Source organism: Vombatus ursinus, unplaced genomic scaffold (assembly GCF_900497805.2).
Source record: "Vombatus ursinus unplaced genomic scaffold, bare-nosed wombat genome assembly UNPS02014775.1, whole genome shotgun sequence".
Classification (NCBI taxonomy): Eukaryota; Metazoa; Chordata; class Mammalia; order Diprotodontia; family Vombatidae; genus Vombatus; species Vombatus ursinus.
The window spans coordinates 8,172,909-8,244,670 of NW_020954553.1; the positions used below are offsets into that span (position 1 = coordinate 8,172,909).

The 71,762-nt window shown below is 42.7% G+C and overlaps 1 protein-coding gene and 2 long non-coding RNA genes across 5 annotated transcripts; 2 read left to right on the forward strand and 1 right to left on the reverse strand.

Moving 5' to 3' along the window:
- The first annotated feature begins 1,025 nt into the window (after positions 1–1,025).
- On the forward strand, positions 1,026–4,745 carry LOC114044773. Its single transcript, XR_003569298.1, has 3 exons — positions 1,026–1,351; positions 1,471–1,589; positions 4,370–4,745. It is a non-coding gene; the product is annotated as an uncharacterized LOC114044773 (long non-coding RNA).
- A 144-nt stretch (positions 4,746–4,889) lies between these two features.
- KHDRBS1 (KH RNA binding domain containing, signal transduction associated 1) lies at positions 4,890–38,053 on the reverse strand. Of its 3 annotated transcripts, XR_003569297.1 has the most exons (12): positions 37,636–38,053; positions 30,216–30,340; positions 28,540–28,656; positions 26,056–26,202; positions 24,207–24,340; positions 23,957–24,019; positions 22,844–23,045; positions 22,449–22,516; positions 22,030–22,088; positions 18,943–19,134; positions 15,985–16,049; positions 4,890–5,287 (listed from the first exon to the last, which is right to left on the reverse strand). XR_003569297.1 is itself a non-coding variant. In XM_027864457.1 (10 exons), exons 1-10 carry the CDS (start codon positions 38,036–38,038, stop codon positions 19,037–19,039), a joined length of 1,416 nt encoding a protein of 471 aa, XP_027720258.1. In that variant the 5' UTR covers positions 38,039–38,053; the 3' UTR covers positions 18,269–19,036. The 3 variants fall into 3 exon arrangements, 2 of the variants coding, with proteins under 2 accessions (XP_027720258.1, XP_027720259.1); XM_027864457.1 differs by lacking the exons at positions 4,890–5,287; positions 15,985–16,049 and having other exon boundaries at positions 18,269–19,134; XM_027864458.1 differs by lacking the exons at positions 4,890–5,287; positions 15,985–16,049; positions 23,957–24,019 and having other exon boundaries at positions 18,269–19,134.
- Positions 38,054–38,321: 268 nt separating this feature from the next.
- Positions 38,322–39,465, forward strand: LOC114044711. Its single transcript, XR_003569284.1, has 2 exons — positions 38,322–38,621; positions 39,092–39,465. It is a non-coding gene; the product is annotated as an uncharacterized LOC114044711 (long non-coding RNA).
- The last annotated feature ends 32,297 nt before the right edge of the window (positions 39,466–71,762 follow it).

Sequence of the window (71,762 nt, forward strand, 5' to 3'; positions counted from 1 at the left end):
ATACTGGACAGTTAGGGCTGGGGCCACTTAGAAGATGGAGAATGTCTGGGTTTTAGAAGTCTTCTCTGAACCTCCCCACTAGAAGTGATCCTTCCCTTCCAAGATGTTTCTGACCTCCAACATACTGAACAACAATCTAATGTACTTGGACACAATGAAAAATAAATGTCTGAACTGGACTGGATGGATCATAGAGATAATCTAGGCCGACAACCACATTTTGCAAAGGAGGAAAGTTAAGTGGCTTGTCTTACTTTAGGGGAGCAAGAGTTAGGGTCTGAAGCCAGGTCCCCTGACTCAATACAATACTCTTTCTACTATGCAGTCTTGTCTTGCCCCATAGACTGAAAACTACTGGAGGTCAGTAAGCATTTCTTAATCACTTACTGTGTGGCAAAGCAGGGTGCTAGGCCCTGGTGACATACAAAGATAAAAATGGCAGTTGTGGTCTTCAAGGAACTTATGTCTGCTAGTCGATATAAGACATATGCTGATATGCAAATATTATATTTGATGTTAACACCAAGTAATTTTAGGAAGGAATAAACACAATAGGTACTTAATATTTGTTGAATTGAACAGAGGGGATGTTAGGAGGTTATATAGCCTAAGAATAGGACTAAGAAAGGGGTGATGGGGACAAGCCATAGGAATAGGAGGGTATGAAACTTTGAGATCTATGTATAATTTTTTGTTGTTCAGTCGTGTCTGACTCTGTGACCCCATTTGCGGTTTTCTTGGCCAAGATACTGGAACGGTTTGCTGTGTCCTTTTCAATCTCATTTTGCAGATGAGGAAACTGAGGCAGACTGGTTTAAGTGACTTGCCCAGGGTCACAAAGCCAGTATGTGTCTGAGGCTTCACAGGACCTCTTAAGTCTGCTGGTTTGTAGAGGGCAAACTAGATCTTGTGCAGTGCACATATTAGCCACCAGAGGGTAGTGGGTAGCCAGGAATTGTCCCTCTTGGCCCCACCCCTTCATCCTTATCATGTAGTCTTACTCTCATAGCTTCCCTAGCACTACTAGGATGCTAGACAAAAGGCACAGCTTCTGAGGTGGGAGACTCACCACCTCTGTCTTCTAATAGACCAGATGTTCCAGGTCTATGGAAGCATGAAAGATACCCTCAGCGGCTTGTAGTCATTCATTATTTTTCCCTGAGGGGACTGAAGCATTGAAAATCCTAGCACACCAAGGTCCCTGAAGAACTTGGCCTTGAGTAATGAGAACTCTGGAGAAGGCCGGAGGCCCAGCTTGGGGATGTTATGTATACTAGCACGAGGAGGTGGGGCTAAATGCTCAGCTTGAGTATCCTTGAGACAAGATGAATTCCAGCCTGGACACCTGAGGGTGAGTGTGGTGCTTGGGAAAGCACAACGGAATTGGAAGTCGAGGTCCTGGGCTCAAACCCCAACTCCACCCTTAACGACCTCTGTGACGATAAGTCACTTCTCTCATTTCCTCAACAGCAGCGTAAAGATAATGAATGCTCACCTCCTCTGACCCTTCATAAGGAATGCAGTTTACAAAATGCTGAAGAGGGAGTTCCCGACTGCCTCAGTGTGGGGAAGTCCCACTACCAATGCAGGTAAATACAAACCACCAACTCATCTGTAATTTAACTGCCTGGGGCACTTGAGAGCTTGAGTGATTGGCTCACGTGAGTCAGAGACAAGACTTGAACCCAGGTCTTCCCAAATCCTAGGCCAGCTGGCCCACTCTTCTTGTTTTATCAAAATGGCGTCTTCAGAAGTTGCTGGCCCAGGTGCACTGTAGGTGCTGGGGGCTTGGGGCAAAGCCTCTCAGGCTTTGGGGGAAAGTGATGGGTGAGACCTGCCCATTTCCTCACTTCCTAGTACTGAGGAAGCCCCTGCTCTTGGTGTAGCCTTCGTCCTTCCTCACCAACACAGCCGGGCCCAGCTCTGGCAATCTGAGATGCTCTGGGGCCCTTGAGGGGGGCCGAGGCAACAGTGGCAGGAAGCAGGCGGATTGGGGCCAGAGTTATTCCGAGTCACGGCCCATCCCCCACGCCTGGGGTTGACCCACCGGCGAAAACAAGCCTAAAGCAAGGGCTCCCTAATGGGAGGGAGCTGCCATCCTTCCAGTCCCAGGGGCAGCTGGGAAGGAGCACCCCCACCCCCCCAGCTCATCCCCCTGGCAACGCCCTGAGAAAGCCTGAGCTGAAATATTTATGGCTCAGTAACATCCCCAGACTCACTCATGCGGCAAAGGAAAGGGGAGGGGGACAGGGAAGACTGTGGCCGGCTCCTCTCTCTTATCCCTAATGATTAAGGGGGTTTATTAAGGAATAGGGAGGGGGGCTTCCAAGCTGTGGTTTCCAAATTAGTTTAGTCGCCTCACGTTCCAGGGGATCCGGGAACAGGACTTCTCGATCTTGGGGGATGCCCAGAACAGGAAGCCCAAATTGAGATTGGGACTAGAAAGGGTTATTTACTGTCACTAGTAATTTTCTTCATCTATAACACAGAGCTCCTAAGACTTTCAATGCCTCTCTTACAGGGCTGTAGTGTAAAGTACTTTGTAAATCTTGAAGCTATAGAAGTGGGAGTTCTCACAGGATTTAAGATGAGAATGTCAAATGTAAATTGCCTGAAGGGAAAGGCTGTTATGTTTTTGTCTGCATTTCCAAGGCTGGCACACAATGGGCGCTTTATAAATGCTAGGTGACCAAATGAATGAAAAGGAAACCTTTTCTAAGTCTCAATTTCTTCATTTGTAAAACATAGTTACTATTTGAACTATTCAACTGGTAGGGTCCTCTCTAGGAAAACTCTGTATAAACCCTTTTGTAAGACTGCTATGATTTGTGAATGATCTGTGACCAACACTTATCTCCATGGAGCACTAACATGCCACCCCAGAATGAAGTAGTAACAGGTAGGTAGGCCCCTGGCCCTCAGGGCTACATTCAGGTGAAGGGCAACCATCTTCCCAACCTATCATGAAAATATTGAGCCTACCCACATCAACCACCTCCCCTCCACTCCCAGAGACCAAGCTGTAACCAGATCCCTCTGAAACTCAATTCGCTCCTGCTAAGGGAGCTGGCACAGGCCCTAGGGCCTCTTCTGGTAAAGGAGCTTTGCCCAGCAGATAATGAAGGGGGGGCGGGGCTAGGAATAAATGGCTCGGCCAGTCTCCACAACTGGCCCCAGGAGCAGGGATGAGAGGAGCCAAGTGGATGTTAACAGGGACTTCATTCTAGAATGTCCAGAGGCACACAGGAATGAGTCACTGAACAAAACTAGTAAGTCCATGGCCAGGGAAAAAAGCAGTTGTACAAGCCCCCATAGGTTCTTCAGCTGAAGGGTCCCTTAGAGATCACGACACTCTCTCATTTTACCTAGGAGGCCCAGAAGTCAAGTGATTTGCCCAAGGTCATACACTTTCAGAACTTGGATTCAAACCCAAGTCTTCTAACTTCCCAAATCTAATGTTACCAAACCCTAATCATCTCATTGGGCACTTCTTCCACAGCTGCAAGGGGCTCCCTTACTCAGGTACAAGGATGCCTCCTCCACAAATTCAGTCTGCCTTGATTCCTTCAGTGAAGTTGATCACTGTCTCTGATTTCTAAAATTGTCTTATTTTAAGTTATACCTTTTCTTTTTTGGCCAGGCAGTGGGGTTAAGTGACTTGCCCAGGGTCACACAGCCAGTATCAAGTGTCTGAGACTGGATTTGAACTCAGATCCTCCTGACTCCAGGGCTGGTGCTCTATCCACTGAGCCACCTAGCTGCCCCTAAAATTTACCTTTTCTGTGGCATTTATTCCTATTTATCATATTAGAAACTTCTGAGGACAGGGACTGTGTCTTTGAATCCCTCTCCCCAATAGAGGGCAAAGGGTCTTGCCCCTAGTGGTTAACTTCCATTTTTATAGTTTATAGTGCTAGTACCACAACATCATGCTGCTTCCTATTACAATGAACTTTCCAAGTGCAGTGGAAAGAGGGTTGAATTGGGGGTCTGGGGCCTAGACTTCTAAGCCCTGGAGGGTTACTCACTAGGGCAGGTCCTGAACCTCTCTGGGATTATAGGATCACAGATTTGCCTCAGGGCATCTAGTCCTACCCTCTCCATTTATGAGGAAACCAGAGCCCAGGAGTTACGATGTCACTTACCTAAGGTCATACAAAGAGAAGGTAACAAAATGGGGTTATTTTTTAATCACCTGACAAATGAGGATAAACGTGAGGGATAGAGTAGGTCATCCTCCCTCCTCCCGGGCACCATCCAGATGACTGGGCTCCCCTGCAGCTTACCCTACACAGAGAGCCTTCTTCCCAACCCCACTCAACAAACGAAGCTACTCTGGCTGTCCTATGTCTCTCCTGTCCTTTGGCAGGTTCCTGCTAACACAATTATACGCCACTGCCAAAAGGATCAGCCCTCTTGGGACAAGGAAAGTGGATGGGAAAACCCAAAAGCTCACGGCAGAATGGTAGCGTGGAAAAAGCGTGAGATTTGGAAACGTAAGACCTAGATTCAAATCGATCCTCTTGTACTTATTTGTGGGACACTGGGCAAGTCACTGGGTTTCGGTTTCCCTATTTGTAAAATGAGAGGATTGAACTAGTTCTCTGAAGTCAAAGGGTTATGGATCTGGACCTTGAAAAGGACCTGGAGGCCACCTAGTACAAACCCTCATTTTACAGATTAGAAGTTGAGGCTCAAGGGAACTGACTCGCCCAAGGTTACAAGGTTAGTAGTTTCAAAGTCCCTCCCAACTCTAAATCTTATCATTTAAGCCAAGCAAACCTGGCTTAAAGCTTCCTCCTCTGAAGCCCAAAGGAAAGCCCCAGAGGAGGCTGGTCACCCCCTTGACAGTGGCTAGAGGCTGGATGAGCATGGAGAAGAGACGCATGGCAGGACCAGCATGGTTTATTCACAAACTGCAAGCCTCAGAGGCAGCACTGATTACACTGGGTTGGCATGGACCCCACCCCCACTGGGATAGCTCATTAACTCTACCCCTGGCAGCTCTCTGGGGGGAAATGCTCCCATGTAACGGGTCCTCAACATTGTCTGAACCAGGCCCTAACAACTCCAGGGGTGATCTGACCCGACGTCTAGAAGGGGATGCAGGATGGGACCCCGGGGATCCATGATCAGGCATCTCAGGTAGCACCTCCTGCAGGTTTGCTCCCCTCTCCTCAGTCCAACAACTCAGCTGGGCCTGGCAGGTGAGAGGGAGGAATGCTGTCCATCTGGCCACGCAGGAGCACCTGGAGTTCTTCCACTCCCCAAGACCTGACTCTGCTCTCTGCCAACACACAAGACAAGAAATCAATAAGAACATCTGTTTCCCCCATGTCAGCTCAGAAGGAAACAAGTCCAGAGCAGGACTTCACAAATCCCAGGGTCTGGAAGACCATAGGGTAATTGGCTCTCTTGCTTAAATTATATTCGATGCCAACAAACGGTCCCATTTCTGTGTACCTCTTACACCGTGTATCATCACCCCCAATTTACAGAGGAGGAAACTGAGCTGAATCAAAAGGACTTAACACAGGTGGTGTCAAAGGGTCTCCTAGCTCCAAGCCCAGCATTCTTTTCTCTCTCTTCCATGTCCTCTCTGATCCAGGGACGCTGGTCTCTTACTAACTGTTTTGCCATGCCCAAAATTCACTTCAGCCCTTCCCAGTCCTCAATGTAGGGCCTTCTGAGATGATCTCCCACTGATCCTGTATACACCTGCATACATCTTGTTTGTACATGGCTGTTGACATGAGGTCTCCCCCATTAATTAGACTGAACTTTTTGAGGACAGGGACTCCTTTTGCCTTTCTTTTCTAACTCCAGTATTTTGTTTGGCACATAGTAGGCACTTAATAAATTATTGTTTACTTGAGCACCCAATGCCAACTACTGATTAAAAAGAAGACCTTGTATCTCGATGTGTCTCAATCTATTTGAGGAGCTTTGGAGACCCAGTTGGGGGAAGGGGTGGGGGAGAGAGTCTTCTGACTTCATAGACTAGATAGCTACTTTAACCACCCTTCAGAGTGGGGGTGGCAACATAGGCAGGAGAAAGGAGAGCTCGAGGGTTGGTAGGGAGAGATTTCCCACAGAGCTTCCTGACATCTGCCCCTTTTATCACCCCATATAGCCCAATGGGCCATTCCCCCGCCCTTGCATTTTACAGATAAGTGGCCTCAAGCTCAGGAAACGCATGAGCACTAGATCTGGAGATGTGAGATTTGGCTCTGCTACTTACTACCTGTGACTTTAGGTATAGATTTTTCCATCTGTAAAATGCAGGACTAGCTGATTTTGGTCTAAGGACCAAGGAAAGAAGCCCTGAGCCTGAGGAATAATGTTTTGTCCTGAGTCACCTACATAGTACATTTTCCAGCTAGGACTCTAATCTAGGTTGTTTTTCCATTCCACCATACTGCCTGTATCAGTCTTGAAACTCAAGTAAAAACTCTAAAGGACGTATCCTGGAAAATGCTACCCATGCCAAGAGAGAGAAAACTGATGGTGTCTGAATACAGACTGAAGCATACTTTTCAACTTTATTTTTGAGGGTTTTTTTTTTTGGGGGGGTTATATTTTCTTTTACAACATGGCCATTATGGAAATGTTTTGCATGACTACACATGTATAACCTATACTGAATTGCTTGTCTTCTTGATGTGGGGTGGGGGGCTGGAGAGGGAGGAAGGGAGAGAATTTGGAATTCAAACTTATAAGAAGAAATGTTAAAAATTGTTTTTGTGTGTAACTGGGGGGATATAAAAAATACTAAATTAAAAAGACAAAAAAATTTAAAAAAAAAGAAAGAAACTCAAGTCAACATCGGAGCCCTAACTTCCACTAGAAGGGGAAGCAGCTTAGGTGACAGTGGATAGAGAGCTGAACCCAGAGTCAGGAAGACCCAAGTTCAAATCCTGCCTCAGTTCCCTCAACTGTAAAATGGAGGATGGTAACAGCACTTGCCTCCCAGTATTGTAGTGAGGATCAAATGAGATAACTTTCCAGGACCTTCAGACCTCACCTTGTATCATCTGAGGACCATGGGAAGGTGAGACAACAGCTGCCACAGACCTGATTTGATAGCTAATGTGCAGGGGACAAGACTTGCTTCCCATCGCCTGCCTTTTTGTCATCTGCCAGAAATTCTTGTGTAGGTTTGTGATGTTTCCTGGGCCCCGGCAGGCTACCTCTAGCTCTTCCAGGCTCACCCTCCACAAGGAGCTTTGCCTGATTCACCCAGTTTTTAAGAGTTGTCTTCCTCAACCGTCCTTGCACTTCTGAGAATGTTTTTATCTCCCAGAGAATGAAAGCCCCTAAGGAGAGGATTTCAGTCTGTCTTTGCACCCCTAGTATCTTGTACCTTATCTTGTATTGTTTAATAAATGATTAGTGAATTGAATACTCGTTGAGAGCTGAAGTACTGTCCAAATCTGAGAACATTTTAATTCAAGATAATGACAAGCAGGTGCACATCCTAGAGTGTGATAAAACCACACCATACATAGATGGGTAGTAGAAATTGGACAGGGTGGGAAGGAGGGGGTACTTGGCTGGAAGAATACATAGGTACAGCCACGACTGTCTCCTGTATCTGAAGGGATATTACACAGAAGAAAACAAGACTTGTTCTCTTTGACCCCTGTGTATACAATTAGGAGTAACAGTTGTAAACATTTTAGCTTAATGAGACAATTAGCACTGACCAACCATGAAATAGGCTACCCTGCTAGGTAGTGAGTGCCTTGACACGGGACATGCTTAACCAGGGACCATCTGTTAAGAATGTAATAGAGGGGGAATTGATTTCTGACTGGAGAATGAGACTGGGCTACTTCAAAGGAGAACTCTAAATCCCTTTCGATTTTTGACACTGCAAGGTTTTCTGGGCCAGCAGACTGTCAGTACGAGTCAGGTGCGGGGGAAGCTGGTGGCCTAGTCAGTCACTATCCACAACCAGCAAGAACAAAACAAACAAAAACAAGTGTTAAAAATCAAAGGCCAGAAATTTCTTTCTGCAAACAGGAAGATGGAGGATTACATGTTCTGCTAGCCCTGACCTTTCTGCCAATAGATCATCAGTGAGTGCTTGAAACTACAGTCTACCACAGGCAGGTGAAATGCCTGGATGGTGGTGCAGAGCCGACATGGACATTTTGATTATCTATCAAGCCTTGAAAGGAGGCTCACTTAGCGGAACTTTCATAAGACCCAGTAGGGCCCAATTAACCTGAACTTTGCAGCCAGCCTCTTCCCTTTCTCTGTCTGCATGATGCCAACACACCCAGAACAATGTGAAATGCTTCAAGCCCAGGGTCACTATTTCTGGATTTATCTTCTCCTCAGGCTTCACACACCCCTTCCCCCCATTACTCTTTCACAAGCAAGAGATCCCTAGTGTCCACAAAGTTATAACAGCTGAGGATGGCCTGAGACAGCTGAAAGCCTATAGCTGCTTAACAGAAGCAAAACTGAAGTAACTTTTCTAAATCTGAGAAAAAGAAAATTCCCCAGTGACAAGTTGGACACTCCAGAGAAGAACAGGGCAAAAGTATGCATTAAGTCCAGCTCAAGTCAACTTAGAATCCGATTTTGAGGAGAAACCAGGCACTGGGGCAAAGAAAACAAGCTTCTAGGGGAGTCTCCCTCCCTGGAAGGATCTGCCTTTGGTGTTTTACACTAATACACACATTTAATGTTTTAGGGACACTAACCAAATGAATGACACCCTCAAACTGCAGATCTGAGCCTGGGAAGCTGCCTCCTGATAAAGAAGAGTGGATATTCATTCCAGCCTAACATTCAAACATAACTACTCGAGAGGAAAAAAAGGATTGTGTTCAATTAACCACTGCCCTGACTGGATAGCCAGGAGAAGGAAAAAAAATGGCCTTTTTAATGAAAATGGTATCTGGCATCAGCATATTTACCTAATTCATTCTCTTCTGGGATGCCTGTGCTTTACTGAAGCCACTGGGCTTGGAAAGCCTTGAGCCCTTTCAGCTTGGCTCTGGAAGAACCGGCCTCTACACAGGTAACAGAGAGCATGGGGAACAGTAATAAAAACCCCAATCTGACCCACTTGTCAGCTGCTGAAGACAAGCTGCTCGGTGTGAGTGCAGGGCCTTTAAATATTCATTACCTTCCCGGTAGCCTGACACACAGGCTGTTAATTTGGCAAGGAGCTGGGGGAAGAAGGGGTAGCAACACAGGCGAGAGAAAGGAGGGGTCAAGAGTTTGTAGGCAGACATTTCCCACTGAGCGTCTGAGATTGCCTTTGGAGAGAAGGCCAGGCTTGTCATCATTCCGTGGAAAACAAGAGGCAAGGCCTTTTACTGGGGCAGACGACTGTATGTGGACCACAGATGGGAGTTTGCCTAAATTCTAAGGATACCTGAGACAGTGACCCCTGATAACAGCTGCCCTCAGCAGCCTGGAAAAAGAAGGGCGTCTTAGGTTGAGAGCAGGCAGGACTGGAGAGATGTTGCAGTCATAAATGACAAGAGCTGGTACCTGCCTGGATATGTGAGGCAAGGGAGAATGAGGAGCAAGAGATAATGTTAAGATTACTAACCAGGGACACTGAAAGGACAGTGGTGCTTGTGACAGAAACCGGCAAATAGAGAAGAGGGGTAGTCTGAGAAAAAGACAAGATGTTCCGTTTTAGGGATGATGATCCATTGAAGGAAAGCAAGTAGCAATCAGACAAGTAGGGCAAATAGAAGAAAGGAATGTCACACACCTGGAGACAGACAGAGCACCTAGAAGGCAGTGGTGGGGTCAGCAATGCCAAATGCAGGTGAAAATGGACTGAGGGAAGACTGTTGGTCACTTTGGGGAGAGTAGTTTCAGCTGTGTGATGAGATGAATGAATTAAAAGGGCAAAAACAAAGTCATGGCAAAGGAGCCCAAGAATCGAAGAGGGCGTCAGCATTCCTGCTGTCCTCTGACCACCTGAAGTGCCAAGTTCTGGCCATTGCATTTATGAAGGACAAACAAGCAAATCCATCAGGGCAACCATGAGAGGGAACCAGAAAAGACACTCCAAGAGAAGTGGCCGAAAGCAGGTGCTTTGTTTAGCCTGGAGGAAGAGAACATTGGGGAAGGCCATGACACATTCCTCAGGTATCTGGTTGTGTGGACAAGGGCTGTTCTCTGTGGGATCTAAAGGACAGGCAGAAGCAATGAATTAACATTAGAGAGAGGGACAAGAAGAAAAACTTCCTAACAACCATAAAGGATCCAAAGACTAGTGAGGGCTACCTGGAGACAGGTAAGGGCCTTATCTTCCAACAGAGATGAGGTGACCAACTGTCAGAGCCGTCATAAGAAGGTCCAGGAGTGTCAAGACCAAGTCAGGGCAGAAGCCAAAGAAGAGAACCTGTTGTATCACCAACACAAATATTACACGTAACCATCCAAGGATCATCCTCAAGTCCCTGTTTCAAGGTATGGATGATTTTGTAGATAAATTTAATCTCCTCCCGTACCTAGCCTAGTAATCTGAAACTTCAAGTTTATTGATTTGGTTGTGAATGATGAGAATTCCTACTCAAGGTTGGAACTGGCCTAGGTTCAGAGTTTCTTAAACTTTTGCCACTCACAACCCCCTTCAGTGCTTCTTAAACGTGACCCATTTGGGGTCACAACTCCCAGTTTAAGAAGCACTAAACTAGATGATCTCAGAGGTTTTCTTCCAACTAGAAGATTCTGAGGCTGGAAGGAGAAGACAGTTCTGAATTAACAATTCTCTGGTAATGCTATCTCTAGCTGAGGAAACCCCAGCCCCAGCCCCCAATGTCTGCAGGAGTGCCTCATGCCACCCCACAGCCAGGGTTCTTTTGGGCTGGGGTCCCTTTAACTTGGTGTTAAAGGCTCTAAATAGAACATTACATATACAAGTGAGATAGTGATTGAGTCAACCAGAAAACAAGTATTTATGAAACTCAGGTGAGAGACACCCCATTCCAATAGTAAACGCCATGCTAGAGTCTGGGGGCTACCAGGTACCAGATCCGGCCCTCCTGGTTGTTTCTCTGTTTTCTGTTAGGTACTTCCAAGTGTAAGATGTTGGGGAAATTGATAAGTGTAGGGAATAACAAGGAAATGGGGGCCCAGAGGGGAAGAACACAGGGAGGACATTTTAACTACATGGTAGACACCATAATTTAAGGGAAAGATGACAGGATCTGGGGTTGCATCCTGGACCCTATTAGTTAATGGGTGAACTTAGGAAGTCCCTGCCCTTTTCTCAGCCTTAGATCCTGAACTACAAAAATTAGAAGGTTGGACTAGATTCCTTCCAGCTCTTACCAACTAACAAGACCAGTGATCAACTATGCTCCCCACCTCCTAACAGAGAGGTGATGGACTCAAAATGCAGAAAAAGGTACTTATTTTTGGACACAGCTAACATGGAAATTTGTTTTGTCTGACTAAGAGTTTTTTCTTTTTCAAGGTGGGGAAAGAAAATAAATGCATGTGAATTAAAAACAAAACTAAAACCATCTGAGCAAAATCTTTAGTCTATATAAAATGAGGTGGAAATGTTTATGTGGCTTCCTGTTTCCTACAAGGTATTGGGATTTGGAAATGCCAATTTCCAATTGGAAATACAGAGTTCCAGAGCAGGCAGGGAGATAATAGTTCAGAACTCTTGAGCTGATGGAATTGTGAACCTCAATAACAATAGCTAGTATTTACACAGCACTTCAAGGTCTGCAAAGCACTTTACATGTTACATTTGATACTCACAAAACCCTGTTAGGGAGATGCTATTATTATTCACATTTTACAGATGAATAAATGATGGCAGAAGGAGGTTAGGTGACTTGTCCAGGGTCACACAGCTCATGTCTGAGGCTAGATTTAAACTCTGATCTTCCTTCCTCGAAGTCTCACTATCTATGATGCCACCAGCTAGCTGACTTGCTTTGTACAGAGCAGAAATAACACACACATACCCTCTCTTTTTACCATAGTGTATGAAGCCCTCTCACACTGGGAGTTGGGGTGGGGGAGCTGGATGTTATGAACATGGAAGTACTTGGAAGACTGCACTCGGTGTAGAGAAAGCTTGAATGCTTGTGGGCCACACCAGAGTACTCTAGCCATGACCGAAACTAGTACTGAGATCAGGAAGAACACAATCTCTCTCCCATATTAGAGGCTGTAGATCCCCATAGCAGCCAAAAGAGCAGTCCTGATCTTGTGGAAAGAACACTAGATATGAAATCAAAACCTGAATTTTGTCTCAACTCTACTCCTTAGCTTCTATAAGTGAAGAACCCTAACACTAGCAGGACCTACCCTGCCTCCTGATTTTAAAAAGAGGTACACGTTAGCTGTACCACCTGTAATCCCAGGGGTCTAAAGCCCAGATGTGTGTTGGCTTCAGGCAGGAAAATGTGAAGGACAGCACTCCTTCCTCCCTTCCTCCCACAAGTGTTCAATATTTCAGCTGTGCTGCTAGAGGGCTGCAGTGTACCACAGTGTATCCCTTCCAAAGTCACCCTGAAATCAGGGAAAACAAATAGGTCTGTGACCCTTCCCCCACCCAGGCTGTTTACAATCTCATCTCTAAGACCTTCTGCTCATAGGCCACAGGCAGTCTGGCCAGTCGGTAAGGGTTTTACTCCCCAAGCCCCAGTTCCTGGTGACATCAAAGTAACCCAGCCAATGAGGAACTCCCAGGTAACAGCTGTCTGGGTATACATGGGCTGAGATATGAAAGCTGGCATTCAGATTTCCTGAGTGACAGCTGGTTCACATACAGCCAGAGAGAGGCACAAGGTTATTCAGGGCAGGCTTATGGCTCTGAGTATTTGAACATAAAGCCATCATGCTGTGGTGGAATGAAGCACTGGGCCTGAAGGCAAAGCCCTGTGAGGCAGGAGACACAACTTAGTAATTCTCAGAGTCAAAAGTGGAACCAGGATAGGAACTGGAAGGGCCAGAGGCTAAAACTGGAGCAGGGAAGGGCCCTGTTCACTGCTTTTTTACGTAGTAAAAATCAGTTCCCAGGGGTTCATTTATCTCTGTGGAGAGGCCTCTCTCAAATATACATAAACCCAGTCCTGATCTGTTTTTTTTTCTTCTTTCTTTTTGGTCAGTCAATCGGGGTAAAGTGACTTGCCCAAGGTCACACAGCTAGTGTCAAGTGTCTGAAGCCGAATTTGAACTCAGATCCTCCTGACTTCCAAGGCCGCAGCTCTAATCACTCCACCACCTAGCTGCCCCCCTGATCTCTTCTGAACCCCAATCCTAAATGACCATGGGCACACTGGATATCTCCACTTGGGTATCCTGTGGGCATTTCCAGTATTTCCTAAACAGAATTTATTACCTTTTCTCCTGAAACCCTGAGTTTCTTCAAAACTCTGAAGGCATCACTGTCCTCAAAAGTCACACAAGCTCAGAACTTAGCGGTCATCATATCATTTACTGTCTCTCTCTCCTTTTATCCAAGGATTTATTGCCCAGTCCTGCCAATTCTACGTTCACAACGTCCCTTGGCTGGTCCCATTCCCTTCAAGCCCTGCCCATGATCCTCCTGTCATGCCACTGCTGGTACCAGCCCTACCCTACGGCCACATCGTCCCAATTCCCAACCAGGCTTCCCCTGGCCCTCTTCTGGCCCCAAGCCAGTCATCACATCACTCCCCCAGAGGATTGCCTTAGGTGTCCCTTCCTCCCTGTGGAGCATGGCTGATTCACCTGGCTATCAGCACTCTCCCTCAATTTATCTTTGCCTTATTGACCTGTCTACCTGGTGTTGCCCTGAACAGACTGAGTGACTTGAGTACAGGGACTGTCTCTCATTTGTGACTAGCAGCAGTGGATTAAGGGAAGGAGAAAGATCCTATCCAAAACAGGCAGTATTCTAGAGGTCATCCAACTCCAGAATTGACCCTGGGAGCCTCCAAGTGCAGCAGCCACCTCCCCCACCTGGTCCAGGGGTGGGGTGTCTGTCCTTAGGAGGGATGAGTGACTTGAGCCTCACAGCCCTTGAGGATCCTGGGGATACACCTGGATTTAGCGTTAAGACCAATTCTGCAATATGTTAAGTCGTAAAACATTCTACGAGGCAATTCCCTTCCATAAGCCTATTTCCTTACCTATAAAATGGAAAGTAGACCAGATAATCTTAATCTTCTAAGGTTTTTCATCATTCTGCAGCTTCCTGGACTCAAAATGTCTAACTCATCTCCAGGCTGGATCTTACTCCTAAACATTGCCCCATAAACAAAGATGGACTTCAAGTGAAATTCAGCCTTGAATCTTGAAAGAAACCAAAACTGGAGTTTCCCAGAATTCTGAGGCCATTCATCGAGTACACAGTAGATATGGAGATAGCACTGAACCAGGCCTTTCTCCAAAGAACTTCCCCAACGCTTTGCAGAAGATGGCACGCCTTAGTTTACCCAACTCTGGCTCTGAGGCAAGCCAGATAATACCTCTAAGGTACAAGAAAGGGAGCCTAAAATGTTTATTCAAGTGCCAAAGGCTAGTTGGCAAAACCCAAGGAAGAGCCCTGCTGTAGCCTTCAAGGCAGAGGGGAACCATCTGGTTTCTTCCCAATGTCCTAAAGATAACAGCATGAGCCTGGCTCCTGGCAAAGCGGCTTGGTGGTTTTTGCCGCCTGGACTTCCTCCAGGGAATTCCACCACCTCTCTGGCTAACTCATCTCAAGACTGATATTCTTGAAAATAAAATAATGCCTAGCACCTAGCAGGTGCTTAACAATGCTTGTTGCTTTGAGGCCTTTGTTTTACAAGACGCTTTCTGAACAAGCCTGTGAAGTAGACGTTGTAACCAATGCATACACCCTTAATACAGGAGGAAACTGAGGTAACTTGCCCAGGGTCATATTGCCCCTATGCCTATGTCTGCTATCTCCATGACATCAGGGAATGGGGGCTCTAATCTCAGTTCAACTCAACAAGCACTAAAACCAAGGTATCAACAATTTTAGGCATCAGAGATACCAAAGACAGACAGAAGCAGTCCCTGGTCCTTGCATCTTACGGGTGGTATGGTAGGCGTGTGGGTGTTTACAATATCTAATATGTAAGCAGATAAAAAAGTGTAATTTGAAAACTATGAGAGGCTATGTGGCACAGTGGAAAGGGCACTGTGTTCAAATCTAGGCTCTGCTCACTACCTGTGTTGAGTCTAGACAAGACAAGGCTTCCAGTTTCCTGACCTCTGAGAGTCACTCCAGATCTAGAATGGACACAACTAGAAGGATCAGCAGAGAATTCCCGCAGGAAGCAAACCTTGAAAAAAGCTGGGGATTGAGTCTAAGAGGCAGATCTGAGGAAGGAAGGCAACCTAGGCATGGAGTACATTCTTTGCAAAGGCACAAAACGCCCGAAAAGGGGAGTCAAGCCAGCAAGTCTGGAAAGGTTAACTGAGTCAGGCTCTAAAGGGCTTTAAATGTCAAAGCGGGAGAGAATGTGCTTTAACCTAGAGGCACTAGGGAGCCACTAAAGATTCTTGGGGAGGGTAGTGACACACTGTCCTTTAGGAAAATTATCTCAGCAGCTGCATGGAGCACTCTGCCACAGTTTATCATTCAGCCCATGGGCTACCTTTCTTCCCTGACACCCTAAGTACTTCCCACAGAAGACTCTATATCCGGACAAACAGACCATTCCTATTTTGGGTTTTTCTTATATTCTTTTCCTCAGTGGAGCTAAAACTTTTTCTTGTCATCCTTCTAGATTAAGAAACCATCTCTATCTATTCCTACTCACCAATTATAAGGGCATTCACCAGAACAAAGGCGAATCAAATGGATCTTGATAGGCATGCCCACTCACATCAAAAGTAAATTTAGGCAGAAGCTGACATACCGATCCCACTGTAAAAGGCTGGTCCACAGACACATGTTCCGTCCGGTCCTGTCCCCCCGCCCCCATCCCCTTTTTTACATTTTGGACACAGGACCCCTTTCCCCAAAAGAAATTTAAGGGGACCTACCCCACTTGGGCATCCAAATAGCCATTTATTCTACTCCAGGAAATTCCACAACAGTTTTCAAGCACCTGAAAATGGATAAGACAGAGATTAGTCCTTTTTACAGGGAGACTGACAGACTCAAAAACAAGAGAGAAAGATCCTGCATGCAGTTTACACATTACAGGAGAGAAACATGCAATTTAAGACTGAATTTTTTAACATTTCACTGTAAATATAAATACTGGGATCTATAGGGGAGATTGGGGGGTTGGGGGGGGCGTCATCCTTTTACATTTTAAAGTAACTAAGCAGAAATCTTCACTTTGGGGGCAGTAGCATAGTCGGCCTAATCTATAATCATTGTCATTTTTACACTGTCATTTAATGTGTCAGACTCTGTGCCCAGATGATGTTACAGTTCATTTGTAATGGGCAGGATTATTAAGAGTTATGGCTAATTTATACGGCAGCATAGGGTCTTTTACAGCTACTTTTAAACAGGTTTTGCAAATTTTTTAACATTGAAATTAACAGCTAAAGAATTGTTTATGCAAGTTGTCGTCACAGGTTATGTAAAAAAGAGAAATATGTGCTATTAAAATCAGACATTTAGGTTACCTTTGTTTTTTTGCGATGCATGTTAGCTTTACACATCCTGATTCTCTTGCGATAATTTTCCTTTAAAAAGGGGGGTATAGAGTGATCTCTTTTCATCAAAACAAGACATAATGCCCTGAAAGCTGACTCCAAACCATGGTTGAAAATTCAGTTATTTACACTTTATCACAATCTATAAATACAAATTTTTTTTTTTGTTGGTGTTTTAAAAAAAAACAAAAATACCCCATCATGCACTGCTGCAAGCAGGTTGCCACTTAATACCAGAACGGGTTTTTCACCCCCGAGCAGTTTGGGTGGCTCCCTGGGGTGGTAGAGAGGGGAACATATTAAAAACCTTGAAGGTTGTGAGGAAAGAAGAATACAACTTGGGCACCAAGTCAGTTGTAACAGGCAAGATACTCTTCAGAAGGGCTTCAGAGATAGCTTGTAATGCCAGATCAAAAATAAAGACATTATCTTAGGTCCCCAGGGGCTTGGGAGGAAGCCCCTTAGATTTCTCTTACTACCAGGGTTTTCTATGGACATCTCTAAAGGCAGCTTCAAGACAATTTCCAGTTTAGAGAATCATATTTTATTTAGAGCCAGAAGGGAGTTCAGAAATTCATCTAGTCCACTCCTTCAGAGGTAGAAACTGAGGCCCCAAATGGAGAGTGACTTGCCCAAGGTCACACAGACAGTGAGTGGTAGACCTGGGTCTCCAACTCAGGTCTCTTCTGACTCCAAATCCAGAGTGCTTTCCACTGTCGCATACTGTCTCCTCAGTTCTCAGCTAAGTATATGAAACTTGTATTCAGAGCCAGAGCCCTCTGGGGAAAACTAGCCTCATGGCACCTGGCTGGACTTAAAGTCCTGAGACCTGTCCATAGAAACAACTCCAAGATTCCCTCTTATTTGGCTGTTCCTCCCCAAAAATCAGTTCTCTCTAGCAAAACTGAATCAAACTGCTGTTGGTAACTTCCAGGGGGTGAAAAAGCTTTGGTTATCTTTTAAACTAAAACTTAACATCTTGAGATAGACTTTTTTTTGGTTAAAAAAAAAAAACCCAAAAAACAAAAAAACAAAAACAAAAAAACAGCCCACCCAACCATTTTAAAGAATGCTTTCAAATTTTAACAAGACCATTAACTTTAGAGTTAATTTAAGTTTATTTGAGAGAGAAAACTATTTTATTGTCCACAAAAAAATGACAATTCATCACATTTACTTTGATTAAAAAAGGACTAAACTTTATTGACAAACTGCTGCAGACATTTTGACATAAGTCTTAGCTACCTATTTAGGCAGACTTACACATGTAGCATTTATAATCTTCAAGAACAAAATGGGAGGACAGTACAACTCCAATTAGGACTTTAGCTTATGTACAGAGTGGATTTTTTTTTCCTTTTTTTTTTTTTTTTCAGCTGCAGTGTCCCTTTTTATATAACGTTAGTGTTGAGACATACTTGAATGAATGCTTCCTTTGGGTTGGCTCAGTGTTGTTTTTTAAAACATGTACTTTTTCAGCCCCCAGCATCCCAAGGAGTATTGGTGGTTTTGCAGAAAGCAAACCTCAACCATATGCAATACTTTGCTTTCTGATTTGGAACACTGGATTTATTAGATGCAGTGATTTAAAATTTTTTTCTTAGCTAAAAAAAGCTTTGCATCAAATGAAATTCAGTCTGTCAGTCTCCCTCCCACCCACCCCATTTCAAAACCTACTCCTTAAGTATCTCTCAACACTGTATGTTTGGGGCTAGATTTCAAAACCCACATATGAAAAAGTCAATTTTACAAACCTAATTTTTTTTTGTTGGTTTTTTTTAAATCAATTAACTTAAAAAAAATACACCGACTATTTAATTCATGAGGATCTTTCATATTAAAAATTTAAACTTAGATTCAACCGCCATATGCTTTTAAGGAAATGTATTTGACATCTGAGCTTACTTTTAAACGGTGGCACCTACTACCGTTAATATTATGATTTTAAGTCTTAAAAACAGCCCTGAATTTTGAAATGTAGCCTAGTTTGGGAATCTGCAACTACAACTTTACGGGTTGCCTCAAACCAAACCTAAGAGTACGTTAACAAAGCTTTAACTTCAGAACCCTTAAGCAAGCAATGCCACTTTGGAAACTAACAGTTTTTTTTTTAACTCAACTTCTGTTTTTATTATAAAAGGTACAGTTGTGTTTATATTTAAACAACAAAGAAAGAAAAAGCATCTACACACTTTAAAAAAATTAATTCGATATTCCTAAATCTATTTTAACTAATTTTAAAATACTACATACAGAAGCCAGAATGCAGGGTGAGGATGGAGGAAGGGGGGAGAAAAAGGGAATCACGAAGAAAAACATTTAGACAATTACTTGTCTGTTGTGGGTAAAGCAACAGGAATCCTGGGAGATACAAGAAATCAGTAACAACTTTGCTCATAACTGATAATTTTCACTCATGTTTGTTTTAATAACGTCCATATGGGTGCTCTCTATATGACCCCTTCACTGGCCTAGCTGGAGGGGCCTTCAGGGAGGGCCTTGTCCCATTCCAGTCGTCTTGACCTGTTGGAAGGAAAGCAAGAACAACTGTAAGCCAACCTGGAGGGCAGCCTGCCAATGCTTGGGTGGCGAGAAGCTTACCTCATCCTGGGAACTCTGTACTACTGTCAATATTTTAGCTTCTCCCACTTTTTTCCCCAATGCCTCCAAAACACTTCCCTAAGGAACTGAGGCAAGTTCTCATGTTGGGACAGTTTCCAGGGAGTGTGTGCGCCAGAGCCCCATTCTTTACTCTCCTGGCTAGAAAAGCACAGGATACTTATAAGGCCACCACATAATCACTCACCTGTTTCCAGCACAATCCTTATCTTGCAAACAGCTATAGATATAAACAAATTCCGACAGCTACTGAATTGGGCATGGGTGGTGGGGGGATGGGAGAGGAGATGCTAGGGAGCTAGGGGCATATCCTAAAAGGGGAACAATATCTCTACTCCAGACAAGCCTGGAACTAACAAATAGCCATTAATCTGGGGAGGCATGCTCTCAGTGGACGTTGGCAGGCAGCATCACTAAGGTGACTGATCTTCTCTCTCTTCCAAGGTTAGAAGGCGATAGCCTCTCTTTCCCACAAGCTGGGCTGGATAGCAGGAATCAGCCCGTCTTCGTTTCTAGCCCCTGACAATATATTTTTTAAAGTTATCTTTAAATTTATTTAGTTTTTTATTTCCCAATTACATGTTAAAACAATTTTTTAACACTCGTTTTTAAAAATCTGAGTTTCAAATTCTCTCCCTCCCTCCTTGTCTCCCTCATTGAGAGGGCAAGCAACTTGATACAGGTTATACACATGTAGCCATGCAAAACCTATTTCCATATTAGCCTTTGACAGCAAGGATAGCACTGACTGCTGGAACTGGAGCAGAACTGCTGATCAGGCAGACAGCGTTTAAGCTAAATGCTCTGGTTGGTTATCAGCACCTTCCCTCAGGCAGGAGCCAAAAGATGTTGCTGCACCAGAAACGAAGGCCAAATTGTTTTCATTCATGATAAAGGAAACTATGATGGGCAACCATAGGCACCTAAGGAGATCCCGGCTCATGTGCACATAACTCAGCTAGCCAATGTTCAAACACATCTCACTCTCACCACAGACAAGGAGAGCTCTACAGTCCCTTTGAATAGCAACCACCCAGACCAGCACAACACGCACTCCAAACACGCTGAATGTGGCCTGCAAGGACCACAGCAAGACAATTTCTATTTCTACTTCTGTCTTTGTGAAAGCAGAGACCAAAGGAAATGAGAGTGGATAAACAGCTTAGCTGTGGTAGTATTACACAGGGAGTACAATGGAGCTGCCTGGCCTTCTCCAGCCTGGCATAACGTCTTATTGTCCCATCCAGCAGAAAAAACAATTTGATTAAATAGAAATCCCTCTCTGTGCTGTTTCACCAATGAAGGAAAACACATGAGTGCACAGACATTGCCCTCCTAACTGCTGGGCCATCCCAGACACCCAACATTGCTGATGGCAGCTGTCCAGCTTCACTTAGCTCTCAAACTAGTAAACGTGGCTTCCCACAAGCAGGCAGATGTTCAGCTTTGCACATCACATCATGCTGCCAGTCAGGGCAAGTGACCCAAGAGTTAGAAAGGGAAGACACTGTGAATCCCCTTTTAATGTTTCAGGAAGAGGAGCTGATGATCTCTGAGCTCCATGCTGAGGACTCCCTGAAATTCCCTCAGGTAGACCAAGAATACTTTCTTATATCTACCCCAGGAGGTTCCTTTGCAATACTATCACAGCAGAAGTCACTACACAGCACTCCCTCTAAAGCACATTAATTCTGAAACTTAATTGGGCAGTGAGGCCAATCTGGAAAAATGCCCATTTAGCCTAGGGTGGGATGTGGTGGGGGACGAAGGTGGGAGAAGGCAATGCTTCTGTTGGCTCAGAGATTTAAAAAAAAAAAAAAAAAAAAAAAGGATCAATCTTTCACAGGGCTAGCAGCTTGCTACCATTACAGGGGAAAGAATGGCTCCCTAGGACCTCTGGTAGCCTTCAAATACCACAGCCTCCTGGAATGCTAGCTAGAAGGGACTGCAAACCAGGCTAGTCCAATAGCCCTCACTTACTGGGGCCCAGTGGCAGAAAGTAATTTGCTCTAGGTCACACTTAGTAAAACAAATAGGACTAGGATCCCAGGCTGGAGAGTTCCCACTGAGTTTTTCTACTTTTTTTTTTTAAGCTGTAAAAAAGTAGAAACTTTCTCCTTTCACAGCACCAAGCTGTCCTCTTCTGTTCCAAAGTTCTACAAAATCCATACCCATTCATTTAGTAGGCTGCTTCTTGGCAGGCTTTCCCCATTACAGCTGGGCTCCCTGAATTAGGGTCCTATTTTTTTCCTTGTCTGTCCATTGATATAAAACAGATGAAAGGTCTTGCTACTTGAAACAATGGTAACCCCATCTAGCTACGACAGCAAGGTTTTGGAAATCTAACCAATTGAGACCCTTAAACCCTCTGAACCATCCTGTTAGCAGCTGCCCTGTATGCCCTGCTGCAAGAGGAAGCCAGCAGACAGCTAAGGAGCCTTTCAGTTTATCCACCACAAATATTCTGGCCACACCAGGGTAACACAGAAAGGACTTCTACAAAAAAGTATCAGGTGCACTTGCCATCTTCTTTATAAAACTCTATGTCCTTTCCTTCCCCTCCCTCTCCTTCAAATCCCAAGACCCGAATCTTAACAGACTACCTCTACTATCGTCTGGATGGATAACCTAGTAATCATGTTCTATCTGGCTTCCAGGTTAAGCCCTCAAGACAGTCTGATGGGCTCTCAATGTGTCCCCATGTCGAGTTAACCACCTGGCCTTCAGTCCCTGAGGCCCAGCCAGCAACAGCCAACACAGAGCAGACACCATTCAGCCCCCACTACATCTAGGACATACCATAAGCTTCATAAGAATCTTGTGCCTCTCCATGTCCATAGTCGTAATACTCAGAGTCCCTGTAAGATGAAGTCAAGCAATAAGTAAGGTAGCAAGGGAACACTGGCATTTCAGATCCATTTTCCACAGGTGGATAGTCAAGGTCCTAGGCAGAAACAACTCTGAAGTTCTATGGAAATAATGATTTTACGACCATAATAAAAAAATGAAACTTCTGATCCCTAAACCTAATGATTACTGTCACCTCCTACATATAAGATAAGAAACACTGGCAACAATCAGAAGATACCACATGCAACTCTGCAGTGAGCAATAAGGAAGGCAGGGTGGCTTTTAGTTTCAGCACTCAACAATGTTCCCAGTGGTTCAATTTCCTTTCCCTCTGAGCCTGAGAAGCATTTGGAGAATTACTCACTTACCCTTGGCCCTGGCTATAATAGCCTTCGTATCCTTCATAACTTTGCTCAGCATAGGTATCATCATATCCCTACAAGAGACACAGAAATCTCAAGTCAGATTGGAGTTAAGTATGGCAAGGTGTTTATCCTAAGGGGAACAGATGAGCGTCATCCTATCCAGGATGGGAAAAAGCCCAAAGAGGAGAAATATCAGCAATGAAGACAAAGTGCAGACACCTGCTACTAGAGCTGGGCCAACTGTCCGCATCCCAAGGCTAACTGTCACCGAATGGTTCCAGGTCTGCCTGTATGATCTCTGCTCCCCAGCCAGAGCTCCTCTAGCACTCCAGCATCTATGCCAACACTTAACCGGCCCTCCATTTATCTGGGAGGGACACATTATTTAAGTTTCTTACATAGTCTTCGTAAGTCTCTGGTGCTGGGGGTGGAGGAAGAGGTATTCTCTGGATGCCTGTGGCTCGGGCTCTTGGAGTAGGGGCTCCCCTTACTGCTGGAGGGGGAGGCACCCCACGGGCCACACTGGCACCTCTAGTGATGGCCCCTCTCACCGGAGCACCACGGACCAGGGCTCCTCGCGGAGGCCCAACACCACGGCCCCTGCAGAGAAGAAAGGAGAGTCAGTATCCCAGGGAGGAGGCTATACACAAGCATCCAAAATACATTACTTGGCTAGACGACGGCCCAGTTAGAATAGGCTCTGTTTCATAAAGTGTGGCTTTTAATGGGGCCTTTTACAAAAGAGGCCACCCTAGCACTCAAGCTTGTGTTTGCCAGTCCCGTATTTGGCCTTCTGCCATTGCCCTGAAATCTGACAGCTTCATTGGACTGAAAGCCCATTATGATGAACGGCTTTTTATTTGAAGGAACATAGTGTAGACATTTGCACTCGAGGAAGGACCTGCATCCAAAACCCCACAGACTGTTAGGCAAGTGTCCTAACCTGAGCACATCTGGACCAAGTCTGAGGGCAGACAAAAAGGCCTGCCACAAAGGCTGGGGCCTGTCAGAATTGCAGGGGCAACAGAGAACTTCAGATTCTTCCCACGAAGGTTCCTGCAGGATTAATGCCTGATCACCTCAATTCACCCCACCGACCAGGTCCCCAATACTGCTCTACAGAAACAGAACCTCAGCATGGGAAGGATCTTAGAGATCACCTTGCCTATCTCCCACCCAGGACATTCAGGAGTCCTTCTACAGCACCCCTGACAAGTGGTTGATTTGCCTCAACTGAAACACTCCCAATAACAGGAAACTCATTTCCTTCTGAGGCAGTCCACTTCAGGATTGCAGAATCCTATTAAAAAAGTTCTTCCTCACAATGAACTGAAGCCTGCCTCCCTGTGACATTGGCAAGCTGGCCTTACGTCTGCCCTCTGGAGCCACAAATGACAAGTCTGCTCCCTCTGACAATGCTCACGTCCCCTCTAAAGCTTCTCTGTGCCTGAGTAAACGTCCCCAGCTCCTCCAACCATTCCTCATATGACAATGGTTTCGAGTCCCCTCACCATCCTGGTCGCCCTCCTCTGGACACACTCCAGCTTTTCAATGTCCCTCTTAAAATGTGGCACCTAGAACCGGACACAATACTCCAGATGTGAACACAATACTCCAGATGCCCCAGACGCCCAAAGGGCAGCCTGAGGAGTGCCACAAAAAGACAAGTTTGGTGCTGGCAGGACACCCCTAATTAGCAGCAGCAGAGCTCACCTCCCACTTAAGGCTTTTCTCCCTAATATTTACCTTCTTAACAATTACCTGGGAACAGGTGGAGGTGGAGGAGCTGCTCCCCTTCCTCTTACTGGTACCCCACGCCCACGATTAGGCTCAGGCACACCATTCAGATAAGATAATTCAAGAAACTGTTCCTGGCAGATATCATCCATCATATCCTAAAAAGAAAAGGAAAGATATGACATTTCAAACTTCTACTAGAAGACGACAGAGGTCCTAAGTCTTAAGAGCTGGTAACATCTCCAAAATCCTACCTCAAACCATGATATCTGTCACTGACACCAATTTCCTATCAAAGCAAAAATGAATGCATGCTCTTTCCCCCAAAGAGCCCACAAACCTCAATAAAGCTGGAAAGGCACTAATCTTCTACTTTACCCTTCCCCTCCAACACACTCATATAGCTAGAGCTGCAGAGGCCAGACTAGCCTAGAATTTAGAACTGTTTATTCCCAGATATAGTTAAATGTTTCCAGAAGGAAAGATGCCCAAATGGCTCTCTTTTCTCCATGAGAGAGAACTGGCTCTGAGCCAGAAAAGCATTAAATGCTATTTGCCAATCCAAACTCCAAGCTGTCTTTTCATACATTTCTCCTGAACAGAACCATTCATTCTTAGTGTTTCATGCATTTTTATACCTCCCAAGTGGATACTCTTTTAGGAATGTGAACAGAATATTCTAGTAACTGGAAAAAAAAGTCTTTTTTTGGGGAGGGGTACAAGGACTATCCCCACTACTCCGTCTACCACACACAGGGGAATGAAGTCACCAGTGCCAGCCTGGTTGATGAGATTCCTCCAGGCAGCCACTGTAACAAAAAGTAATCGAGATTCCTCTGCCAGGCAGGTCTCTCCAAAGCCCAATTACACGCTAAGTTTCTTAATTTACCTCTGCTGAAAAGGGGGCTGGAGAGAGAAAACAGAAAGGGACCATGCATCTACTATCCACAGTTCTATCCAGCAACCGCAGCTGGAGATACAGCTACCCCAAAATGCTTTAACAAATTATCTCATGCAACAGAGAAAAATCTTGTTGAGTACAAAACATTACATTTTCTGTTACTTTAAACTGGACATTTCTTATGAAAATTACTAAGGAACACTCACTGCATTCATGGGATACACTGGCTATCTGAAAACCTAGAATGCTTTGAATTAAGGGTACTAATAGATTATAATTCTCCTTGTACCATGCTAAAATCCTCCAGTTCATCACCCTCCCCTCTTCACCTTTCCTAAGTTTAATATTTTGTAGCTGAAAAGTCTAACAAATTTCCTAACCCTTTATTATACCTTTTCAGAACTAAAGAGGTCCTCTAGAGATCCAATCCCCTGTCTTCAGACAGGAAAGGTGCTACTACCCCATTTTAGAGGTGAGGCAACTGGACAGAGATGAAGAGACTTATCGAGGATGACACATTTTGTTAGCGGCAAAAAGGGAACTAGAACCTAAAGGAATTGTTTTCCCAGCAATAGTAGTAATATTATAAGCAGAGCCCAGATATTTTTGGTTTACTCCTTGTATGGACTCCATTTTAAAGTAAATGGGTATATCCACATGAAACAAGGCAGGTTTTACTGGATGTGCCGCACCTTTCAATGGACTGCCAAAGAGCTACACTGACAGACTTATGTAAAATCTGTAGTGTAGCATCAGTGATAAGCTTGGTTGAAATATGAGCCACTGTTTTCTACTATATCCTAGTGAAAGAGAAGGGATTGGCCTGTATAGTAAAGCCTGGCCTGGTGCAGAAGTCTCCCCCACAGGAGCAGACAGCCACACTGAAGCCCTTTCTCTTCAAGCAGGGCTCTGCCCCAGGCCCCACAGCCCCTTGTTTTCTAAGGCCCTGTGATTCTCAGGGGTGGGACTTACCGGCACAAGGAACTTCTTGACTTCTTCCATAGCATGAGCCATAAGGGCATAAGCCTCACAGGGGGGACCAAAGACTTCAATGAACACATGTAGGTCCATGTTTAAGTGGGCATACTTTGGGTCTCCTCCTTTGCGTAGCTCTTCCTCCTGAGGGGATGGAAAGAGTGGTACATATGTGTACATACAGCATTTCCGCAACCTAAAAATCATTTGTACTCAGAAAAACTACAGGATGATGTTTCAAGGATCTTTGATTTCATCATTCCTTCCAACAAGACAGAATGGAATACTTTATTTAAATGTCCTCATGAACTGCTTTGGCCAAAAACATCTGTTAGCTAGTACCCAAACCTGGGTGGCTAAGCCTCTCCCCTAACACAATCAGACTGTTCTCAAAGCACACAAGACCGAGTCCACAGGTGGATCCTGTCTAACCTGGCAGGACCTCCAAAACTCATGAGTTCTTCTGGCATAACCTTTAGGAACTTAGAAGTCACCTCCTTACTATGAGACACTGGGGAAAGAAGATGAAAAGGAAATATTCAAAGAAAAAACCCGATCACACGAAGGGGAAACTAAAATTAGCTTTCATGAATAATTTCACATTAACATCTTATGCCCTAAAATAGAGCAGTTAAAGAGACTGAAAACATTTATGGGTAGTAAGGTACCTCTAGAGATTATCCAGCCCAGTCATTTTGCAGACCAGCAAGGCCTGGTAGGGCAGAGGGGACAATCCTGCTTACCATTCTATAGGCACTCTGTATTGGAACCCAGCTCTCCTGCTCCAAATTCAGTGCTCATTGTACTATGTCACATTTGCCCTTAACAGTGATCACAGCACTGTCCCATACCTTATCACTAGTCATATTGATAGGGCATTGAGAAAAAGACAAGTTACAGTCTCTGGAAGGAAAAAGAACATCTGTTTTAATTTTAGCTGAGAACTAATCACTCCTAGCTTAGCCTCTGGAGATTTATGAGGTTTGAACTATTTTTTGTTTGGTTTCTTTTTTTTTTTAAAGGGGATGAAGTATTAAGATACTGGACAGGCTTGTGGAGATCATCTGGGGCAATGTCCCCATTGTATGGAGGAGGGAACTGAGGCTCACTAAGAAGAGTCTTGCCCAAGATCACAGAGTAAAAAAAGAGCTGTAGGGGCAGCTAGGTGGCGCAGTGGATAGAGCACCAGACCTGAAATCAGGAGTATCTGAGTTCAAATCCGGCCTCAGACCAAAGCACTTGACATGTACTAGCTGTGTGACCTTGGGCAAGTCACTTAACCCCAACTGCCTCACTAAAAAAAAAAAAGAGCTGTAATTCTAACACAAGTCTGATGACTCCAAATCTAATGTCTTTCTACTGTACCATTATGCCTTCTTCATCATTAAGAAGTAGTTGCATTTGGGATAAATTCAAAGAAATGTAGGCAGATATGTCTCGAGTGATGCAGAGTTAAGTGAGCCGAACCAGGAGAACAATTGATACAATGACTTAATACTTCATTGTTAAGAAAAACAGCTTTGAATAAATTAAAAACTCAGATCAATGCAATGACCTCAACAATCATAACTCCAGAGAACCAAGGACACAAAATATGTTTCCCAACCTCTTGAAGAGAGACACAAAAAATCATGCCTTAACGTGTAGTTCTGTTTCGCTGGAAGATAACTTAGGGCCTAGGGTTTTTTGTTTTTTTTCTTGGGGGGTGGGAATCGAGAGGGAACCTGCTGTTTGTCAAATTCAAAATAACAAAAACAGGAGGCAGCTAGGTGGGCAGTGGATAGAGCACTGGCCCTGGACTCAGGAGGACCTGAGTTGAGATCTGGCCTCAGACACTTAACACTTACTAGCTGTGTGACCCTGGGCAAGTCACTTAGCCCCACTGCTTAGCAAAAAACAAAAACAAAAAGCAAAACAAACAAAAAAAACCAAAGAACAAAAACGAAAAGAAATTCTCAAATTAACACAGGAAAGAAGCAAGTTCCCCAAAGAACAAAGTTTCCCAATCCCTTCCAAATATCTTTCAATCATACACAGCATGTCATCCTAACTGGCCACCGTCACATGATCTTCAAGCACACAGAACAGAAATAACTAAAAGCACTGACGAGGCTGCTGTCAGCTCCTACTTTTCTGATTGTCAAGAGAGAGGTGACATTTCTCTTATTTCACAGCCTCCCTTGTGTTTGAACCTAAGCAAGCTTTGGCGCTTCTGAGCTGTTGCTGAGACACTCTCTGCCACGCCCAAGTCCTGTTCAGTAATGGAAAGAAGCAAAGTTAAAACAGGAAGAGCTCAAATGTCTCTGTGGTTTGCCAGGGCTGCCAATGAATGTGTAAACTGAGTCAACAAGGGCTTGTCCCTGACTCTTGAAGACATCACGCTGTACAGGAAAGCTCAATATATTCACTCCCAAAGACACAAGTTTCCAAGTTGTTCAAACAATTCTCCAGCCTTTTTTTCAGTCTTCTGCCCTTATTTACCTTTGCTTTGTCTCTCATGGAACCTTTTCCTAATACTGATATTTTGGCCCCAGTTTCCTCTTGCAGTCTTTTGATCGTGTTCCCTTGAGGTCCCAGGATCTTCCCCACGAAATTAAACTAACAGGGAATGAAAGAACAACAATTAGATGCAATTACTTACTGTTTGTATTCAATTTTTTTACATGTTCTCACAATAAGACAGATGTTTGTGTACCCACCAGTAACAGGGACCCAGTTTAATCCCATCTTATTTCAATATTTCAAGGATCTCCATAAAAATGGGAAAAGGACCCATATGTACAAAAATATTTATAGCAGCTCTTTTTGTTGTGGCATAGAATTGGAAATTGAGAGGATACCCATCAATTGGGAAATGGCTGAACAAGCTGTGGTATATGAATGTAATGGAATACTACTGTGCTATAAGAAACGATGAACAGGCTGACCTCAGAAAAAGCTGGAAAGACGTGAACTGATGCCGAGTGAAGTGAGCAGAACCAGGAGAATATTGTACACACTAACAGCCACAATGTACAACTAATTTTGACTAGAAGAGACTAACATCTCTTCTTAGCAAATACAAGGATCCAAGACTCATGATGGAAAATGCTATCCACACCCAGAAAAAGAACTATGGAGTCTGAATACAGATCGAAGCATATTTGCTCGCTCTCTCTCTTTTTTTTATTTCTTTTTTCTCATGGTTTTCCCCTTTGGTTTAAATTCTTTACAACATGACTAATGTGAAAATATGTTTAATATGAATGTATATATAGAGCCTATTACCAAACTGCTCCCTGTCTTAGGGAGGGGGAGAAAATTTAAAACTCAAAATCTTATGGAAGTGAATGTTGAAAACTAAAAATAAATAAATTTAAAGGGGAAAAAAGATATTTCAAGATCTCTTATTTTCGACAGCATAGCTGCCCTTCCTACAATCTTCTTCCATTGGTCCCCCACCCTCACTCAGCCAGCCTCTCTAATGTCACTAAGCCTTGCCCCATGGCACATTTATGTCACTGGGCCCCTGCACTAGTGGCTCTCCCAGTTTGAGATGACCTTCTCAGAGCTTTCATTTCCCTAACATAGTTTTTGAGAACCTAAAGTCACTTCCATGTCACAATGAAGCTTTAGATTAGAATTTCAGTAGTGGTATTCTATTTAAAGTTATACATTTGATGGAATTAGTAGCTAACAAAAGAATTACGCAATCACAAACATTACCCTATTTAAAAAACTGTAATGTACTCTGCACAAACATGCTTTTGGTAGAAAAGAAACTAAAGCATTTTTGAAACGCCCTTTTCAGAAGAGTTAACTTGATTTTGCTATGAATTCAGGCTAACGTACTACTACTTAGCTTATTTAAGCCTTAATAGCTAATTTAGCCTTAACAAAGGCAAGTCTTTTGATGGTGAACAGTTTTAGTTCTTCAGTGTCAGTTTATTTTTACAGGTGGAACTCAAAGACAAAAAAGAAATAATTCCCTAACAACAAATAAAAAACATGACACCACCTCCCTTCTTCACTATCTCAGAAAGGCCAAGAAATGAAGTACCAAATATTCTAAGTTTTAATAAAACTATCTTAGTGCAGAAACAAGCTTCTTGACTATCATGAAACAATCCCCCCAAAATAATTATTCATTTAGTGACTGGGTGACCCCTCTGCCTTACCTTGGGATACTGTTTTACTGGTATCAGGACTCGTTCCTTCAGTTTCATGTTCCTGTGAGAAAATAAATCCAGGTAGTTCTCCTCATCATCTTTCTTTGATTCACCCTTCTGAATCTTCTCGATTTCTAAATAGAATAAACAGTCATTTTATTTTTGAAAGGAAAATTCCCTCAGTGTCTTCAGAGTTATGACTTTGAATCCTGTGGGAAGATAATCAAGGAGCTGAAAGCAACGTACTTGTTGAAAGCACTTACACCAACAGCTCAATCAGAAGTAGAGACAGTCCTGCCTGGTATCCTCCCTAGCAGAAAAAAGTCTCTAATCAGATTTCCCAAGAGATACTGATCCTCCAGAAAAGAGGGAGAGAACTCTGTATTTGATGTCAGAATTCACATGCGGTTGGTATGATTGGAGAAACAAATCAATTCTCTAAATAGAAACTTTCTGCTTCTCAATGACTCACTCCTTAAACCATGTGGGGAAGTTAATGAAGTTTAAAATTTCCAATGAGACTCAACAGACTTAAATCTGTTCTCCATAAGACTGTTTAGTACCATTCTCTCTACCCTCCAAAGACAACCTCCTGTTGCCATCTAATCCAAACTAAATGCTCAAAGGAAAGAAAGTTTCTCAACATTTTAGTTGAATTGGTTAAGGTGGCTATTTTAGACTTTATCAGAAAGGGCTTTTTGCACAAAGTTGCCAGTCATTATTTAAGAGTAACAGCTTAAACAGTAAAATGGTTAAGGACAGCCCAAGAGGCACTCTCAATCCCTTCATTTATTCACTCAGGGAGGGGCCCAGTAGCCTCCCCAGTTAGCACAGGGCCTCCCACAGAGGGAACACTCATTGCTTTATCTAAGGACTGCTTTATCCAAGGACTGCTTTATCCAATCTCTTATGTGGCTGACAACTGGCCCGGTTCCAATTCCATACCTCACACACACCAGCATGGCATGACCAAAAATTAGAGATTCCAATCTGTGGAAGGAGTCTCCACACAAGCACTCATAAAAAACATAGGTTTGAATCCAACTCCCACCAAAATAATCTCATTACATTTCTTTCTGTATTAAGTACCAAGTTTCCCATCACCATTTATAAATCCCTGCACTTCGAAGTTTTATAACCACCATTTAATCAAGTCGAAACCAACTGTGAATAGAAGTGCAATTCTGTTCAGTGACCAGGAAGGGAAAAAGTTAATTCTACTCTAAGTTTCTGATCTCTTTCCAAAAATATACCTTTATGAAGCATCAGTACTTGAAGGCTCCCTTTTATACCAAAGCAGCATCTCCAAAAACTTTATAGTGGGCCAAATGTGCTTAGCTTGTTTCCGGATGCTAATCACATTGGACCTTTTCTTCCTTTAATACAGGCTAGGATATTCAGAGCCATTCAAACTCAAATTACATATATTTGAGTACCTCTATGAAAAACTGTCCCTTACTTTTCAGATGAAACTATTCTGCATTCAATTTCTACTGTAATTACTAGATGCTCACAGGCAGCTTATTAACTACCATTTAAAAAAAGCTTGTTCCCATGTATCATTTCCCTCCTACCCCCATTCTCCCATCACAATACTCCTACAGCTTCAGGAGCTGTAGGGGGCCCTTCTCATCTTCATTATAATTGTAGCTTTAAATAGATAGAATGTATAAACTTGTAGGAATGAAGAACAGTTGATCTTCAGATCACCTCACTCCATGCCCTTTCCTCTGTTGATTTCTGGTTCTTTCACAGCTCATCAGGACACCAACCAGAAGTCTCATGTAAGGGGGCCTCAAGTAGGAACACTGACAAAAAAGGAGGCAAAACTCCCAATCTGACTGTTTTTAGGCTGGTTGAATTACAGGATTTGAACCCAGGAAGGATAGGGTTATATTTGATTTCATTTACCTTTCTAATTCATCCCAGTACCAGGGAAAAAAAAAAAAGAGTCCTTCTACTATATTCTGCATCAGTAGACTTTAGAGTTATCATGACTAGTTTTGGTTACTAATTTTTAGAAAGGTTGTGGAGAAATGGGAGGGGCTTCAGAGAAAAAGATGTTTAAAAGGATGAAAAACAGATGTCTCAAAAGACATCAAGTTTGAGCAACTAGAGCTGTTTAACCTACAGAACAGAAAATTAAAAGGTGATCTGCTCACTATCAACCTATATTAAGGGCTTTTATGAAAAGCACATTCATCTATTGTTCTCCATATATGGAAGAGCAAATGAAAAAAGCTTAAATTTAAATGAGAAATTTGAATTTGACAGAAAGAAGGGAATGATGGAATTATCAATCCACTGGATTTTTCCGGAAGAAAGACAGTCCATCTGACTGGATAGTTCCCCTTCCCCTGATGAAAATCTCCAGCTGAATCGGATCCTCTTCTTGACACAGCTTTCCTTCAAGAAGGAATGGGTTATAATAGTGTGATAAATACCTAAGGAAAGGATTAGTCAACTGCAACTAAGAATGACTTTCCCCATGGCAAATGTGCTTTATATATTGTCTCTTGAAGCAATTTCTAACTGACTTTGCTTTCATGGACCAAAAGAAATTCAGTGGAGGTATAAAGCGAGAGGCAACCTATCATTTCCTACAGTAAAATAGTATGTATGAGGTATGATCTTCTACACTGCTACCACAAGAAACCCAAGAATGAATTACTGAGAAAATGCCTCACTTTGCAATGTTGGAAATATTGACTAGCCGTCAGACAGTTGATTCACTGAATAGTTTTGCTTTCCTGCCTTCCTGTTACAAGGGATGGCTTCGATAGAAGATATATTCAGAAGTGTAGGTGATAAATAAAAACATGCTAAGGATAAAAAATAAGAAAAAATGCATTACTCCACCGAAATTGTACCTTGTAACCATAGAATCACAGCAGAACACTTGGAATTTGGCTTTTTCTCATACATCATATCACCTGAGACTAGGATACTCTGCCCTGCCTCCTCCACCTATCCAATTCTTCAAACTCAAACCCTATTTCTATTTAAACTTTTCTTGATTACCCCCAATCTAAAGTAAAATACTGTCTCCCTCTTCAGAATGCCTACTACACAACTTCCTGGAAAATTCCATAAAAGTTCAGGTCACTGGCTCTGCCCAATGAAATATTTTCCAAGAATGTCTTACTTATAACCCTTCTGTTGACAAGAATTAGCCTGGCAAAGTGGTCAAAGAGCATGTCTCTGAGTTAGGAAGACCCCTGGGTTCAAGTACTCTCTGTCAAGGGCAAGTCACTTAACGTTGAAGAGGCTGGTACTGGACTGCATTAGTAAAGGGAGTTCTCTATACCAATGAAATCATAGATCCCCCAAAACAAGGTGGAGTTTCTTCTACTGTTATTTTGAACTGTTGATGACAATTTCAGTTGCTTAACTTTCCATATCTGTTATGCCTCCTTTCTTCTACTTGATAAACTTCTTATAGAAAGCATATAGGTAGCTGATACTCCCCATAGCACATACAGCAGATGCTCAGTTATTATTTGTTCAAATTTCTTGCACTCAAAGATGACAAGGTCAGCTTTCTCACTAGCTTGGTAATAAAGTCAGAAAGTTAGTACTTTCAAGTCAAGATAAAATAGAATATCTTGCTTATACTGGAATGTAAATGCCAAAATTGAATCTTGAGAATCATAGGCAGTCATGCAAAGTAACAGTCCCAGAACTCAAAAGTAGGTTGCAAGCCAATTAAAAAGTAATTTTAAATGAAAATTTAAACATACCCAGCTCTGCCTCCCACCCTATTAACATCCTACTTCAGTCTGCCAAAGCTGTCATATTTGTTAAGATGCAAGCTAAGAATAAAAGAAAAATATTTAAAAATAGGAGAGGTTAAAAATATATGCAACGGCCACACACTTATTTACAGAGCTGGCTTAATTCTGATGTAATCAACAGTATTTCTTTAATCTAAAAATTTATGGTAGTTGTCATAAGGGACCAGGCCAATAATAGATTCATCATATTATTCTCTGATAACATCCAGAGATCTTTGGCAAGACTGCCTTTCACAATATTAAATGAAAAAAGGTTAAGGTGGATTACCAACACCTTCTAATTCCCTTATAACCCATTCTGAATCAACCATTCAGGGACTTATTCAATCCTTTCTTCCTAATCAGTATTTTTAATCTGTATTACTTCTTTTGACAAGTCCTGTTACATAAAAGTAACATCATGCCTTATTTTATTGACCCTAAAATGGCCCCTTTTAATTTTCAAGGGATTCTCTCACTTTTTTCCTATTTTGCAATTTGGTTGACAAGTCTGTTTACCTTTTCCACATCCTTCATTGTACAGTCTGTGCCCACAGCCCTCTCAACCTTGGATTTTTCACGTAAGAGTCCGAAATCTTATCTCTAATGTTCTTTTAATTCATTTCCATTGTCCTCCAGACATTTTTCTAGTAGTTACGTCTTCCTTGAAGTTCAGTGACCAGAACTGCATACATTCCAAGTGTGGACACATGAACCATTATTTTCTAAAGGGTCAGGAAAGGCTTTGCTGTTTTCATTTTTGTTTCTAATCATTTCCAGATGATACCCAGTATTTTGTAAATCTTTTCACTTTTTTTTTTGTTTTTGGCTAGGCAATGGGGTTAAGTGACTTGCCCAGGGTCACACTGCTAGTGTCAAGTGGCTGGTCTAAAACTGGATTTGAACTCAGGTCCTCCTGACTCCAGGGCCGGTGCTCTATCCACTGTGTCACCTAGCTGCCCCAAATCTTTTCACTGTTAAGGCACTCTACTAGACACTCCATTCCTAGATTCTTCTCTTAGGTCAGTCAAGAACTTACAGCTCACCTTGTAAATAGAATATGAATTATTTTTTCCCTCAATATATTCTTAATATATTCCCTTAGTATATTCACACACTCATTTGCCACTATATTGCCCACTCATACAGGCTTAGAGAGCTTCCTGGGGTTTATTTTATATTTGAAATTCTGAATGAACTTTTACAATTCATTCATAAATATTTTAACAAAAAATATCCCAACTCAGAACTACAATATAGCTCTTAAAAATGTCCATTTATCCTTGCCATTTGATTTTCCTAACAATAATATTTCTCTAACCCAATCCCTACATTAGGGGTTCTTAATGTGGGATGCATGCAATGGTTTCTTAAAAATATTTTTGAGAAAAGTATTTCAATATAATTGGTTTCTTTTGTACTCTTTCAGTATTTTACTTTATGCATTTAAAAGCATTATTCTAAAGAGTACACAGGCTACACAAGATGGACTAAGGGTCCATGATATGAAAAAGGTTAAGAATCTAGGCTGTTACACTTTACCAGTTCAGTAAAATTAACTAAAGGAAAAACCAAAACTTAACAAATGAAAAGGTTTTCCTAAAGTTTCTCTTGGAAGGAAACAAAAGGTAAACCAAAAAGGGGGGAAAAAAACTCAAGCATTTGAGGATTAATACATTCAGGTGGTTACTCCTAGAAACCTTTCATTTAAAACTCATGTCACATAGATTTATCTACTGGGAACTTGGGATAGTCATAAAGGGACAGAAAGACCTGGCAACCTTATGATTTCTTACCCTGTTTGGTCCTACAAATTAAGGAGTTACGTGTGGGGTTATAAGTTCTAAACATAGAGCCATTACTATTAATGCACTAAAAAAGTACAATATAGGCCATTTTTGATGCATTTCATCTAGATCTGTTTTTAGATGCTTTTGGAAACATAAGTTCCCAGACTATTTAGCAGCTGATGAGAAATGCTAGCAGAAACTACTAGACAGTTAAAAAGCAAATGAGGAGCTACTCAATGGCAATATAAAGACTAATAATTAGATCCATCTTTCAGAAAAAAAAATCACTTTTTTTTGAAAACAGGTCAGATTTTACACATCACTTCCTGTAATTTCCAAAAAATATTTACATATCAAAAGAGGGTGCTTAATGAAAAGCAAATTATGTCACTTTGGTGCCACCACACTAAGCCAATCTGACACTTAAGTCACTTAACACAGTAAACCTCAATCTAAAAAGTGAACACCCCCTCTCCCATGCAGGTTTCCAAAAGAACTGAATTACACCACACAACCCAGAATTAACTGTGGGCAATGCTAAACACAACATTAGAGCTAAAAATGTTTCTCATTACAACAAATGAGACATAAACTTGACTGATTTGGATGCTGACAATCACAGGTTTTGTTTGTTTGTTTGTTTGTTTTTTTAAGTCGGGACCGCTTTCAAGATAGAGAACAAAGAAATGCAAATCACTTCTTTTCCAAGTCTCCTTTTGATGCTTAAGGTTGCCAAATAAACTAACGTTCCCAGCCCTTTGAAGTTTCAGGATTTTAATGTATTCAATAAATCTACTTATCATAAGAAACGCTTATTAAAAGAATACCACAACTAGAAGCTAATACAAAGCAGATGGGTTGTGGTGATACTGAGAAATCAGAGCTACCAGGTGATTGGACAGTGCTGATCAGGGAAAGGACAGTGTTTAGTATACACAGAACAAAGACTGGCATTTCCATTCTCTAATCAGTTCTCCAACCAGAAAAAAACACACACAACGACCACACGCTTCTCCAGCGAGAAGCTGGTAAGCAACTTCTCTCCATCCCGTTTCCTCTAGGAAAAAGGAATACAGAACGCCTAGCGCCCCTCCCCCGCCCTTTCCATCCCCAAGGGGCTGTCGCCGTTCACAGATTCTCGAGTGGAGAACAAGACGATCCCACGCCGTTAAACCACTGGGGGGAGGAGGGGGAGGTGCTGCGCAGCCGAAGGAAGCAGCCCAGGCTCCTTTGCCCCCAGGCAGCCTCCGGCTCCAAAGCCCACGCGAGGGTCAGCAAGAGGCCGGGGCTCCAGGCGCAGCCCCCGGCCCACAGGCGCCCCCGGCCGGCCCTCGCCTCGCCCCGCCCCCTGCCCCTCCCACTTCACACTGCCTCGTCCCCTCGGGCCAGGGCCCACACGCCGCAGGCGCCTCGGGAGCCTTCGGTCAGTCAGTCAAAAAGCACCGCGTTAGCGCTTTCGAGGGGCCGGGCATCGGCTCCGGCCGGAGACCCTCTTAGTGGCACAAAGGCAGGAGCCCGGGCTCAGAAGGGACTTTCTTCGCCCCGCCCCTCACTTTAGTGACGGGGAAACCGAGGCCCTCAGGCATCTTGTTCACCTCCACCCCTCGTTTAACAGGGGGAAACTGAGGTCTCGCCTTCCCTTTTCAGCCCCGTGACCTAATGGTGACATTTTCACAGGGCCACCCCTCCCACAGGGGTTCGTAGCCCGAGGGGGCACTCCAGGAACACAGCGGCAGGTCTCTCCGCCGTGGCCACCCGGGCCCTTTCCGTTACAGCCGCGGGAAGCCGGAGGGTGGGCACCAAACCTCCCTCCCCGACTTGGGCCCAGGCCCCCTCCCGGCTCGCCGCCACGGGGGACCGGCTCACCTGCGGCCAGCAGCTGCATGGCGTGGGTGAAAGATGGGTCGAGGGAGTCCTTCTCTGCCATGAGCTCAGGCAGGTACTTGTTCTCGGGCTCCATCTTGGCGGCGGCCGTGGCGGAGGGCGGCAGCAGCGGGGTCGGGGCCGGCGCCGGGCCGCCCCCGCCCACCTCGGGGCCCCCGCCAGTGGCTGAGGGCGGCAGCAGCGGCGGCGGCTGCGTGCCCGGCGCGGCCCGAGAGCCTCCGCCGCCGCCCCGAGGGCCTCCGCCGCCGCCCCGGGGCCGGTGAGAGGGCAGCGGCTGCCGGGACGGCGCCTGGCGCGGCGGCGGGTGGGCGCCTGAGGGATCCACGGCGCCGCCGCGGCCCAGGGGCCGGCACAGCCGCGCGACGGGGTCGTCCCGGCGCTGCATGAGTGCGGAGCGGGCGGGAGGACGGCTGAGGGACGGAGCGCGGCGGCGGCGGAGGCCCGCGCAACGGCAGCGGTTGACGGAGGCGGGAGAGCTGGCACGAAGGCGACCTGAGCGGACCAGAGCAACCCAGCGAGAGAGCAACCCAACGAGAGAGCGAAAGAGATCACCGGAAGTGAGCGACTGCGCACGCGCGGCCCGCCACCGGCGCCGCCCTTCTCCCAGAGCCGAGAACAAAGTCCCCGACTCTGCCACGGCGCTTGCGCACCACCTTCGGCGCGCACCTTGTTAAGTTCCCGCCCCTCACGTCGACAGCCTCCACAGACTAGCCGGTGGAGGAGGAGCGCTCGTGGAGGCTGCTTAAGGCCAGTACGCAAGCGCTAGCCCTCCCTCGCTCCCTGTAACACGTGACCAGGTTGTAGCGCGGACACGAGTCTCCACCCCCTGTGGGCGGGCGGCGGGCTGGGGCGGGGGCCGTGGAATGTCTTTGTCTGAACGCTGGCCCGCGGGCTCGGGGAGAGCTTGATTCGCTCCAGCTTGGAGCCCCGCCTCTTTCTAACAGTCCCGGGGGAAGGGACTGTGGAAGGTAGAGAAGTGCCTAAGGAAGAGGGGGAAATTAAGGCCCTGCGGGGGGTGGAGGGGGGAGGGGAAGAGATTAAGGGAGGAAGTTGAAAGGCTTTGGAGGGAAAGGAGGGACGGAGTGTGGAATGAGACTTTGGGAGAAGGTGAGGGGGACGTAACCGGCTCCCTCCTAGCCTAGGCTAGCTGGCCGGAGCCCTGGCTGGCCGCAGCCCTAGCTGGCCGCTCTTGCTCAGGCTCAGCAAGTCAAGTTAATAAACAACTATTAAGCGCCTACTATGTGGCAGGCACGGGGCGGGGGGGAGGATAAAAGAAGGGCAAAGACTCAGTCTTTGACAGGAGACGGAAGTGAGCAGGGATAAACCCTTCCCCCCAGCTCCTGCACGAACCCAGAGAAAGGGGCTTTCCCAGAGGTGGTGGTGAAGCCAGGGGAATCACTGGGATTGTTTTTCCTACTTCATCTGCCTCGAATTACAGGTAACCCCAAAACCATCACTCCAGCTTTAACCCAACCCCGTGAATAACAAGAAGGTCCTTAGTCTTATGGAGCAGCGGCAGAGGTGGCCTCAGGGTCCCTGGTGGCCCAGGGACTTCATGAAGGAAAGCTGTAGTCATCCTCTGGCTGGAGCTCATGGACTTTGCAGTATTTGGGGAGTGACAACACGGGGCGGGGGGAGAAGCAAATACCATCCAATGTTTAGCGTCTGTTACGTGTACGTGCAATTAAACAAATACTAAGAGGCCAGAATTTGGAATCCTTGGACCTGGTTTTGAATCTTGACTTTGCCCTTAAGAACTTAGACAAATCAAGTGTATCCTCATCTACAAAATAAAGGGGTTGGACTAAATAATCCTTAAAGTGACTTTCACCTGTCATTCCTTTCACCAGTAAATCCTTTAAATGCTGCAAGATTGCTGTTATAGCCATCCTCAGACTTCTTTTTTCCAGACTAAAAAATCCCCTAGTTTCTACAACTGATCCACATATTTAGTGGTCCTCTATCATCGTGGTTGCATCCTCAGGATGTGTCCAATTTAGCAATACCCATTTATTAGCTAGAATGGGGCATCCAGAACTGAACACAGTCCTCTAGAGAGATACACCCTGACAAGACCAATTACAGAGGTGCTATTGCCTCCGTAGTTCTGGGCACTGTACTTATGTTATTGGAGCCTGAGATCACATTAAGCATTCTTGGATGGAATATCATCGCTTTGTTAACTCGTATTGAGCTTTCAATCCACTAAAACTCCCAAATCTTTTTGAAAAAGTCTTATCTATCTGATAGACTGTCTAACCAAGACTTCTTCCAAATTGTTTTTGTGAGGTTGATTTTTTGGGGCCCAGATCTGTAACTTTATTCCCATTAAATTTCATTTTATAAGATGAGGCCCAGTGTTTGGTGGTGGGTTTTTTTTTTTTAATGATAACTGGGTTTTAATGTAAACAGGTGCTGGAATTCATATCCATTTCAGGAAGTTTCTTCTCAGAATATCTTTTTTAATCCAGTCATTGAGTGTCTTCACTACCCCTCCCAGTTTTCTGTTAATCTGCACATTTGTAAAGTGTATCAGCTGTGCCTTTGTCTTAGTCTTGGGTAAAAATGTTAAACAGCAGAGGGCTAAGCCCAGAATTCTTCAGGCGGGTACTGCAGACCTTCTAAATAAATTGACATTAACCCATTAATGACTGCTCCTTTGTCTAGCCAACAGGCACTGGATCTATACAATTGTACTATTATCTAGTCAGTATTTTATTTTGTTTCACAGAATGCCATAAGACATCCAGTGTTCTGCTAAAATCTAGCTATCTTGTCCACAACATTCCCCCAATCTACCAGTCTAGTTAATCTGTCAAGGAAAAGAAAGAAAGCAAGTAAAGTTAGATTGGCGTGACCTGTTCTTGATGAAGCCACGTTTTTGACTCTTCATGATCATTGCTTCCTTTTTCTAGATATTCATGAGCCATCCGTTTAATATGTTCTGGAATTTTGCCAGGAAATGAAATCAAGGTCACTGACCTATAGTTTCTAAACTGTACATTTCTTCCCTTTTTTGAAAATCAGTAAAACATTTGCAAATCTCCAGTTCCCCTGCAAGTTTCCCATTCTTCATAATCTTTCAGAGATCACAGAATGGCTAGACAATCACATGAATCAGTTGTTTGAGTGCCCTAGGATACATCCCGGTTTAGTGACTTACACCTATCAAAGGCAGCTGAGTACTTTCTTACAATCTCTTTACTTATCTTGGGTATCAACTCATTATTACCCTAAAAGGAGTCATTATTATCCACATGGACAAGATGATGTTGACAGCAGAGAGAAAGAAAAATAACTCAGTTCAGATTTTGCTTCTTTTTTTGCTCTGAGAAAGACAAAGATCTGATGGGAAAGGTCAGAACAAAAATGGCCACTAGAATTGATGCCCAAGATAAAGCAGAGAGATGATCAGAGAATACCTTGTTGTCCTTGATGGATTCATATTACCGGGCTCAGAAAAACTTAACTGTAGGGTAATGAAAATTCTAAAAGATATGATTGTTGATCTTTGAAAGTCCCTCAGGCTATATTAAGATAGACATAGTATCCAGTACTAGAGGAGTGATGGTCCCACTGTACTCTAACCTAATCAATCGTCGTCTAGAGGATTGTGTTCTATTTTACAAAGGGTATTGATAAACTAGAGAGCATACAGAGAAGAGCAAAAAGGATAGTAAAGATTTAGGGGATACATGACAGCCACCTTCCAGTATTTTGAGGACTATCCTATGAAATTAAACTTTTTTTCCTGCTTGCCCCCAAAGGGCAGAACTAATTATAATAGTTGACATTTATATTAGTGCCTTGTCTTTAAATTGTATCATTTTATCCTCACAATAACCTTGGGAAGCGCCATCATTATGCTTATTTTATAAACGAGGAAACTGAGGCAGGCAGAGGGTAAAGGATTTGCCCAGGGTCACATAGTAAGTGTTGGAGGCCAAACTAGAACTCAGGGGTCTTCCTGACTCCAAGTTTAGTCGAATAACCAGCAACGCTCTAATCACTGAGCCCATCTCTAGGAGTAATGGATGGAGTTGCAAAGGAAAAGTTGGGCTCAATATCAGGGACAAACCTCCTGACGGTCTCCACTATCCCAAAGTGGAATGGGCTGCCTTGAGAGGAAATGGGCTCCTCACCGGTGGTCTCCAGGTAAAGGCTCTATAGCTGCTTGTTAGGTATGTTGTAAAGAAGATTCTTTTTTAAAAATTTTTTAAATTAATTTATTTTGATTTATCAACAATTACTTCCATAAGCTTTTGGGTTTTAAATTTTTCTCCCCCCTCCCTCCCCTAGACAGCACGAAATCTTATATGGGCTATACATATACATTCCTATTAAACATATTTTCACATTGGTGATGTTGTAAGTAAGAATTAGAACCAATAGGAGGAACCACCAGAAAGAGGAAACAAAACACAACAGAAGAAAAAAAAAAAGCAAGTAGTATGCTTTGATCTGCATTCAAAATCCATAGTTCTTTCTTTGTATGTGGATATCATTTTCCATTATGAGGCTTTTGGAGACGTCTCAGATCCTTGCATTGCTGAGAAGGTCTAAGTCTATCAATATTAGTCATCTCACATTATGGCTGTTACTGTGTATGACAGCACATCAGGAAGGTGATGCCAAGACTTGTCAGTGCATTGGATTTAAGTGAGGTAGGGCTGTGCAAGGTCATCAGCCTCACTTTCTCCTCAGGAGCCATCTAGGTCTAATGGCAAGACATACATTAGGACAACTGGAGATGGCCCTGGACGAAATGGGAGACCTTGACCTTTTTAAGTTAAGGTCTTTCCAAGTTCTCACTTTGACTGAGGCAACTCCCATTCAGTGATTAAGGCTAGAGCCAAGGAATGGCCTCTTTTACCTAATTTAAAAAAAAAAATCAATCTGGGGGGACCCTCAGGGTTTCTGATCAAAACAGAAAAAATTACTATTTACATTCACTCTGAACCATCAGGCCCAAACGATGACCATTAATTGGGGTTTGGGCTGGCACTTATTGTTGGCCAATCAATGAGAGCCAGAGTGAATTGGGTTTAAGGCATGGTCTTTAAGAAAGGTAAACCGAGAGATATCTTGCTAGGTTTCAGCCATCAAAATTTACATTGCTTTGGGCATAGTACCTGCAGGTAAGGGTATGATACCCTATGTGGACAGAGGGAGAGGAAGGAGGGAAGGGAAGAAAGGAGCTGCCTTGCCCAGCTGGAACTGGCCAATTGGGTCCCCAGTGGGGCAGCTAGAACTGCTCACAAATTGTTGTTTGTTTGTCCTTTATTCTAGAAGAGGACCATGACATCAGGAAGGCGATGCCATGACTTGCAAGTAAAATGGATGTAAGTGAGGGAGGGCTGTGCAAAGTCACCAGCCTCACTTTCTTCTCTGGAGCCGTCTGGGTACAGTGGCCAGATATAGATCAAGAGGACTGGAGACGGCCCCAGGTAGGGAAGGGGACAAGCAGGAAATATATCTGTCCTGGCATCTGATTTATATTGCTGCCCTTGGAAGAGCTTGCCTTTGCTGGTGTCCTGTAGGACTGAAGTGTCCTTGCCATGTAAGGAGATACCTAGATTCAGGTTCCTTGAGCTTTACCTGAGGCTGATAAAACTTTGACAGAGGATTGTGTCAGAAGCAGGTGGGGGCAGTTGTTTCTGGTGGACCAGGAGTTAGGACTCCTTTTGAAGGCTGGCTGTCAAATTCCACAAGCGTTCATTCAGCAAACATCTTGAAGTTGTTTCTAGGCACAGGACACTCTGCTAGGCACCAGGGAGTTAAAGACAAACGTCAAATAATTCCTGTACTCTCGAAGAAGAGAACAAGTATGCAGATCATTGTGATGCAGGGAGGAAAGCTGAGCTTCACCAAGGGGTACAGGGAAAGATCAGACTGCATGTTCTGGGAAAATGCAAAGAAGAGATGGAGATGGAGGAGGACGTTGGAGATCAGGGAAGACTTCATGAAGGAAGTGGTGCCTGAGCTGAGCTCCAAAGGAAGGGGAAGGATTCTGAAAAGTGCAGATGCTGGGAGCTCATTCTAGGGACGGGGCCCGGCTTGAATTCAGGCAAGAAACGTAACGTGAGGGTTGGTGAAACAGCTAGTAGACTAGTGTGAGTGGACCGTGGAATGAAGGAGAGTAATACGAAGTAAGGCTACCGAGGTAGCTTGGCCTAAAGAATCTGTATTACGCTAGAGACAACGAAAAGCCACCTGAGATTTGTGAGGAGGCTAGCAACATGGTCAGATCTGTGTGTGCCTTAGGGAGATTGTTTAGGCAGCTGTGTGAAGGGTGGGCTGGAGAGGGGAAGAGACTGGAGGCGAGGAGATCCATCAGAAGGCTGTTTCTGTAGTCCAAGGGAGAGGTGATAGAGAACTGAAGGAGGGTGGTGGCTGTGGGGGTGGAGAGAAGGGGATGAATGCAAGTGCTGCTTCGGACTTGGCCATTGGTTGGATGGAGCGGTGGTGGTAAGGAGAGGGAAGAGCCAGAAGAAAAATAAGCAGTAACAAATCTGGGTAGCTGGGAGGATGCCCTCCTCCCCATCATGCTCTGGAGGGAAAGATGAACATTTGAAAGACCAAAGGGTGTAGGGGGCAAAGTGGTAAGTTCCGTCTGAGCCGTGTTGGATTTGAAGTAGGACATTCAGGTGGAGATGTCCAGCAGGCATTTAAAGTCCTGGCCCAGTCAGTTGTGAACCACGTGACCCGTGGCAAATCACTGATCCTCAGTCTGCCTCAGTCTCCTCGTCTATAAAATGGAAAGAATAATAGTACCTTATCTTACAGGATTGTTATGAAGATGAAATGAGATTGTATTTGTAAAGCATTTTTCAAGCCTTAAGCACTATATATAAATGATACCTATAGTTCTAACTTCAGTTTCTTCATCTATAAAATGCCACTCATGTCACCTGCCTCTCAGAGTTGTGAGGAAAGGGCTTCGCCAACCTTAAAGCGCTCTGCCACTGTGAGTTATTATTATTGCATAGATTTAGTAATAGTGTGCATAGAGATAATAACTGGACCTATCGGAAGCACGTGAGTTCCCCAAGGCTGAGACTGGTTAAAAAAGGAGAGAAGTGAGCTCATCTCAGAGCCTTGGAGGACATCCAGACAAAAGATGAATGGTCTACTAAAGACAAACGAGCAGAAATGTCCAGACAGCTAGGAGGAGAACTAGGAAGAGCAAGGTTACAACTGGGAATGGTGGGGAGAGAGCATTCCAAAGGAAGAGGTAGGTGGTTAACTGTGAAATATTGAAGAAAGGTCACAAGGCGGATTTAGCAGTTAAGAGATCATTGGGTAACCTTTGAGAAGGCAGTTTGTTTCAGTAGAGTCCAGGGTCTAGAAACCAGATTGTAAGAGGTGGTGAAGGGAACAGGTGAAGTGCAGACAGCCTGCAGAGGTGACTCGTTCTAGGAGCTTGTCAGTGAATGGGAAGAAAGCTAGAGGGTGATAGTTTGAGGGGATCTCTACTAACTGTAACACTGTATAACTCTTGGCTATTATAATTGTCTTGTTTTCATCTTTTTTTTTAAAGATTTAAAAAGTATTTTTTCCCAATTACATATTAAGAAACCTTTTTAGCCTTCATTTTTACAAGAGTTTGAGTTCCAAATTTTTCTCCCTCTCTCCCCTCCCCTTTTCTGAAAATGGTAGGCAGTTTGATAAAGTTTATACATGTGCTGTCATGTAAAACATATTTCCATATTCGTCACAGTTGTGGAAGAAGAAACAGATCAAAAGGAAATAAAACCATGTTGTTCTCATTTTTTTTTATGGAACTTAGACAGAAATGGTCCCAGGACCAGTTGCTATGTGCTATTCTTTTGTCTTTAATGTTCAGAAGATTATTGGGCAGGTAGATAAAGTGAATGCTTTTTTATAATTGAATGAATGACCCTTGGCAAGTCATTGAACCTCTTGATGTTTACCTCAATTTCCTCATCTGTAAAATGGGAATAATAATAGCACTTACCTCTCAGGACTGTGAAGAACAAATGAGATGATATTTGTGACCCTTGGCAAGTCCCTGAACTTCTGTCTGTCTCAGTTTCTTCTTCTGCAAAATGGGAATAATAATTGTGCTCACCTCTCAGGGCTGTGAAGATCAAATGAGATGATATTCCTAATAGTGCTTTGCAAACCTTAAAGTACTATGCAGGTACCTGCTTTGTGAGGTAACATCTGTAGGCTTATTGACAGCATCTTTGGGACAACTGTAGTAGCAAACAGGACAGTGGTAAGTGGTATATGCTTCATTGTTTTTATTTCTTCTACTAGGTCTCTTTTTTTTTCTTCTTTTCTCTTTTTTAAAATTAATTTTTTTCAAAGCACTTGTCTACCTTCGCTCCCTCCATTCTGTCCCTTCTACACATTGAGAAAGCAAGAAAAACAAAACACCTTTTAACAAACATGTATAACCAAGCAAAACAAATCCTCCTCTTCCTTCCACTCTAATCCATATCCAAAAATCATATGTCCCAACCTGCACTCTGAGTCAATCACCTCTCCTCCAGAAGTGAGGAGAATGTTTCATCATAAGTCCTCTGGAATCAAGGCTGAACATTGCATTGATCAGAGTTCCTAATTTTTCAAAGTTGTTTGTCTTTACAATATTATTGTTATTTTATAAATTGTTCTCCTAGTTCTGCTCATTTCACTCATACAAGTTTTCCTAGCTTTCTCTGAAATCGTCCACTTCATTACTTCTTATAGCACAATAATATTCCATCACATTCATATACTGTAACTTGTTTAGCCACTCCTCAGTTGATGGACATCCAATTCTTTACATCACAAGAAGAAAGCCTAGAAATATTTTTGTACATATGGGTCCTTTTCTTCTCTCTTTGCTCTCTTTGTGGTATGGTAGTGATATCACTGGGTTAAAGGGCACGCATATTTTAATAACTTTTTGGGCATAGTTACAAATTGCTTTCCTGAATGGGTAGACCAGTTCACAGCTCCATCAACAGTGCCTGATGATGCCTATTTTCTCACAGCCTCACTAGCATCTTATTTTTTATTTTGGTCAGCTTTGCCAAGATGAGGCATTTGAGGTGGAATCTCAAGGTTGTTTTAATGCTCATTTCTCTAGTTATTAGTAATTTAGAACATTTTTTTTGGTAGGCAATGGGGTTAAGTGACTTTCCCAAAGTCACACAGCTAGTAAGTGTCAAGTGTCTGAGGCCAGATTTGAACTCAGGTCCTCCTGACTTCAGGGTTGGTGCTCTATCCATGGTGCCACCTAGCTGCCCCTACAACATTTTTAATGTGGCTATTGACTGCTTGGAATTCTTTGTTGAAAACCGCCAGTGTATATGCTTTGTAGGACTCCATATTTTAAAAGCTCTTCACTTAACCTGGTGAATGAATGAATGAAAAAAAGAACGTATTAGGCACTTACTATGTGCTCCAAAACGTGGAAATTATGAATATTCGGCTTGGTGAAGTCTCCTGAAAATGTTGGTCTTGAATTTTTATGAGTCAATGTAAATGTTATGTCCAAGTGATTGTGGGTAAAGTTCCAGTTCTGTTAATTTGTTAGTTTTCCAGGATGTTTTGGGGTCCATATTTGTAATACATGGATTTATCATGTTAGTTTATGAAAAATAGGGAACTTATAGTGTTCTGGTCATCTGATGATGAAGATGGTGATGATGATGATGATGACGACGAGGAGGAGGATGGATGGATGAGAGAGAGCTGGAATTTGTAGACAGCAGGTAAAGATCGAGTAGACCAGGAAAGATTCACAATGAGAGAAATAGGAAATGATTAAAGGAGGAAGTGTAGTTCCCAGAGGAGATGAGATCAGAGGCCCAAGGAGAAAAATTAGCAAGGTGAAGGGCTCCCTCATCCCCTGAGACTGATAGCAAGGAGAAGAAGACAAGGAAAGGTGAAGGGAGGTTTTGTGGAGTGGAGGGAGCTCATGATATTCATGAAGCAATTAGGTGATAGAATGGATAGAGCTCTGCACCAGGAGGTCAGGAAGACCTGAGTTCAGATCTTCCCTTTGTCTGCTTCAGTTTCCTCATCTGTAAAATGGGGATAATAATGGCACCTACCTCCCAGGGTGGTTGTGAGGATCAAATGAGATAATGCTTTGCAAACTTTAAAGCACTATACAAATGCTAGTGATCATTATAATACCACCTCTTTTTTCTTAGTAAAGTAGGATATGAGGTCAACTAAGAGCATTTGTATGTGTGGGGGGGGAAGAGTTGAAGTGCCTTGGAGGGCTTGAGGAGAGTGGGGAAGGTTGATAAGAACTGATTCAGGCTGTATGATAGAGAGTGAATTGAGGAAGGCTCAAAGGGTCCAGGGCTGTGCTGGAGCCAGCTGCTGTTGGCTCATGAGAGCAGGTTGTTAAATTTTCAGTATGAGCATTTACACCTCAGAGACTGACCAACCCTGCACATCAAGGCTCAATTTATTGTTTTGTTGATTATCTAGACTTTAAAAAGTGACAGAGAATTGTTAATAATGTTAATAATAATTAAATAATTATATATTCATAATATAATATAATAATGTTAATAATAATTAAACTTAAAAGTGTGCTGTGTGACAGTAGGCACTTTATCAGTGCTAGCTGACTGACTGTTAGAATTACTAGATGATTTTTCTGTCTCTACTGAGAACCAAGCAAGACAGCTGGCAACAAAAAGGGGGCCCCGCAAATGTGAGCTTTCTGGCATCAGGACTGCTGTAACCACCAGAGTGTGATACTGAGGGATCTTTTAAAATGTCATTCTCTCAAGAATCTAATCCATCTGAGGTGGCCAAGGGAGGAAAGGAGATTAAATAATTGTAGAGTTTCTTCTCATGCTGGAAAGCTACCAGTGTTAAATAATTATCACAGTTTGTGTTTGGGGGAGCTGAAGCCCAAGGAAACCAATTTATCTAAAGCTTTCAAGTAGAACAGGAGGTTGGACAAGGACCAGAACGTATGTCTGTGTGTACATATTGTATGGCCATGCACACTCCTGTATAGAAGATAAATAACAGTGCTGAAAAGCATTAAGAACTGAAATGTTGTTATTTTTATTTAAAAAACACTGTTTTCCTTCCATGTACTAACACTAGAGGTTCACAGCTCTGTTTTCCCTGCTCCTGGTTAATAAAAAGCATCTGTTTTTACACCCCCCAAAAGCAAGTTGTGTGTGTGTACAGTTTTGGGGGCGGTTGAAATCTGGTTGATTACATTTGCTAGCACACTCCTGGCATGGCCCTCCACATTCAGCAGTTCAAGAATAGAAGCAAATAGTGGGTGTGACCCAGGGTGGAAGATTCGAGTGGTGTGGCATCCATGAAGAACGAGGGAAGCAAAACATTCAAAGGTGAAAGATAGCACAGACTTGAACTGATTAGCTGTAAGTCAACACTGAAGTGAGGCCAGAAGGGGATGGAAGGCCTAGAGGTCACAGTTAAGGCAGAGAATGCCTTTGGGAGGAGCAAGGCAGAGGGAGAAATGGAAGAACAAGAAACTGATATCAGCTTAGAGAATTTTAGGGTTTGGGACCATGGAGACGGATCAGTTTTGTGCATTGATGGGTTTGATCCCTGTGGGATAGGGTTAGAGTAGAGATGTAGGCCATAGAATTTGAGAGTTAGGGATGATGGATATACTACTGAGCTCTGTATTTGGGGAAGTGCTATGGTGACTCATCCATGCTGGGGACTCCATAGTTTGTATATATCTTGGGTTAGCTTATATGCATATCTGTTGCTTTCGGCACAGTAAGCTCCTTGAGGGCAAAGACAGTTTCACTTCTATCTTTGTATCCCCAGCACCCAGTACAATGCATGGCACACAATAAGCACTTAATAAATGTTTGTTGAATTGAATCTAGAATGAAGAGGAGTTAATGATGACAAATCTTTCTTTATTATCCTCAAGGGATGTGTAGGGAATACAGAGAGAGGGTGCAGTGGTTCTCTGTGGAGGGAGAAGCAGAGCTCAGTTCTCAGTAATCTTGGATGTGGATCCAGTTCTTGGGTTTCTGGGCCAGATCTATCGTGGGGTCCATGATGCCTTAAAGAATCTCATGATTTCTGACATGAAGGAGTCATCAGAAATCATCTAGTCTAGTGACTTTATTTTATAACTGATGAAATCAAATGCCAGAGGAGTTAAATATCTTGTCCAAGGCCCCACAGCTGGTTGGTAGTGGAACATTTGTTTTATGAAGACAAGAGAAATAGATTTGGAGACTGAGCTTTAATCCTGGCTCTTCCACTTCTGGCCTGTGTTACTTTAGGCAAATCACTTAACTTCTCTGGGCCTCAGGTGCCTCATCCATAAAATAATGGTGATAGACTAAATGGTCTTGCTCTTCCTGAGATGACTCCTGTCTGAGGCCTCCTCTCCATATTGGTGAGTCTCTGGCCAGCAGTTTTGGAGGGGCCCCAACCATGCTTATATCATTCCCAGCTCATTTCACTCTCTGGACTGTTCTGTTTCCTTAGTAGCATCCTGTTCCCCATCCCCTTTGAACTCCCCTTGATGTTTTGAATTAATAGCCAGTCAATAAACATTTATTAACCTTCTCCTATGTGCCAGCCACTGTGCTAAGTGCTGGGGGGAATAAAAAAAAAAGAGGCAAAAGACAATCTCTGCCCTCAAGGAGTTTGCAATCTAATATCTTGTCTACCCCCTTATACTCTAAGAGAATAGGGACTGTCTTTTTTCCTTGAATTTGTATACCCAGTACTTAGCACAGTGCCTGGCACTGTGTAATAAAAAACTCAAGCTTCCGCTCTCTCTGTGTCTCTTTGTCTCTGTCTCTCTTTGTTTCTTCCTCCCTCACTGCCTCCCTCTCTCTCCCCACCCCCATTTTCTTCCTTCCCTCTCCCTGAACCCCTCTCTCCCTTGGAAACTGATTGGATATGGAAGATGAGAAGGAAAGAGCAGAGAATGACTCAGAAGTTTAAAACTGGTGACAGTCCTCTCAATAGAAAGAGGAAAGTTAATAATTCTACTTAATACAGAATTAAGATAGATATCTGGACTTGGGGGGCAGAATTTCTATTATTATATTTCTTCTCATAACCCTGCCTCAATGGTATAGGAATTTTTAGGGTTCTTAGCATAATTAGTGACTGTTCATTGGCATCTTCCTAAAATTTTCTCATTCTTTCCCTAAAACTTTCGAAATAAGTACTTCAAATATTTATTGAGGTGAAACTGAACATGGTACAGTATTGGGTATTGGAAAACAATTTTTTTAAATTAAAATTTTATTTTCAGGTCAGCATTCTCTCCCTCCCTGTTCCCCACCCCTCTTATTGAGAAAACAAGAAAAATAAAATTACCTTGAACAAAACAAATCTTCCCCTGGCGTTGTCAAAAAATAAAAGTCTTATTTTAAATTCTGAGTCCATTACCTTTATAGCCAGAAATGGATATAGTTTATCATGAGTCCTTTTGAAATTATGTTTGATCACTGTGGTGATCGGTTTCCAAGTCTTTAAAAGTTGTTTGTCTTTATAATATTTTTGTTACTGTTTCAATAATTCTCCTGGTTCTGTTCACATCCCTCTGTATCAGTTCACAAAAGTCATCCCAAGTTTTTCTCAAACCATTCCCTTCATCATTTCTTTCAACACAATAGTATTCTATCACATTCATATACCACAACTTGTTCAGCCATTCCCTAATTGATGAGCACTCCTTCAGTTTCAGAAAACAATCTTAAAATAGACTGATTAAGCATAGCCATCTATGCTTGTTTTTCTACTCATATTTTGATACTTTGGTGATCAAGCTGTGATTTCATTTGTGTGGATACTTCCATCACTGATCCAAATCATAATCTATCCATCTGTCCTTATTCTGGGGGATTTTTTTCCCAGTGTCTTTTCATAAGTACCCTATCGAGATCCTGCCCAATGTGCTGGAGACCTTATGTCTTTGTTATTGTTGTTGTTGCTTTTTAATGTTGCAAAACTTGGCTTATCCACCTATTCTTTCTCATTCTTGCTACATGGAAGGGCATTCTATCTTTTCTGGTCATATGGACCCTCTGTATTTTTTTTTAAATAGCATGTATCAGAAGTCATCTTTGATATGAATGGGCAGTTTTCAGATAAAGAAATTAAAGCTATCTACAGTCATAAAAAAATGCTCTAAATCACTATTGATTAGAGAAATGCAAATCAAAACAACTTGGAGGTACCACATCATACCTATCAGATTGGCTAACATGACAAAACAGGAAAATGATAAACGTTGGAGAAGATGTGGGAAAATTGGAATGCTAATGCATTGTTGGTGGAGTGTTAACTAATCCAACCATTCTGGAAAGCAATTCGGAACTATGCCCAAAGAGCTACAAAACGGTGCATACCCTTTGACCTAGCAGTAACACTTCTAGGTCTGTATCCCAAAGAGATCATAAAAATGGGAAAAGGACCCACATATGCAAAAATATTTATAGTAGCTCTTTTTGTGATTGCCAAGAATTAGAAATTGAGGGGATGCCCATCAATTGGGGAATGGCTGAACAAGTTGTGGTATATGAACGTAATGGAATGCTATTGTGCTATAAGAAATGATGAGCAGGTAGGGTTCAGAAAAACCTGGAAAGACTTATGTGAAGTGATGCTGAGTGAAGTGAGCAGAACCAGGAGAACATTGTATAGAGCAACAGTAACATTGTGTGATGACTGACTTTGATAGACTTGGCTCTTCTTAGCAGTGCAAGGATCTAAGACAACTCCAAAAGACTCATGATAGAAAATGCTATCCACATCCAGAGAAAGAACTTTGGAGTCTAAATGCAGGTGGAAGCACGCTATTTGTTCTCCTTTTTCTTTGCTGTTTTGTTTTGTTTCTTCTTTCTCGTGGTTCCTCCCATCAGTTCTAATTCTGCTATACATCATGACTAATGGAAAAATATGTTTAATATGAATGTATATGTAGAACCTATATCAGATTGCACACCGTCTTGGGGAAGGAGAGAAAATTAAAAACTCCAAAGCTTATGGAAGTGAATGTTGAATAGTAAAAATAAACAATTTTTTAAAAAAGTCATCCTTGATAATAAGCTGTAATCCACTTACACCCTCCATGCATTTCCACTGCCATTTTTGATTCTTATAAGAGTGTGGTTTCCATAATTGCAATCACATAACATTAACAAGATGTGGCCACTAAAAATAGTAGTAGTGAGGAGATTGAGACCATTAAAAGTGCTACCTAACTTTAAAAAATTCAACCCAGCCAGTTTCTTCCATCAAGTTAGCGGTGGCCACGGTTCATTGTCCACATGAAACTCTTGTTCAAAATACTGATGGTCTAATTCATTGGGCTATCTGACCAACTACATGTCATCATCTAGGTCAGGCCTGCACCATCTTCAGCATACCAAAGGATTTGGGCAGCCTGTGAAAAATGTAGAAGAAAACATCCTCTACATTTTTCCCAGGCTGCCCAAAATCCTTTGGCTTGCAGAGACTGTGAAGCAGCCCGAGGCCCCAGGTTGTGAAGGCCTGATCTAGGTGATAAGTGATTTTCATACACTTTGTTTTTGCAGGGTGGGTGGCTAGGCTGATCTCTTTTAAATAACTAGGGTTCCCAGTGAGGAAGCACAGGAACATTCTAGGGCTGAATGTAATCAGCATGATGTTGTAATTCGTAAACGGCATCTGATGAAACAGTATTGGAAGGATTTTATTAGGGAGAGATGGCCCCTATTAGGAGCATATATTTTGAGCCAGAAGGAGCCTTGGAGTCATTTAGTCTTCCTTCTCACCTTACAGATGAGGCAAATGAGGTTAAAAGCCACAGGTCATAGAGGCTGTATGTATCAGAGCAGGGATTTGAACCCAGGTTTGCCCATCTGACTCCAAACCCATCATGCTTTCCCTTGTACTGTGGTCCCACTCTCTCTGCTTGGGCAACCTTGGTGAGTCCAGCAAATCCCTTAGGGATTCCCGTGTCCTATAAAAGGAATAAGGAAGAGAAAAAAAATCAAGATGTGATTACTTTTAAGATGTTATTACTTTTTTGTTGTTATGTCACGTCCAACTCTTCATAAACACATTTGGGGTTTTCTTGGCAAAGATGCTGAAGTGGTTTGCTATTTCCTTTTCCACCTTATTTTACAGAAAACTGAGGCAAACAGGGTTAAGTGACTTTCCCAGGGTCACACAACTAGTAAGTGTCTGAGGCCAGATTTGAACTCATGAAGATGAATCTTCCTGACTCCAGCCTCAGCACTCTATCCCAGCTGCACATGAAAGTAAGTAAGAACAAAGTCTTACCCTGAAAAATGTCTAAGAGAAGACTGTGCCAAGTGATGCAGACATACTCATGGAGTCTTTTTTGTTTTTGTTTTTGTTTTTAGGCAATTGGGGTTAAGTGACTTGCCCAGGGTCACACAGCTAGTAAGTGTCAAGTGTTTGGTCTGAGGCCGAATTTGAACTCAGGTCCTCCTGACTTCAGGGCTGGTGCTCTATCCACTGTACCACTTAGCTGCCCCTCTCATGGAGTCTTGCTGCCTACTTAATTAATGTGTACTTGAAGAGATAGATTATCTAATTCTTTTTTTTCTTTAACAGTGTATTACAGTCACCTTCTTCCACTATGACTGCTCTCTAGATGTGATTTTTTTTTTTAGACGATATTCTATTTTACTAGAAAGGCAGGGAACCTGTCATTTGCTATGTGCTGGCCCATTAGGTTCGGCTCTTAAATAATTCAGAGGTTGGGTCCGAGATGTATTTTTTTAACTTCTGAAAAATTTAAAACTAAACCTAGTATGCATAAATAAAAATACATATTCAAATAAACAGTTTAAAAAATAGAATCACACACAGAAGCATAAAACTGCTACATTTAATTTTAAAAACTCATTTAAACGTCTGGGTTTTTTTTAAACCAACTTTAATAAAAACTCTATTTGCTTCCATGTCCCCTTTCAATTTTTCTCCAGTGTAGATGGCAGTCGGTGGGAAGGTATTGTTGCTTTTATTTTACAGTCAACATAACATATATGTTTTCCCTATTCTGCTCTCTTCCTTCTACACAACTTCAAAGCAAGTCTTTATTTCTTTGGATTTTTCAGGTCTGCTATGTCTTAGGATGCTGTTTAGAATGGGAAATTTTCTAGTAGGATCTGTTAGTGTCCATCTGTATCTTTGGACAACTGTTGATTTCAAGTCTTGCAACCAGGTACCATACTAAGATATATTGCTTGTGGCTTCTCTGGGAATTATATCTAAGTTATATGTACAAATATTGCCTTTGAGAAACCTCCCCTGATGGAGTTGCAGATAAAACTTGGTAAAGATTGGGAGGGATTGGGTAGCTTCTCAGACTGAACTCACTGTCCAGGATTCTGGCACACCCCTGGTGGGGTTACAGAGTCTGGTTTTCAACTGTATGTGTTTAGCAAACCTATTCAGTCAGCTCTGGTTCTGGACAACTGACCCATGCTAACCAGGCCCAAGAAACTGCTTAGTAAATCAACTGTCTAGTGTGTTCATTTATGCTGAGAAATATAACTGTCTGATGGACCAGAATCAGAATGCTTGGGAGTACTGATAAGAACATTCTTTTCCAAGCAGAAAAATTTACTTGGGGAACCAAATTAAGATTAGAAGGTAGCTTGGAAATTATATTTAGAATAAAGGGAATTGGGACATCTTAAAAGATTTTCATAAAGGGATGATAATCTGATAGCTGTCATTCTCTTTCTAAGGGAGATACACACACACACACATACACACACACATACACGTGGGTGCATGTGCGTGCATGTGTGTATGTGTGTATCTGCTGACCAGACAGAAATATTCATGTGTCCTTATCACTATACCCTCTCCACTAGACTCCATGTAGACCCTTTTAAGCAGCATAGAAGTAATTAAATAATAGCTTCTTTTATATTTTAGTCTCCATGATATAATTTAAGAAGTGCCATAATCTCAGTGGATAGGACACTGGACCTGTCACTTAACCACCTCCTAGGGATGTTGTGAGGATTAGATGAGATATGATTAATAAAGTGCTTTGCCAACCTTTTATTGTTATTCAGGCATTTCAGTCGTGTCAGACTCTTCATGATCCCATTTGTTGTTTTCTTGGCAAAGCTACTGGAGTGGTTTGCCATTTCCTTTTCCAGCTTATTTTGCAGATGAAGAAACTGAGGCAAACAGGGTGAAATGACTTGCCCAGGGTCACACTGCTAGGAAGTGTCTGAGGCGAGATCTGAACTCATCTTCCTGATTACAGGCCTGGAGCTCTATCCACTGTGCCACCTAGCAAACTCACTTGCAAACCTTAGAGTACTATATAAATGCTAACTGTTAATTAGTGGTGACTAGGTGTTAAAGTGGATAGCATGCTGAACCTGGAGCCAAGGAAGATCCAAGTTCAAATATAGCCTCAGACACTTACTGGCGACTCTGGGCAAGTCACAATTTCTGTCTGCCTTAGTATCCTCATCTGTAAGTGGAGATAATAACAATACCTACCTTAAAGGGTTGTTGTAGGGATAAAACGAGATGATATTTTGCAAACTTCAAAGTGCTCTATAAATCTTACCTATTGTTATCACTTCTCTTGGGTTCCATTTCCTCATCTGTAAAACAAGAAGGTTGAACTCAATAACCTCTGGGCTTTTCCAGCTCTAAAATCTACTATCCTATGATCTGTGACTTGGGAGCTTCAGTTTCAGGGAGTGATAATGAATGAGCATTTATTAAGGGCTCACTTACTGTGTGCCAGACAGCAAACTAAGAACTGAGCATATAAAGAAAACAAAAACATGGTCCCTGCCTTCAAGAAGATTACATTCTAATGGATAAGACCACATGCCAAAAAAAAAAAAAAAGTACATACAAGATGTATACAGTACATGGATAAAATGGAAGGTAACCTCAGAGTGAAGACATTGGCAGAAGGTGGGGTGAGGGGCCACTGGGCAAGGCCTTCTGTAGAAGGGGAATTGTGAACTGAGTCTGGAATGAAGCCTGGGAAGCCAGGAGGTGGAGGTGAGGAGAGAAGAGATCATCTCTGGCCTAGGGGACAACCCCGGGCAAGATGAAGTATTCTGTGTGAGGAGCAGGAAGCAGCCAGCATAGCATAGCGGGATCATTGAGTGAATGGAGGAGAGTCAGATGTAGGAAGTCTGGCAAGGTGTGCAGAAGCCAGCTCTAACCGGCTCGGGAGGGCACATTTACACCTCAGAAATCGGCAACCCCCACAAATCAGGACTTGATTTATTGTGTGGTTGATTGCCTAGGATTAAAAAAGTGTTAATAATGCATATTAAACCTAAAAGTGTGTCTGCATGCATTTTTCCCCCAGAGGGCCCAGTTGTTAAATATTTACCAGCACAACCCTGTACTGCTCTATAAACACTCCTTGAGCTTATTAGCAGGAGGCTCAGAGAATGAAGTCATCCCCAGACTGGAAGGCTGGTGACTGGAGGCTTAGTAACAATAATAAACAATAATAATAATAGTAAACATTTGTATAGCACTTTAAGGTTTGAAAAGTACCCTACACCCATTATCTCATTTGAGCCTCATAACACCCCTTTGGAGGGTTTTAAAAAGCCAAACAGAGGCTATGTTGCACCTGAAGTCAATTCAGCCTCAGACACTATCTCTGTGACCCTGGGAATGAACTTAACCTTTGTTTGCCTCAGTTTCCTGATCTGTAAAATAAAGATAATAATAGCACCTACCACCCAGGGTGGTTGTGAGGATCAAATGAGAAAATATTTGTAAAGCTTGCTGCAAACCTTAAAGTACTCTGTAAATGCTCCCTAGCTAGCTATTATGTTTGTAATAGGAAGCTACTGGAGACCTTGTCTCACCGTGTGCATTAGGTTTGGGGACTATAGCCAGGTTGGGGCCCGTTTGCACACCACATACTGGAAAGTCCTGTTTGCTTTTTTTTTTTTTGTGCAAATGCATTCCTAAAGATCTTGTCATGAAGCAGGTATCATTTTGCTAAGTGAGAAGTGGGGTCAGAGACATGTGCAACCAGGAAAACAATATATATATAATGACTGCATTGTAAATAGAAATAACAACCACACAGGCAAAATCAAAAGTGAATGTTGCAAAATTATAAAGAACATTTGGCTCTAATGAAGATACATGAGAGAACATCCCCACCCCTTTGCAGTGGGGGGGGGGCAAGTATTGCATGTTATACATATTTTCAGACTTAATGATTTTTTAAAAAGACATCAATAAAAATGTTATTAAAAAAAAAGACATGCTCAAGAATATGTATGTTATGACCAAGGAAGGAAGAGTCATGTGACCAAGGAGGGATAAGAGATGGGTATCCTGATTACAAAACTGGTCCAATACATGAAATCTTTTTTAAAAAAAACATGCAGAAGTCTTCCAGTGTGCTGAATTCTCTGAGGAAGATTTATGGAATGACTGGAGGGTTGCATGGTTAGAGGGGATATCTTTGCTGTTAAGTCACACCTCTGTTGAAATATTTTCCAGTAGGACAATTAATGGGGTAGCTGGGTGGTACAATAGTTAGAAAACTGGGTCAGGAAGACTCATCTGAGTTTAAATCTGGCCTTAGATATTTAATAGCTGGTGTGACCGTGGGCAAGTCACTTAAACCTGTTTGCTTTAGTTTCTTCATCTGTAAAATGAATTGGACAGGGCAGCTAGGTGGCGCAGTGGATAGAGCACCGGCCCTGAAGTCAGGAGGACCTGAGTTCAAGTGCAGCCTCAGACCAAACACTTGACACTTGCTAGCTGTGTGACCTTGGGCAAGTCACTGAACCCCAAATGGCTAAGCAATAAAAATAAATAAATAAAATGAACCGGAGAAGGAAATGGCGAACCACCCCAGTATCTTTGCCAAGAAAACCCCAAATGGGATCACAAAGAGTCGGACATGACCGAAAAACAACAAGGACAATTAATGGAGCTAGGGTTGAGGCTCTGTTCTGACCAGGGACTTAGCATCAAATAAGTCACCCCAATGGTATGTATAATAAAAGCAGTAATAACCATAAGACTTTATAATCATGCACAATACTAAAATTATGCTCTACATCTGATGAATTGGGCATAAATGCATGCTACTTATGTAAGGGTCTCTAATGTGCTATAAAGTATACAAATAGAACAGAAAAAGTACAACTCTATTGTATCATAAATTTGACAGGATTCTAAACCAATATTCCAGCTATGATAAACAATTGAACATTTAATTAGCAACGACTGTTTGCCTTGTTAGATTTGTGATAGTTTTGGGGAGGGATAATTTCGTTGGCCCAAAGCTCTTAAGGCTGTCCAAAGAAGTTTGAATTAAAGTCTTTTTTGTTTCTCCTCTTGGCTGAATGTCCTTGTTATAATTGGAGGCTTTCATAATCATCTCATTCACCTTAGAGATCCGTTCAATATATATTTGTTCAATTAAATTGTTTTTCCTGTGAAAAGCTTTTTAGAAAGTAAGAGCTGATCCAAATGTAATGTGATCAAGGTTCAATCTTGGGGACTTTTCAATAATTATACTCTCTCTGGTTTATATCCTTAAGCATGGTCCTCCCTAAGAACATCAAAATATAGTTCACATCTAGGTTTCTACAGAAAACACAAAAGGTCACTCCTTTCCCATGCAAGGTCTCAGGCTAATAATATATCAATGATAGGGCAGGCTATATTATTATCCAGTGCAAAATCCAAAACAAGAAAGATTAGGGTCCTAGCCCATAAATAGTGCAATTCTCTTTTGCTGTCCCGCAAAATCCATAGCACTGTCGTAAAGGTTGAAGTTTTCTTTGAAAGGGAAAGTACTAGTGATCCTAGAGTTGACTTCTCTCCCTGCTGCAAGCCGCATCTTCTTGGGAGCCTAAAAAGTCACTTCAGACTTGTAATGCTAATTAGGTTGAGGCTAGAGGCTACCCCCTCCCTCCACAAAGGGAAAAGAACTCAAGAGTTGTTGGAAAGTCAGGCAACTTTTCCTTGCTATGAGCACCACTTTCCCATGGACCTATGTAGACCTCTATACTTAAAATACTAGGGTTCCTCCCCAAAAGGAGAAAAAATTATAGGTTGAGAGAGAGTCAAGGCTTCTTTTCCTAGACCTGCTGAATCTACATAAAGTGTTAGTGAAGGGAAAGATTGGGGTTGTCCAGCACACTGTGGCCCTGTCCCAGTAATCACAGTAAGCTCTTCACCTGATTAGTCGATAAATTCTTCTGTTGCGTGTTTCCTTCTCTAGGAACTCTCTACCACTGCTGCAAGGCATTATGGTCAAGATGCTGCATTTAGACAGTGAACTGGGTAGGACCAATGCTATGTTGTTCAGTCATTTTAGTCCTGTCCGACTATAAGCCCATTTGGGGTTTTCTTGGCAGAGATACTGGAATGTTTTGCCATTTCCTTCTCCAGTCCATTTTACAGATGAGGAAACTGAGGCAAACAGGGTGAAGTAACTTGCCCAGGATCATACAGCTAGTGAGTTTGTGAGACCAGATTTGTACTTGAGTCTTCCTGACTCTGAGCCTGGCATTCTATCCACTGTGCCACCTAGCTGCCCAATGCTATGTAGAGACTGCATTAAGTCTGAGTTTACTGTCCCCAGAGAATGAAGTGGTAAAGGCGAGAGGGAGCTACCAAAGTGTTGGGGAAGGGCGTGTTTGTTCTTTTGTTTGTGCTATATCTGCTAAGAAAATAACCTATTATAAAAGCAAATTGATGTTTATTGGTTAAGTGGAGAGCACTAGGCCCTGGTAGCTAGCTAACTGTGGGGTGTGCATAAGGAACGACACACCCAAAATGGGGGCTTAAGCCAATGGCATTAGAAACAGTGCAACACCTCAGGGGTACCCCTAAAACCCTAAAGGCTGGGTATAGCTGGCTTTGCTCTAGGAGACTGAAAAGAGAGCATGCTCTTTACACTACATCCTTTCTCATCTTTCTCTTGATGAATGAAAAAGCATTTACTAAGTTCCAAGCATTGTGCTAATTACAAAAGCAAAGTAAACCCTGACTTCAAATAGTGGAAGAAGACATAAAGGGTGAATACTGGGGTGGGCAATTACTGTGGTTAGAAAAATTATAGGTTGGGGGGCAGCTAGGTGGCTCAGTGGATAGAGCACTGGCCCTGAAATCAGGAGGACCTGAGTTCAAATCCAGCCTCAGACACATAACACTCTAGCTGTATGACTCTAGGCAAGTCACTTAACCCCCAATTGCCTCACCCCCCCCAAAAAAATTATAGGGATGGTGAATGCCAAAGATGAGTAGATTGCCACACCCTTTTCTTTTAAAAAATTATCATTTTTTAAAGTATTGTTAATTTGTCTTTTCCACTAGCTTCTTCCACAATGAGCAAATTGAGACAAAAATAACCTTCGATACATAGCTGCATAATCCAGCAAAAAAAAATTCCCATATTGGCCATGTCAAAAAATTAATATATCTTTCTGCATTTAAGTCCATCAGCTCTGTCAGGAGCTGAGAGTCATTTTTCTTTTCATTCTTTTGGTCTTATGGTTTGTCATTCTATTGATCAGAGTTCTAAAGTCATTCCAAGTTGGTTTTCTCCATCATGTTCTCGCTATGTAAATCCTTTTGCTTCTTCTTACTTTACTCTGCATCAGTTAATAAAGGTCTTCCCAATTTCTTCTGAAATTGGTCCATTTCATCATTTCTTATGACTTTAATATTCCATTACATTCATATAACTCAATTGGTTTAGGTGTTGATATTCCTTTTGGGGCTGCCACAGAAAAAGCCATTATAAATATGTTTGCACATATAAGTCTTTTTTCTTCTTTCTTTGATTTCTTTCCGTGCAGAGTTGCTAAGCCAGTATCATCACCGTAGACTCCCATGCTTGGGAGAAACCTGCAAAGACCAGGTAAAAACAACAGGGAATTGTGTTACAGTTGTTAATCAGGAAGCAACTAATGAGTGGAATGGGGTCAATAAACATTTGTAGATATGTGTTTATAGGACTCTAACTTCCTAGGAATGGTGTAAATCACTAGATGTTCATTTCATTAAATAAATATTGTGCTCCTATAGAACCCAACAGAACTTCCTCCTCTTCAAATTGTCACAGCTTAAAACAAACACCAAATTATGTAGGAATAACTTCCTCAATCACTACTAGATCATTAGCCTAAACCAAACTATTACAGTCACAGAAGGGATCTCTCAGGAGTTCAATTCCCTTAGAGCAGGGATTCTTAATTTGGAGTCCAAGAACTTGCTTTTTAAAAACGAAGTAACTCTTATCTCAATATAATATTTCCTTTGTAATTCTCTGTATTTTATATTATGCATTTAAAAACATTCTGATAAAGGGTCTATAGGCTTCACCAGACTGCCCAAGGGATCCAATACACAAAAAAAAAGATTAACTCCTGCCTTGGGGGCAGCAAGGTGGCAAAGTGGATAGAGCATTAGCCCTGAAGTCAACAGGACCTAAGTTCAAATTCAGCCTCAGACACTAGCTGCGTAACCCTGGGCAAGTCACTTAACCCCATAGCTTCCTTAACAACAAAACAAAACAAAACAAAAAAACAACTCTTGCCTTGGAGGTGGGCAAGATTTCAGAAGCTCAAGACCAGTTAGTCCCAGTTCTGTGACATCTCAACCCAACTTCAGCTATTTTAGGAGGTATTGGAAAATTCTTAGACACATCTCAAAAGCTGATAAATTGGAGTTTATGGTCATTGAAAAATCATTGTAAAAAGCCATAAACTTTAAGAAAGAGATGGGGATGGGAGGGTTGTATTTAGTTCTGAAACCCACATTTTAGGAAGGACATTGACAGGTTGGGACACATCCAGAGGAGGACCATCAGGATAGTTAGCACAGTTAGGACAATATCATACAAAAAAAAAAAAGTTGAAGAAATAGGTAGAAGAAATAGCTTGGAGATAAGACCTTGGGTTATTGTCTTAAAATATTTGAAGGGTTGTGAAGTGGGAGAGGGATTAGCGTTGTTCTGGCTGGCAGTAGGCAGAACTTGGAGCAATGGGGAGAAGCTGGGAACAGTCAGATTTGGGCTTGATATAAAGAAAAGTTTCCTAACAATCAGAACTACCTAGAAATGAAATGGGGTGGGATGCTTCTGAAAGTAGTGAAGTCTTCAAGTGATGCATGGAGCAACATTAGTATGTTGGGGAGGCAGGGGCAGCGTGAGGTTGTAGATAGGGTTCCAGTTTCAGAAGGGTTGGAAGATATGACTGTTAAGGCCCCTTCTGGCTCTAGCATTCTTTGATTCTAAGGATGAGTTGAGGTTTTGAATCTGGGTACCTAGGGGGAAGAAAAAGATGGTGAGACTGAGGCTAGAGAAAAGAGCATCATAACAGCTAACATTTATACAGTGCTTTACAAATATTATTTTATCCTCATAACAGTACTAGGAGATAGGTGCTAGTATTATGCCCATTTTACAGATGAGAAAACAGGCAGGCAGAAGTTAAGTGACTTGAGCAGGGTCACTTATACCATTTATCTTCCAGGGTGGTTATGGGGAAAATGTTTCATAAACACTAAAACATTAGAGGCATCTGAGTTATTAGTTCAAGGAGAGTTTCTATATTGGTGTTTCATCTCTATGAGAAGCCAAGGAGCCCCTGGAAATTCCCATGAACAGAGGTGTGAGACACCAAGAAGTGACAAGATCTCTATGAAGTCATACAGCTCTCAGGATTCTCTAATTCCTTTTCCTTTACCCTTGAGAGAGACTTCTTGTCCTCCATGCAGAGCATGGGGAGCAGAGAGCTGCTGTATGGTTAAGAGTCGAGTTGGGTCGCCATATGAGTTCTCAGGAGTGAGGAGCCACTGATTAAGCTGAGACTTTGGGATTAGGAACTGCTAGGCATCCAATCTGCCTCTCTGTGTGATAACCAGGGCCCAAGACAGCTCTGAGACCAGTGAGGTGGAGACATGAAGGACATGAAGGTAAGATGGGGCCCAAGTGCAGGACATTGTCAGTTTTGTTTAATAGATTGATGAGCCAGCAGTGGGGAGACTGATCTCTCTCCCAGTGCTTCTTCTGTTGTCTCTTACCCTGTTACCCAAATCTATAGTCCTGAATATATTCCTTTGCCCTACTTTTCCTCTTTCTCTTTGATCTTTGGGTGAGTAGGCTTTGGAAATCCGCAAGCCATACCTTTAAAATGTCAAGTGTAATTGGGAGGAGTTTCAAGAGACAGTTGTGTAGGGGGCTCCTTTTTTTCCCTTTCATTTTCTCTACATTCAATAAACCATAGACCTAAGTGAGTTCAGTGCCTGGCTCACCATCTTTCTCTCCTTCCCAAATCATGCCCTTGTACTAGGGGACTGAAATATAGATACTGATACTCCCTCAAACATCCTAACCTCTCAGGTCCTCAACCTACTCATCTCCCGTGACCGTCCTACCTTGGCCACACACAAAGATGGTCATATCCTTGATCTTGCTAGCACTCACAAATATTCCAACTCTGTGTTCATGCACTCTGAAATTCTATTTTCTGATGACAATCTGTCATCATTCTATCTCTCCCTTTCCCTTGTAACCCCAAAACCTGTTCTTCATCCACACTGTGACCTCACTCCCTCTACCACTCAGGCCAGTACCTCTGTACTCGCTGCAGACCCCTGCACTTTCCCCATCTTGACCACTTGGTGAACCAGTTCATCTCTACACTGTCCTCTTCTCTTGAGTCCCTAGTCCTATCACTTTGCTGACTGGATCCTCTAAAGATTTATGCTACACAACCTTAATTGGGCTCTCCTTGCTACAAGACAAACCTTTTACAACTTCCTAATTAACTCACTATCTCACCACAGGAAATCTTCCAAACCTTTTCATCTCTCTTTAAATCTGTCTCCTCCTTCCCCTTTTCCTCTCAGCTGAGAACCTTGTCTCATATTTAACTGAAAAAAAAATTGAGATGTAATTGGAGAAAAAATAAAACATTAAATAAGAAAATTGAGGCCAATGACTGGAGTTCCTCTTCTCCCTTCCTTTTTATCTCACATCACCCATAGTGGATAGAGTTCCAGGGCTGGAATCAGAGAAGGTGTGAGTTTAAATCCAGCCTCAGACACTTACTGGGGGCCATCTCCAATTGTCCTGATCTGTATCTGGCCACTGAACCCAGATGGCTCCAGAGGAGAAAGTGAGGCTGGTGACTTTGCATAGCCCTCCCTCACTTAAATCTGATTCACTTGTAAGTCATAGCATCACCTTCCTGATGTCATGGTCCTCTTTGAGAAGGACAAACAACCATAACTTGGAACTCTCTACAGTCTGGTGTCTGACCTCATCATCCAATAACAGAGTTACCAATGATCTCTCAATTGCCAAATCTAATGGGCTTTTCTCAATCCTCATCCTTCCTGACCCCTCTTGGCCTTTGATACTGTCAATCATTTTCTCCTCCATGATCCTCTCCTTTCTCTAAAGTTTTTGTGACACTATTCTCTTCTGGTTCTCCTATCTGTCTGGCCACTCCTTCTAGGTCTCCTTTTCTGGAGACTTTTCTGGAACTTCATCCACGTCACAACTCCTAATCAGGAGGGTCCCATAGGTCTCTCTTCTGCCTTTATACTATCATTTGGTGATCTCATTAGCTGCCATGGATTCAATGATCATTTCCAAGCTTAGGATTCTGATATCCAGCCTTAACCTCTCTGACGACCTCAAGTGTTATATCTCCAACTGTACGTTAGATGTCTCAAAGTGGATGCCTCAAAGACATCTTGAATTCATTATTGTTCAGAACTGAATCCCTTATCTTTTCCCCAAATCCTCCTACTTCCAAATTTCCCTATTACTATTGAGGGCACTATCATCCTCCCAGTTACCCAGGCTTCCTGCCTAGGTGTCATCCTTAACACCTCTCTCTATTTCACACTCCATATCTAATCTGTTGCCAAGTTCTGTCAATTTTATCTTTGTAACATCTCTCTAATCCTCCTTTTCTCCTCTGACACTGCTACAGTTGTGTTTGTCTTTAGTTCTGGAAGAGGACCATGACATCAGGAAGGTGATGGCATGACTTGCGAGTGAATTGGATTTAAGTGAGGCAGTGCTGTGCAAAGTCACCAGCCTCATTTTCTCCTCTGGAGCCATCTAGGTCCAGTGGCAGGATAGAGATTGGGATGACTGGAGATGGCCCTGGATGCAGCGCAAGACCTTGGCCTTTTTAAGCTAAGGTCTTTCTGAGTTCTCACTTTGACTGAGGCAACACCCATTCAGTGATTAAGGCTAGGTAAGAGGTGAGCTAAGGAATAGCCTCCTTTATCTAATTAAAAAAAAAATCAGTCCAGGAGGGGAAGACTCTCAGGATTTCTGGCCAAAACAGAAACAATTATTATTTATATTCACTCTGAGCCATCAGGGCCCAAGCAATGGGGCTTGGACTGGGGCCTATTGTTGGCCAATCAATGAGAGCCAAAGTGAATTGGGTTTAAGGTATGGTTTTCAAGAAAGAAATCTAGCCCATAAACCCCAAGATATCTTGCTAGGTTTCAGTCACCAGAATTTACATTCTTTTGGGCAGAGTACCTGCAGTAATGGTGTGATACCCTATGTGGACAGAGGCAGAGGATGGAGGGGAAGGAAGGGGAGGAAAGGAAGGAAAGGGAAGGGGACACTGCTGTTACTCTGGAGTGAGGAGTACGTTGTGGGGAGTAAGGTGTAAGAAGACTGGAAAGGTAGGAGGGAGCTAGGTTATGAAGGACTTTGAGGCAAACAGAGCATTTTGTAGTTGATCCTGCAGGCAATAGGGAGCCACTGGAGTTTATTGAATAGATGGGTGATATGATCAGACCTGCCCATTAGGAAAATCACTTTGGTGACTGAATGGAGGAAAGGTTGGAATGGAAGGAAGGATTTAAGGCAGACAGTGAACCAAGTGTCACACACATGCCCACAAATAACACATTAGTGAGAGTCAAGAAGACAAAAGAAGAAAAGAATTTCAAGGTGTAGGGTATATCGGGACAGCTAGGTAGCACAGTGGATAGAGCATCCACCCTGGAATAAGGTGGACCTGAGTTCAAGTCCAACCTCAGACATTTACTAGCTGTGTGACCTTGGGCAAGTCACTTAACCCTGATTGCCTTCAAGAATAAGCAAACAAAAAAGATGTTGAGTGTATTAAACAACATCAGATGTCTCAGAATGGTCAAAGAGTATCAGAAGAGTGAAAAGAAGACTAAATTTGGGAAGGAGATCAGCATTGCTACCCTAGAATAAGCCATAGGATTGTAGGATTTAGAATAGAAAGATCTGCTCCCTCAACTTTTGTAGATGAAGAAACTGTGATGCCTGCAAAAGGAAAGTGATTTAGCCAAGGTTATGTAGGTAATAAGCAATAAAGCTGAGATTCAAACTCAGGTCCTCTGACTCCAAGTCAATGTTCTTTCTTCTTAAGAAAAAAAAAAAGAATATGTGAGGGGTAGAATTCCCACACACACAATGCATCAGTTTACAAGATGCTTTATTCCCTACTAACTATCAGTTGAAAAAAGCCTCTTTCATTGTTTTGTAGAATCAATTAATCAATCAGACACGTGTAAATAAAGTTTTCTGCATCCTGAGGTGAAAAGTTCTTTGACGGGGTCAAGAAGGAAAAAATTGTGATTGGCTAGCCAAATAAGCTAATTATTGGTGAGCTTTAAATAGCCCAGGAATTCCAGCAATCCCTTAGTTCAGGGAGTTCCAGCCCAGCAGTGGAACATTCTATTTCAGGAGTAAAGGATTCAAGTTTGAGCCAAGCCACTGGGAAGGAACCTCCTCCTTCTATTGGTTGTGTCAGAGAAAAAGGATCCCTTAAGAAACAAGGCATCTAGCCAACAGCAGACAGACACACTCAGGATTAACACTCTGAACATAGACACTGACACATACAATGACAAAATACAGCCACCCAAGGGAGGAAGTTGCTTCAAAGGACCGTGATTCCTTGCATCAGAAAAGAATGCTGACTATGGACTCAAGAAATGATTTCCATTTTGAGTTTATTCCTTTGCCATATATGCATCCCACACATGTATCTCACTGCCATTGTATTATAAGTTTAAGCCCTCTTGCCCCAGGTACCTTTTATCTACAAGAAGAAAGTGTACCCTAGACTTTGGGGTGGGGGAGAATGTTTTATATCAACTGTTTTTACACTGCTATATTAAGAAATATTTTTGCTAAAAGCTAATTGACGCTACTGGCCATCTGTTTATTAGGAGCACGCCAGTGGGGGCCCAAGCACTATGATGTTAGAAACCACAACCCATCAGAGGTACTCCTAAGTAACTAATTGCACCCTCTGGAGATCTCAGCCTGTGTGAATGAAAGGATGGGTTGAAGGAGCAGCTCCAGAAGAGGTGTAACAAATGTTTTGTTTGTTACATCACAACCATTTCTCTATACTTATCCCCCACTCCCACCAACCCTCCATTGTAACAGATAAAAAACAACCAAGCTTTTGAAATCAAGCAATAGAGCAATTATGTCTGTCTGTGTTTGCTGCTTTTAGTACCTCTTCTTACCTATCCTATAAATTCAGTTTGGTCACTACATTCCTCCTGAATTCAGTTGCCTTTCCCTGTGCCCACCCCCCCCCCCATGTCCTGTTTTTATTCGTATTATTATAGCGGTAGTGTCAGTTGCTCTCTCCATTCTGCTTTCTTCACTCTGCCTCAGCTTACATGTCTTCCCGCATTTCTGCTCTTATTCATGTTGGTTTTTTTTTTTACAACACAGTAATATTCTATTATATTAATGGAGGACATTTTATTCAACCATTCTCCAAACCAGAGCTCTTTCCACTACTTCAAGCTGCCTCCTGAATAGCCTCTTTCATCTCAAACAATAAAGTCTAGAGTGAAATAAAATGGCAGATGCCACAGAGACACAGCTCCCATATAGGGATGTGTGTCATATTCCCTAAATGAAATGGAGCTCAGGTAGGTGCTCTGAAGTCTTTAGATTAATGATTTATCGAGGTTACATGAAATAAATACTTTATTGTGAAAACAAGTCATTTTTATATTGCTTAAGGTTTAAAAAGTACTTTTTTTTACAATAACATTGGTTCAGAGGCAGTGCAAATATTATTCCTATTTTATAGATGAAGACATAGAAAATCAGTGAGATTAAGTGATTAAATTAGGGTCAATCACTGCATTGGAATAAGGATTTCATAAATTTGAAGCATTTAAAAATGAGAGGAAGATATGATCTGTTTCTCCCACCCACTTCAGTTCCTTCCTTTTGTGGCAAATGCCTCTACAAATGAGTGATGAGGTGGTAACCTTGCATTTACTCTAGGGAGGGGAAGGGGCAATCCACCATGCTCTCTAGCCATCTTCATGTCATTACTGTCCATTCAACTCTGGGTCCTCCAGCTCTCTTTGGTGCCTGCACTCCGGATTGGTAACAGTCCTTTATAAGGAGCCTGACCCATACCCATCATGCTACTGTTATACAGTTATGAAGCATCGTGGGAAAGAGCGATGGATTTGGAATCAGGAAGTTGTCTAGTTGTTTTCAGTTGTGTCCGACTCTTCATGACCCCATTTGGGGTTTTCTTGGCAAAGATACTGGAGCAGTTTGCCATTTCCTTCTCTAGCTCATTTTACAGATGAGGAAACTGAGGCAAACAGGGCTAAGTGACTTGCCCAGGATCACACAGCTAGTAAATGTCTGAGGCCAGATTTGAGAAGTCTTCCTGACTTCAGGCCTGGCACTTTATCTACTGTGCCACTTAGCTGCCCTGTTGACAATCTAAATAAATGTCTAAATGATAAGATAATACTAGTACTTCCCCCTTTTAAATCTCCAATTTGGGGGCAGCTAGGTGGCACAGTGGATAGAGCAGCAGCCCTGAAGTCAGGAGGACCTGAGTTCAAATCTGGCCTCAGACACTTGACACTTACTAGCTGTGTGACTTTGGGAAAGTCACTTAACCCCATTGCCTACCAAAAAAAATGTTCTAAATTACTAATAACTAGAGAAATGAGCATTAAAACAACCTTGAGATTCCACCTCAAATGCCTCATCTTGGCAAAGCTGACCAAAATAAAAAATAAGATGCTAGTGAGGCTGTGAGAAAATAGGCATCATCAGGCACTGTTGATGGAGCTGTGAACTGGTCTACCCATTCAGGAAAGCAATTTGTAACTATGCCCAAAAAGTTATTAAAATATGCGTGCCCTTTAACCCAGTGATATCACTACCATACCACAAAGAGAGCAAAGAGAGAAGAAAAGGACCCATATGTACAAAAATATTTCTAGGCTTTCTTCTTGTGATGTAAAGAATTGGATGTCCATCAACTGAGGAGTGGCTAAACAAGTTACAGTATATGAATGTGATGGAATATTATTGTGCTATAAGAAGTAATGAAGTGGACGATTTCAGAGAAAGCTAGGAAAACTTGTATGAGTGAAATGAGCAGAACTAGGAGAACAATTTATAAAATAACAATAATATTGTAAAGACAAACAACTTTGAAAAATTAGGAACTCTGATCAATGCAATGTTCAGCCCTGATTCCAGAGGACTCATGATGAAACATTCTCCTTACTTCTAGAGAGGTGATTGACTCAGAGTGCAGGTTGGGACACATGATTTTTGGATATGGCTTAGAGTGGAAGGAAGAGGAGGTTTTGTTTTGCTTGGTTATACATATTTGTTAAAAGGTGTTTTGTTTTTCTTGCTTTCTCAATGTGTAGAAGGGAGAGAATGGAGGGAGAGAAGGTAGACAAGTGCTGATTGAAAAAAATTAATTTTAAAAAAGAGAAAAGAAGAAAAAAATAGAGACCTAGTAGAAGAAATAAAAACAATGAAGCACATACCATTTACCATTGTCCTGTTTGCTGCTAGAGTTGTTCCAAAGATGCTTTCAGTAAGCCTACAGATCTTACCTAATAAAGCAAGTACCTACATAAGCACTTTAAAGTTTGCAAAGCGCTATTAGGAATATCATCTCATTTGATCTTCACAGCCCTGAGAGGTGAGCACAATTATTATTCCCATTTTGCAGAAGAAGAAACTGAGACAGACAGAAGTTCAGTGACTTGCCAAGGGTCACAAACATCATCTCATTTGTTCTTCACAGCCCTGAGAGGTAAGTGCTACTATTATTCCCATTTTATAGATGAGGAAATTGAGGCAAACATCAGGAGGTTCAATGGCTTGCCAAGGGTCACATATACTTTTATTCAGTTACAAAAAAGCATTCACTTTACCTACCTGCCCAATAATCTTCTGAACATTAAAGACAAAAGAATAGCACATAGCAACTGGTCCTGGGACCATTTCTGTCTAAGTTCCATAAAAAAAAATGAGAACAACATGGTTTTATTTCCTTTTGATCTGTTTCTTCTTCCACAATTGTGATGAATATGGAAATATGTTTTACATGATAGCACATGTATAAACTTTATCAAACTGCCTACCATTTTCAGAAGAGGGGAGGGGAGGGAGAGAGGGAGAAAAATTTGGAACTCAAACTCTTGTAAAAATGAATGCTAAAAAGGTTTCTTAATATGTAATTGGGGGGCAGCTAGGTGGCGTAGTATATAGAGCACCAGCCCTGAAGTTAGGAGGACCTGAGTTCAAATCCGGCCTCAGACCAAGCACTTGACACTTTCTAGCTGTGTGACCCTGGGCAAGTCACTTAACCTCAGTTGCCTAAAAAACAAACAAAAAAAAATCTCCAATTTATCCTGTCTGTATCTAGTTTGTACATAGTCATTTGCATGTTGTCTCTCCCCATTAGACTGTGAGCTCCCTGGGGACAGGAGATATCTTTGGCCTTTTTGCCTTGTTTTCTACCCCCAATCATTAGCTCTGAGCCTGGCACATAGTAGATATTTAATAAATGCTTGTTGATTAACTAATAAGGGTCCCTTCAGGGGGAAGGAATTGTCCTTTCTGCCAATGGCAGCAGCTTTTACTTTCAAGGAGAAAACCATTCAGCCAGAAATCCTTCCCCTGTCACCTTTGCTGCTGGAGAAAAGAGAGATTTCATCCTGTGACTAAATAAGCTGGGTGCCTTTTCCCAGTAATGGGCTCTCCTTGCTCACCTTTCTTTGAGGTCTCTGGTAGGGCTGTCTTCCCAGCTTAATGTTGGCGGTCCGGCAGCCTTCCT

Excerpts from the sequence above, each read along its gene's own strand:
- KHDRBS1 (XM_027864457.1), bottom strand. The coding sequence starts at position 38,038 with ATGCAGCGCCGGGACGACCCCGTCGCGCGGCTGTGCCGGCCCCTGGGC. Across the intron at positions 30,341-37,635 it reads CATGCAGCTGCTGGCCGCAG|AAATCGAGAAGATTCAGAAG; the intron begins GTGAGCCGGTCC and ends TATTCTATTTAG. Across the intron at positions 22,517-22,843 it reads CAGAGACTTACGAAGACTAT|GGATATGATGATACCTATGC; the intron begins GTAAGAAACTTA and ends TGTCTCTTGTAG.